Raw genomic sequence first — 72,089 nt, 5'->3', positions numbered from 1 at the left:
AATGTGAAAAGGGGATTTAATTAAATAAATATGATTTATTTAATCTAAAGCTAGAATTTGGCTAAATGAATTAAATCAAATATTTGAATTTATTTAATTAATAGGAGAAGAGTGTTAGGGTGAATTAATTAAATATTAATAGTTGAATGATGGTTAAATAATCAAATAAATGTTAAGTATTCATTTAATTAAGTGGACAGATTTGGGTGTCTACATTTGCCCCTCTTTGAGACGGTGAGGTTCATTGCATTGTTTCAAAGAAAAACAAGTCAACATGGTACATGCCCCAACATGTGCTAGGTTGGTAGTTAGGTATACCCCCTTGAAAGATTGGATGAAATTGCACAAATTCAATCGATCTCTTGAAAATTTTAAGAAAAATTAGGCATGGTAGAATGGGGGATTCAAGTATGAATAAGGGTGAATGGTGAGCATTAGAGAACAATGGGAAGTCGGTAAGTACCCTTAGATTATGTAGGAGATATGATGCAAAGGCGGTACTGTGGTGCATTTGATTGATGTTGTTCAATTGATCAATATTGTTTTGGATAGGCTAGTACAATTAGGTGAATTGTCCCAATTTTAGTCAAAGCATGACAGTTGATGTCAGTGGCCACTCAGACAAGATAAAGTTTGAGTAATTGAATCAAGGTGACCTATTGAGACTTAAATAATTGATTGAATTTTCCAATGAAATCAAGGTATTTGAGGCAAATTACTCGTTGAGACTTAGACAATTGATGTAAATGTCTAGTTTGATTGTGTGTGATTGGTTGACCAATTGACAGTTGGGTTTAAAAGGCAAACACAATAACTTGATTTGCTTACGAGATGATTTACAAGTGACCTCGATTTAGAGTATTAGACTTGATCGGTTTTGATGGGAAACGATGCAGGATGTGCAATTATGATGATGACCTGGATAGGAAGGGTGATGGGGAGAGCCAATGTTAGATAGAATGTATGGAGTACCTAGTAGCCATTCCTATGGAAGAAGATCAAAATAGAGTATCCATTGTCATGACTATGTATGAATGATATGCAGTGCTATGAATTTATGGATGGATGAAATGCAACGAAATGCAATGGTAGGATACTTTCATGTATGAAATGAAATGGATGGATCTTGTGCTTTTTAGAGTGTTTTCTTTCATCATTGGGCATGGTAGTGTTGGTCCTCACAACGGGAATTGCAAGTAGGTAATAAAACACAATTTAGAGATTGGATATCTTTGAATAACTAGCTTTCCTATAGCAAAGGCTCATTTACTTATCGACCAGGGATGTAAATTTAAAATGGGTCGGCACTGTATGTGCACCAAGTTCATATCGCAACCATTTTACATTATAGTAGGAAAGGAAATTCTTTGAAGTAAACATCCAAAATCTCAATGAACTAATACTTAATCCAAATTCACAACTGGAAATCACTCAAACAATTACTACTAAATGATAACGTTCTGGCAAGTGGAAGGAACTACTCTGTCGATGTGGCTATAGGAACAAACACGGGAACTATTTCCAGTGGCTGTAGGAATAGACAATTGCCAAAACAACTACTATTGAAGTATGAAAATTAACTGGAAAACACAAAGGATTACTCACCAAGTGGCCCCCTTGAGTGAGCATATCCAGAACTTTCAAATTATAACTATTAAGCTTCTAAAATCACATTGATCTCTGTAGTCACACAAATCTGTCCATTTTAATTAAATGAATATTTGCTATTTATTTGATTAAAAATCCACTAGCCATCAGTTAATTAAATTAATATTTAATTAATTCATCTCCAAACATTCTCCTATTAATTAAATAAATTATTCAATTTATTTTTATTAATTCATTAAACCAAATTCACAATCAATTAAATGAATAAAATCTATTTATTTAATTAAATCCCCCTTTTTCCTCTTTTAAATAAATTAAATAAAACATTTATTTAAATCATTTATCCCCCCCACTTGCATTTTCCTACAAATGCAACTTGCACACATTTATTGAAATAAATTAATTTATTTAAATAAAAATCCTATTTTCCCTCACCCACCAAATCCACTTGCATTCCTAAACCCCTTCCTAATTAGCCTAATCCATTCCCTACTTATTGTCACATTCCTAAGCAACTTTAAGTCACTTCTCAAAGACTCCAAAGTCTTTGAAAAGCATTTAATGCTTTGTGTGTTCAACAATTTAACCTCCAAAGTCTTCCAAAACCACTAATGACTCTTACATGACCATTAATGGCTCTTACATAACCATTTATGGTTATTTCAACTTGCACTCATGTGTCTCCTCAAGCATTTATTGCTTTGACCATGTTTATCCCTTTTGCCTTTGCACAAGAGTTTATCCATTGGATAAAAGTTTTATTCTTTGAATAAAGAGTTTATTCATTCAACTAACCTTGACCTTAACTCCCAAGGTCATGTCAAGCATTTAATGCTTATTCCCTCTCCTCTCAACCTATCTCACATTGACACTTGTCATCTTGGGATTGGGTTGAAAGCCCTCACATGGATTGAATACCATTCAATCCTGACCCTTATTGAGATTACTCAATCTCAACCATCCATTGCTCCATTTTTCCTATAAATAGAGCTCACATTCCTCATTTTCAACATCCTCAAGCATTCTTACCCATGATCCTGAAAACTTGTATGCATTTAAGCTATAGGCATTTTGAGAGAGAATTTTAGCATAATCAACTCATATATTGTCATTTTGGTTAAAATAAATCATTTTAGTATCAATAGCATAGTATTAGCTTTTTTATTCACATTTAGAGCAAATACTTTAATCTCAAACCTCCATAAGCATCCATAGTGCAAAAAGCTGCTAAGAGCTACACTATTTTGGAACTTGGAGAGGAGAGGAACAAAGGAGAAGAAGCCAAGAGCATGTTATGAGGCATTTGGAGATGCCTCATCATATTTACCTTCCTAGTTAGACATTCTATCATGCTTTTGGTATCTCTTTTGATATGCTTGTGTAGGAAAGTATTTTGTTTATAATTTCTGAGACTAACAACTTGGTTTTTCTTCTTGTTTTTGTTTTGTTATCATTGACTAACCTTCCCTTTTTGCAGAGCATCAATCTCTTTATTCCATTTTGACTGTGAAAATGTATAAAATACCAGAAGTCTGAGTATTAAATATATGATGGTCATTCTCCACTACCCTCGAGAAGAGAGAGAGGCCCCTTTATTTATAAGGAAGCTTATAACAGATTCTTAACTAATCGACCACATTCCCATGGAATAGGCGAACAAGATTCATTAAACAAAAGAAGAAGAAGTCAACGCAGGAAAACAGAACATTATCTGTCCTGCAGCTGAGAAAATATAGCATGACATGCTTCCTAGATCTAAGCTCCACTAAGAACAATTATAAATGTTCCATAAATTATTCTGCTGAAGAACCGGTCAAGTGGCTTAATCTCTCTTATTACTGTTTTCCTTTGACTGGGTCTGCATTGTGGCTATATACTTGGTGCTTCATTAAACCGCCACTTAGTCTTTCATTCTCCTTTGCCGAACCTACATCATGATATTAATGTGCACAACAAACATGTGTATATAGTAATGCTAACATGATATAATTTAAACCATACTTAAAATTGATTTTAGATATTTGCATAGATAAATCATTTAAAAACCATTATATGACAACCTTAAGTATACTTGTCAAATCAGTTTCAGAGACACTTAAAAGGTTTATGATGTTCTGCAAAATGGGAAGGTTAGTCATGATAACAAAACAACACAAACAAGAAGAAAGCCAATTTGTTAGTGTTAGAAATCATAAACAAAACACTTTCCTAAACAAGCATATCAAGAAAGATACTCTGAAATAGATAAAAAAACATAATAAATCTCCAAATGTAACCAAACATCTCCATATGCTCTCTACCATGTTGGTAGGTTCTCCTTCTTTGTTACTCTCCTCTCCAAGTTCCAAATTAGTGTAGCTTTCAGCAGCTTTTTGCACTATGGATGTCTTATGGATGTTCAAGATGAAAAATGATTTTACTCTAAAATGATATGTAAATGAGAACAAGAGCTAAAATGAGAAATTATCTATTTAGCTAGTGTTAATTTTTAACCAAAAGAGTGAATATGATGGATTTATGCTAAATGCTCTCTAGAAATGCCTATAATGTAAATGCATACAAGTTTTTAGGATCTAGATTATGAAGAAATGGACTCTATTTATAGGAAAAATGGAGTAATGGATGGTTGAGATTGAGCAATCTCAACAAGGGTCAGGATTGAATGATATTCAATCCATGTGAGGGCTTTCAACCCAATCCCAGGATGACAAGTGTCAACATGAGAGAGGTTGAGAGGAGAGGGAATAAGCATTGAATGCTTGACATGATCTGAGAGTTAACTTGGGAGTTAAGGTTAATGTTGGGTTGAGTGAATAAATTCATTATCCAAAGAATAATGCTTTTATCCAATGGATAAACTCTTGTGCAAGAGTTAGAGGGATAACCATGGTCAAAGCAATAAATGCTTGAGGAGACACATGGGTCACATGAGGGTTGAGTTAGGGGTCAAAGTCCCCAACCATGGGTGCAAGTGGATTTAACCATTAATGGTCATGTAAGAGTTGTAAGTGGTTTGGAAGACTTTAGAGGTTAAATTGTTGCACACAAAGCAATTAATGCTTTTCAAAGACTTTGGAGTCTTTGAGAAGTGACTCCAAGTTTCTTAGGAATGTGACAATATTTAGGGGATGGATTAGGATAATTATGAAGGGTTTAGAAGAATTTAGAAGGGGGTTAGGATTGCAAGTGGATTTGGTGGGTGAGGAAAAATAGGATTTTTATTAAAATAAAATTCATTTATTTCAATAAATAGGTGCAAGTTGCATTTTTAGGAGAATGCAAGTGGGAAGGAATTTAATGATTTAAAAAAATATTATTTAATTCATTTAAAAGAAGAAAGGGGATTAAATGAAATAAATAGAATTTATTCATTTAATTGATTGTGAATTTGGTTTAATGAATTAATTAAAATAAATTAAATAATTTATTTAATCAATAGGAGAATATTTTGAAGATGAATTAATTAAATGTTAGTTTAATTAACTGATGATTGGTGGATTTTTAATCAAATAAATAGCAAATATTCATTTAATTAAAATGGACATATTTTTTGACTACATTTGTCCCTCTTTGAGACGATGCGGTTTATCGCGTCGTTTCAAAGAAAGAAAAAAAAAAGTGTGAAGAAATATGCCCCATAAATGTTAATTTAATGTGTGGTATGCCCCCTTGAGAGATGGGCCGAAAATTTTGAAAAATCGGGCGATCTCTTGAAAAAGAACAAGTGGAGGGGAGGTAGAAGAGAAGAATTTAGCAATACTGGTGAAAGAATAGGAGAAAATGGAGTGAATAAGAAGAAACAATAAGTTAGCAAGTACCCTTAGGTCATGCAAGAGATATAGAGCAGATGTAGTGTGTGGTTTGGATTGATGCTATACAATTGATCAAAATTGGTTGGACAATCTGGTGCAATCGATTTAATTGTCCTGGTCGAGTCAAAGCGTGACAGTTGATGTCAGTTGGTCGCTTGGACAGGATAAAGTCTGAGTAAGTGAATCAAAGTGACCTAATGTGACTTAGACAATTGATGTAATTGCCCGATGAAGTCAAGGTATATGAAGCAAAATACTCGTTGAGACTTTAGACAGTTGATGTAATTGTCCGTTGGATTGTGTTGGATTGGTTGATCAATTGATAGTGTGTGTGTGTGTGTGTGATGGATGGTTGTGTTGAATCGTAGCAGCCCCGTTGAGACTAGGTCATTATGAGAAATGCTTATTGTAGTCTAGGTTTGCCATAATCGATTACCTGTTGAGACTCGAAGATATTGGATCAGAGTATCTATTGATAGTCTAGGTGTGTGTGAGTCAATGTACATGTGCAGATAGAGTAACTAGCTAGATTGTGTGGTGACTAAGGATGGGAAACACAGTCCCTCTTTTTAGAGATGGATGGTGATGAACGTGGCTTGATTGGGTTGATTGGGACATGATGAAGGGATTATGATGATGTTGATGATTAAGATAGGGAGGGTGAGATTCGATGTTAGGTAGAAGATATGAAGGACCTATGAACCATTCCTATGGAAGAAGAGTGAAATAGAGTATGCACTCATTGTCATTATTATATATGAATGATATGAAGCTATTTATGAATGTATGGATGGATGGAATGCAACCAAATGCAATATATATAGATGAGATGGAATGACGGTCCATAGTGCTTTTATTTTCATCATTGAGCATGATAATATCGAACTTGGATGAGGCAGGAGGAACCAAGGATTGAGCATTGTACCTGCAAACAAACAACATAAACAAAGAATATGGACCCTCCATAATGGTTCATGCTCATATGGTCAAGGTATACATTGTAGTCAGTAAGCCATAGTGATCCATGATTGTATTTCGCATAAGATCACGTAGCTTAGTGAACTTCCCACGTAGACACCATTAGTACATGCCCTAGAACTTCATCGAAACAATTCGCAAAAGGCATACAAACAATGCATAGGAACCATCCCAGCCACTCTAATCACTTGTGGATATCTCAGAGTAGCGTAGGAACCTGATATATATAAATGAATGAATAACCTACAAATCAACCAAGTATTTGATAGCTTAAACAAAATTTTCTTGTCAAAGAAAATGTCATCTTGTCTTTGTTTTTGGTAAGGAAGGATGCATCCTTGTTAAGACAGTTTGCATGTTTGATGTTGATTGTTTGGTTGATGTGAGAAGTGGTCATTGTTTAAGTATTTCACAATGTTTGTTTGGTATCTGCTTGGATGCGTATGTGCAAAGCGTTGCCATGTTTTTGGTTGATTTTTGATGTTTTCAAAATGTTTTTGGATTTTGTGAGATAGTTTTCCAATGTTTTTGGATTTTGATGATTGTTTTCAAATGTTTTTGGTATTTTATGAGACAATTTGAATGAAGAACTCAATGAATCACAAGTAATGTAGAATCCACTTCCATCAAACAGATTAAGGGCATTGCCCCCAGTTTAGACATGACTATGAAAAAGCGGGATGCGAGACGCATGAAGTACTATCCTTGATTGCAGATCAATAACAAGTCATGGTTTGGACGGATGGATGAATGGATGAAATGAATGTGATCGCAACAAGTATGAAAGACAATGGAGCCATAGCTATTTACGAGTGGCGCCTATTTGCCAGGTTTTCACCATCGTACTTACCCAAGGTGCCATCGGAGTGGTTGTTCACCGTTTGGATGCATGATTTTCTTTACTATTTTGATTTTTTTGTATTTTCTTCAAGACATTTATCTAAATTTTTTTGGTGTTTTCTGGTATGTAGGGGAGCCTGATGCTCTATGCAGCTTATGTATAAAACCTTTTGAGGTGCATGCTATTGATCGGATCTACTAGCAGTTCTCCTTCTGAAGTAGCCAACTGATATGCCCTGGACCCAAATACAATAGTGATAACATATGGACACAGCCAGTTTGATTCAAACTTTCCCTGATGTTCTCTATTTGGTTGGTTATGAGGATTCTCTCTTAGAACAAGATCACCTACCTCAAATGTATGAGGTCTAACTCGATGATTATAGCTTATGCTCATGCGCTGCTGATAGGCTTTGAGGTGATTGTATGTAGCTTGTTGTTTCTCATCAAGTAGCTCTAAGTCTTGGAGATGGGAGACTCTGTATGCTTCATCATCTATCAGATTATGCAAGGAAACTCATAGTGATGGTATCTTGACCTCAATAAGAGGGATAGCTTTTGCACCATAGACCAGTGAGTAGGGAGTTGCACCTGTAGGGGTTTGAATGCTAGTTCGGTATGCCCATAGTGCTGGATTCAATTGAACATGCCAATCACGACCAGTATCATTGACTATCTTCTTGAGGATTCTCAATATGTTATTGTTTGATGCTTCAGCCTGACCATTTCCTTGTGGGTAATAGGGCATGGAAAAGCGGTGTTGGATGTGAAACTTCTCATAGAGTTTACGGACATCCTGATTTTTGAAAGGAAGACCATTATCTGTGATGATGGACATGGGTACACCATACCGGTAGATGATGTAATTAAGGATGAATGAGGTGATATGCTTATCGGTGACTTGGGTAAGTGGAACAGCTTTGATCCACTTTGTGAAGTATTCAGTAGCGGTAATGATGAATTTGTGGTTGTTGGATGAAAATGGATGAATCTTACCCACAAGGTCAAGTCCCCATTGACAAAAAATCCATGGTGTTGTGATTGGTTGCAATTCCTATGCTGGTGCATGTATCAGGTCTCCATGAACTTGGCATTTCTTGCATTTTCTGACAAAGTAGTATGAGTCTTTTTCCATGGATGGCCAATATCCAATGTGCATGAGTTTCTTGGCTAGTGACGGACCGCTTGCATGAGTTCCACAAATTCCTTCATGTACCTCTTCCAAGGCCTTTGTTATCTCATCCTGCTCCAGACATCAAAGGAGAGTACCATCAAGACTACGTCGGTATAGGGTTTCAGCAATAATGGTATATCGAGCGGTTTGGCGAATGAAGGTTTTACGTTGGTTATTCGATTGGTTAGGAGGAAGTGTGTGATCATGTAGATAAGTGTAGAACTCACCATACCATGGGGATTCAGAACCAATAAGGTGACATATCATCTCAGATTTGGGTATATCATAAGCGGGAATCCAAAGTTGTTCAACCAAGAACTCGTAGCGTGTTGAATTATGTGAAAGATCTAGGAGAGATGCAATGGTAGCCATAGCGTCAGCAACTCGATTATGATCTCTAGGTATCTGCTCAAAGGTGATAGTAGTGAATGATGTCTTTAATTTGTCCACCATTTGTTTGTACGACATGAGTTTATCATCCTTGGTTTGATATTCATCTGTTGCTTGTCGAATGACCAGTTGGGAGTCACCATATACTTGTAGTTCTTGTAACTTCCATTATACAGCTAGTCGGAGTCCTGTGATCAAGGCCTCATACTCAGCTATGTCCTATAAGACTTTAGGATGTTGTCACCTTGAGGTGTGATAAACAGAATGCTTGCCCCTGAGCCATGCCTATTGTATGAACCATCAAAGTATAGTTTCTAGGGTTGTGTTGTTGTGATCATGAATATCTCTTCATCTGGAAAATTGGAAATGAGAGGATGATCGCCTATGAGGGGAGCATTGGCCTACTGATCTGCAATAACTTGACCCTTGATAGCCTTACGGTCCACATACTCGATGTCAAATTCACTGAGAATCATCACCCATTTGGCCAAGCAGCCTATCAATGTTGTTTTGTTGAGTAAGTACTTTAGTGGATCGATCTTTGCAATGAGCCTTAATGGGGCAGTTGCTATGGTGCACGGTGTTGCTGATATAATCAAAGGTGGTATCTTTGTAATAGGCTGATATAGTGGTTTGTTGGGTTTCCCTTTGAATCTGAGTTTAGGAAGTATCTCCTTTTGAAAGTCTAAACCTGTGTTATCTTTGGGCTTTAATTCCAGCTGCAGCGGTTCATGTCTTCCTTGCTTGCAAGGTCCCAAAGCACTCTGACCATCATAACCTATTTTTTGCATAATGAGAAGGCCTTTGCCATACTGATTTGTGGAAAGCTTAGCTTTTGGAATGTCCGTGGTGATGGGGTCTTTATAGATCCATTCTGCTAAGTCCTCATCTCTGGTTTCTTCTTCTTGACTCTTTCCAAGGATGAAAGGCATCAAAGTGCATGTTAGCTTGACCAGTGGTGTTTGAAGTAACCATTGAGGTTTGCCATGAGTTCTAGGAGAAGTAGGCATTTGTCCAATACAAAAGAGTTGACTCAAATTGTACTTGTCGGGACCTTGCTCTGCTATTTTCATCTTGAGCTTCTCTTGCTTGGGTATAGTGGTGTTTGAACTGGAAAGAGAGGCTAGATTTACGTATGATGTGGATGAGATGGCTTCTTTGTTGTTGGGGATGATAATGTCTGGTTGATGATTGATATTTTGACAATATGCAAAGGGATTTGCATCACCCAGGATTGTAGTTTCTACACCATTATGTGGGAACTTGATACAGTGATGGTAGGTGGATGGAACGACTTGCATGGCGTATATCCAAGGTCTTCCTAACAACAAATTATATGATAGAGGAAGGTCCAGAACTTGACAGATGATGTGCTTCACCACTGGGCCTACTCAGATCGGTAGCATGACTGCCCCTTTTGATGAACACTCTACATCATCATAGGCTTTGATTGTTATCTTCTTACGAGGATCCATTGATTCAATCGCATATCCCAATGTTGTGACCAATTGTAGTGTACAGATATTTAGGCCTACTCCATTGTCGATCAAGACTTGTTTGATCCTATGTTGGTTGATAAACCCTTCAATATGGAGTGAGGCATTATGAGGTTGATGGAAGGATGCATTGTCACTTTCACAGAAACTAAGACAAGGTGATGATCTTAGGTTTCCAACCATGGCTTGGAACTGGCCTGTATTTAGGTTTGCAGGGACTAACACCTCTTGGAGAGCTTGATCCAAGATTATTTTATGAGATGGGGATAGACGCAATAGCTCTAAGATAGATATCAGTGCGGGCATTTTGTCTAACTGTTTCACAAGGTTATACTGCTTCGGGATAGATGGGGTGCCTTGTGGAGCTGCTTTTATGGTGATCTTGCCATGACGTGTAACAACATTGCAAGTGGAGCTGGGATTTTTTATGGTAATAATTGCAATTTGTTCACTGGCATCATATAGGTGATTTACAGTGTAATTCTATGGGGCTTGCGTATAATCAGTGGTATCTGTGTTTCTCCCTGAAGTGGAAGGACCCCTTTGATCTTGTGATGGAAGTGGATTTTTGAACATAGGATGATCATTGTTTGTTGTTTTTGGGTCATGTCCTTTGATTTTGATTTCACCTCAGTCAATAAGATCTTGAATAAGATCTTTCAATCAATGACAATTGCTTGTCTTATGCCCTTTCCCTTGATGGAAATCACAATGTTCAGTATCCCTCCACCATGAAGGTTTGACCTGAGGTTCGTAATTTGATGTTTTGGGTAAGGTCACCAGATTTTGAGAAACCAACTGATGTAACACTATTTCAATAGGTTCCCATAAGGGAGTGTATGTTCGCTTTGGTTTAAAATTTTGTTGACGTTGTCTAGGTTCCTCTTGAGATATATTGCGTCCTTGATTTGGAGGAGCAACTGTGTTATTCTTGGGTGGGGGGTTCTGTCCTGCAAATCGGACCACAGGTTGTGCACTTTTTATAGTTCTTGCATCCACAACCCCGTCATTGACGATGTTTTTGTTTTTGTTCCAGAAGTTGGGCTTGTCACTATTAAAGTGTGGGCAAGGGCCATCCTTTGGCTCATTATATATCTTGATAAGCCCTTTTTTGATGAAATTTCGTTCACATTTTAAACCTTTGGTGATCATGTCATTGAAAGAGTCTGTCTTTTACGTCTAGGTGAAATTCCATTTCATCATTTAAGTTGGAAATAAATATTTCCACCAGTTCTTGTTCAGGTAACTGAAGAGAACGTCTCCTAGACATTTGACGCCATCGTTGCAGAAAGACTGAAAATAGCTCACTTGGTTTTTGCTTAGTGTTACACAGATCAGCCATGGTGATATCATGTTCAATGTTGTGTGAGTAATGTGCCAGGAACCTCTGAACTAGTTCTTCGAAGGTCCTAATGCCACTTGGTAGTCAAGAAAACCATGATGTGGTTGTTCCTCCCAAACTATGGGGAAAGAGTCGCATTAGGTATGTGTCCTCGTATGCCACTTCGAGGCAAGCTGAATGGAATTCTCTAACATGATCGCGAGGATCTCCTTTTCCTTGGTACTTTTCAAACTTGGGTGTTTCAAACCCTCATGGAAAAGGTGGCATATGAAGATTCCTGTCAAATAAATAGGGACAAATGTCATTGAGTGAAAACTGATTAGTTTTTACACCACTATGAAGTTACTGGGTGAGATTCTCAACTTGTCGCCGCAACATGTCTATTTCATTTGGAGGAGGAGGAGGTGGGGGATTCCCTTGATGAATGTTATATCTAATGTGATCTCAATCTCTTTCATCCTCATTACGACTTTGGTGTTCTGATGCTTGTCTTAGTTGTGCAACATCAAAGTCAGAGGGTAGTTTAGCCCCCTCTTGAGCAAGTCTTAAAAAGTGAGCATCAGCATTGCTCCTGAGTATTTCATAAAAAATTCTATTAAAGAAAGGGTTGTGTTGTGCCCTTTCTATTGTCATAGGAGTAGGAGTACTTGGATTTTCATCATTCACGTTTCCTCCAAGGGCTTCTTGGAATTCATTGATATTTTCCTCCTCTTCCTCTTCAATTTCTTGTTGTCTAGACCTTGATTTGGTATGAGCCATTTTGTTTATAAGTTTTTGTTGAAGTTTGATGAAAATGATGATGAGTTGGTGATGAAATGAAAGATTGATGTTTGGTCAAGTGTTTTGCATACGGATCTTTAGCACTAAAGGCAGATGCTACCAAAGTTCTTCCTTGAATTGTTTGTTGTGTTTGATTGACAAAGTTTGATGTGATAAGGTTTAGAGAGATCTGAGATGTGTTATAGACTCAACTACCTAGTAATGAGAGGATTCACTCATAGGCTAGTTTTAACCTGCGTAGAAATGCCTCTTAGGATGAGTTTATCCTAGATGTAGAGACACTCTAAAAAGTGATGTATTGTGTTTGATTCAAGCAATATCAAAATAGAACTTAGGACAAAAACCTCTTGATGCTTTGAGAGTTGGAATTGATTGATGATGTGTGAATGTGGACATGGATGAGATGTGAACTTCAATAGAAATTTTTTGTTACAAAAGGAACAAACTCTTCCTCTTCTTGTTCAAGGGTTGGTGGTTCTACCCTTGCTGAGTTATATGTGATACAAATATCTAGAAAGAAGGTAGGATTGATCTTGCCTCCCTTGTTTTGATGATAACTTAAAGCTCTGTATTGAGTAAAAGCTCTGCAGTTTAATGATTCTTGATCAAACTCATTTGATTTCCCTTGAAGGTATAGACACATGTGATGTAAGAAGGTTCTATGAGAGACAAAGATTTATCTATTAAGATAGAAGAATTTCCTTCTTTTGATAAAATCCTTTGAGCTCAATGGTCTTTTCTTCAAGTTGATGTGTTGATGAAGATTCTTCTTTCTCAAGATGTGAAGAATGGTCATATAGTTTGATACTTTTGGTTGTTGCTCTTTGTTTTTGATCTTTTGTTGGTATTTTGAGAATGTTTATGTTGGATGAATACTTGTTTTTCTAACTAATTTTTTATCTTTCCTTTGACAAGAAAACAAAGCAAGCACACAAACACAAGAATGTTCTCTCAAAAGGCACAAATAGGTGTGGTTCTAGATCAACCCAATCCTTTGAAATTCTTATGACCCTTTCCTTCAAATGTATTTTAGGTGTTTCCCAAAGCCTGAAGTTGGCTCAATTTACACTGGTCTTGACTCAAAATGAAAAACACTTCAAACACTCTTTATCCCTAAGGTCAAATGGCGAGTTGTGATAATTTCAGCCCACATCTTGATATTTCTTCAACTTTGGTACTACATACCTTATGAATCCTATCGTGGCAACTAAGGATGTGATATACTAAGTCTTGCATGAGCATAACAAATAGATGATCCCTATGATGGGGGAGTCACCACTTTTATCGGGCTACAAGTAACCTTTCAAAAAGCTATGTTTCTACTCAAGGAAATATGCATGGTGAGTATCTTGGGAGCAAAACCTTCTATGCTCTTGCACTGAATTTATCACAAATATCATCAATCAATAGAACAGGTGGGCTACTACATAAAGGTGTTTAGTAAATTTTGATGTTTTTGGACATAAGTTCATTATGCAGTGACTCACTTAAAAGCCTTGTAACTTGTGGTGGGGCCCATTTGTCCTTTCGGCAAGTTACACTATAGGAACAACTATACCCAAGGCTACAGCTTTCACTCTCACTTGATTTCTATAGCGGCTCGAAGGATTTACCGCGTGAGGTCATTCCTAAGAGTGATGTATCTCTTGGCAAGCCTCTCTTAAAAAGATAAAATTTGAGTGTTACTAACACTTTTCTCTTGCACCTAGGACCACGAAAGCCAAGGGAGAGGATAGTGTGTGTTAGAAGTGGGGCCACTCGACAAACTCTTTTTGCACAAGTGTGCCAAACACAAAATACACTTGTTCTTTTTTTAACTTATCATCGCAATGGTTATCTAACTATTTGGAGATGTTGCTCCAATAATCATGGTGTTCTTTTTAACTTTAAACGCAATGTGTTAAGTAAACTAGGAAAAAATGAAATCCTGGTCAACTTAAATTGAAACACATATGCATGAAGTAAACCGCTTTGAAACACAGGGAAGCTTTGGACAAGTTGATTGTTCTTTTTACATGGACAAAAATGGAAGTGTTGATTGTGAATTTCCTTTAAGTTTGATGCAAGAAATGAGATTTGTCTTGTTTTAAGCACCAAAATAAAGTGTATCCTAACTTACAATGTAAGCAAATTTGTGGGATTTTAAGTTTGTTGTTCTTTTTAACTCTGGACAAATGAAGTTCGTTTTTAAGCCCAAGCTGAAAAGTGTGATTTAATTTTAGAACCCAAAATGAAGTGTGAAGTTCAATTTTAAACAAAAATAAAAAGTGAATTCATTTTAAGACCAACTTTGAAAGGAAAGTTAGTAAAAACAAATAAATCTACTCTTTAGTCTAATTTAAACCTTCACAATAGAGAAAAACAATTAGTAAAATCCACCTCTATGGTAGGCTTCCACAAGCCTAAGAAAAATAATTTTTGGGGTTACAAGGCCTTTTTTACAATGCTCTGTTACAATAGCGCTACTCTGTGTGAAAATAGAATCACTACTTAACACAAAAGCACAAAAGTAATGACAAGAGCGCTAAAAGAAAATACTTCTACAGTAAGACAAAAGTGCTAATAAAGAAACAAAAGTGCTAATTAAGAGACAAAAGCGCTAGAATATAGACAGAAGCACTAGATTTTGGACAATAGTGCTATTGTAGAAACAAAAGCGTTATAAGACCAAGTAACGATAGCACTGAAGTGCGAACAAAAGCGCCAAAGCATGACCTGTGTGTCAAGTTAAACAGTCAAAAAGTTAGTTGTCTAAAAAAAAGGGTTGTTGTTGGATTCACGTCGGGTTCACCAAATGATGCTCTGCAAAATGGGAAGGTTAGTCATGATAACAAAATAACACAAACAAGAAGAAAGCCAATTTGTTAGTGTTAGAAATCATAAACAAAACACTTTCCTAAACAAGCATATCAAGAAAGATACTACAAAATAGATAAAAAGCATAATAAATCTACAAAATGTAACCAGACATCTCCATATGCTCTCTACCATGTTGGTAGGTTCTCCTTCCTTGTTCCTCTCCTCTCCAAGTTCCAAATTAGTGAAGCTCTCAGTAGCTTTTTGCACTATGGATGCCTTATGGAGGTTCAAGATGAAAAATGATTTCTCTAAAATGATATGTAAATGAGAACAAGAGCTCAAATGAGAAATTATCTATTTAGCTAGTGTTAATTTTTAACCAAAAGAGTGAATATGATGGATTTATGCTAAATGCTCTCTAGAAATGCCTATAATGTAAATGCATACAAGTTTTCAGGATCTGGATTATGAAGAAATGGGCTCTATTTATAGGAAAAATGGAGCAATGGATGGTTGAGATTGAGTAATCTCAACAAGGGTCACGATTGAATGATATTCAATCCATGTGAGGGCTTTCAACCCAATCCCAGGATGACAAGTGTCAACATGAGAGGGGTTGAGAGCAGAGGGAATAAGCATTAAATGCTTGACATGACCTGAGAGTTAACTTGGGAGTTAAGGTTAATGTTGGGTTGAGTGAATAAATTCATATCCAAAGAATAATGTTTTTATCCAATGGATAAACTCCTGTGCAAGAGTTAGAGGGATAACCATGGTCAAAGCAATAAATGCTTGAGGAGACACATGGGTCACATGAGGGCTGAGTTAGGGTTCAAAGTCCCTAACCATGGGTGCAAGTGGATTTAACCATTAATGGTCATGTAAGAGCCATAAGTAGTTTGGAAGACTTTAGAGGTTAAATTGTTGAACACAAAGCAATTAATGTTTTTCAAAGACTTTGGAGTCTTTGAGAAGTGACTCCAAGTTGCTTAGGAATGTGACAATATTTAGGGGATGGATTAGGATAATTAAAAAGGGTTTAGAAGAATCTAGAAGGGGGTTAGGATTGCAAGTGGGTTTGGCGAGTGAGGAAAAATAGGATTTTTATTAAAATAAAATTCATTTATTTCAATAAATAGGTGCAAGTTGCATTTTTAGGAGAATGCAAGTGGGAGGGAATTTAATGATTTAAACAAATGTTTTATTTAATTTATTTAAAAGAAGAAAGGGGATTAAATGAAATAAATAGAATTTATTCATTTAATTGATTGTGAATTTGGTTTAATGAATTAATTAAAATAAATTAAATAATTTATTTAATTAATAGGAGAATATTTTGAAGATGAATTAATTAAATGTTAGTTTAATTAACTGATGGCTAGTGGATTTTTAATCAAATAAATAGCAAATATTCATTTAATTAAACTGGACAGATTTATGTGACTACAGTATCAACTAGGATAGTAATCTGATCCAAATGTCATCTAATCATAAGACCTAGGCAGGAGTATTATAACAAAAATCTATCAAAATAGAGCCATTATTTAGGCTCATCATCTCCCCCTAACCAAACTTCTTGTTGATCCTCCAGCAACAGGAAAATTCTGAATTCGAGCATTGATTTTGAAATTGCCAGGAGTAACCTACCTAGAACCTCCTATAGACAAACTCCAGTAGAATCCTTTCATTTTCTCCAATCTCATCCACCTGGTATGTTTTGTTGTTTCACTGTATGGTGGATCATTATCCTTGCATCCCATCAGTGGCCATAGGAGGATTGGAGGCTGAAAATTGAGAGGCAACCAATGTCTTCCCTTTGTTCTTCCTAAGTGCATATATTTGGGTTCGCTCTTTAGTGTTGCATGGTAGTTTTGAACGGAGTGTGGCTCAGATTGCATTAGGTCATTTGGCAAGCTATTCCAACATTGGACCAAATGTCTTGTTGCTACCTGTCCTTCCCTTTGATCCATTTGTTCATATTCTTTATACACCTCCTCTCTTAAGGGTAGAATATCCTTTGCAAAATTTGGCTCATATACAATCTTTTGCCTGTCAAAATAAAGTCTTTTAGTTTCTCTTGATTCAGCCCTTAATGGAAGTGAAAGGTCAATTACTTCCTTTCTATGTACCTGAAACTTCTCTCCTCTTGCTATTTTGTTCTGCATCCATGACATGAGAGCTCTCAATTGGATATCTCCAATGTAGAGGAGAGGGTTCCAATCAACATCATCTGGAACAACATACTTATGTAAATAAAATTCACAGAGTAGGTTCTTAATGGTTGTAGGAGATTTCTGATAAACATTGTAGAATTCCTTAGGTGTCTGTAATGAGGGACTTAGATCCCTGACAATTCTCATCATCTGTAAACTAATATGTTGTTCTTTTAAATACAGAGAATAAACACGAGGAAATGCTTGACATTGCATTAGTTGTGGTACCATAGTGGCTACCGTTTCCACCGTAGTTTTAAGCTGAGCAATTTCCGCGTCCTTTTGTTCAATAATTTTCTTTTGTTCATTCGATTATCATCTAAATTTTTACCTTTTCCAATTCCCACTCCTGATAAAGGGCAAGTGCCACTGCATGACTGGTAAGGGAAGTAGGTGGTTTATGAATAGGTTCCCTAGGTTTCATCTTTGCAACTTTTCTCCCTGCTTCAATAACCTACTCTACAGCGAATGCTAAGCTATCTAGCCTTTTGAAACCTACTTCTACCTGCGGCTGCTCAATGTTCTGTAGTTCTTCCTCTTCATGCAGTTGTGATTCTCATTCTTCATGTAGTTGTGATTCTTTTTCCCTTGGTGGAGAAGGAGGATAATCATTGTGAGGTGGACTGTGTGGCTCTTGTTCTAGAGAATCAACCAGAATGGTAACATTTGGCTTCGCTGATTGATCTTGATTTTTAAGCATTTTCCAAAGCCTACCATTGCTTCTCCAAGATTTCCCTTTAGCGGCTATAGGATTACTTCCTATAGCTAACTCCTCAACCACTTCAGTGGTTATAGGAGAAACTATTTTGATAACTTTCCTTTTCTTGGCCACAGGAGAGGGTATATTCTCACTTTCATTTTTCCTCTCCTTCCTTTCTATGTCAACTTGTTTTTCTTTGCCTTTTTCCCTTCGTATGGCAGCCCTATTTTTTATCAGGTGAGAAGGAACCCATCTTGTAGTTTTTTCTTGTAAGGGTTCCTCTACTACAGGAACATTTGTTTTGATGATATTTTGGAGGATGAGGGTGTAATAGGGGAACCAGGTTTTTCAATCTTTTCTAAATTTTCTGATTGTTGAGATGGAACTGGTTTCTCTGAATCCACATTTTCTACCCTAAACCTTCTAACTTCAACAAATTCATACCAAGACATTGGAGATACATATCTTAAAGACCTTTCAACCAATAGCTTAATTAGGCAATGATGAGAAACAGAGTGAGGCCTACCTTTCTAGGTTTCTGTTGCACTTATAGAAAGAAGGTTGTACAATATGTTTGGAACATTCATCCTTCTTCCATGGCATAGATGACTTAGAAGCTTGAAATGATGGGAATGCAGACATGAGAACCTTCCTTCATAGATTAAATACTTCAAAACATATAATGCTATAGCTCTCCATTCAGACAGAAGATATTTTCTCCTAGCGCCTTGTCTATCTACTACCGAGGGTGGGTCTCCCTACCATGTACACTCTACTCTTGCACTATGTGCATCCTTAGCTTCTGGGTACTTTTCTTTGTCTGTTGGCAACCCAGTTACTTCTGCAATCCATTCCTCTATTACCACAACTCTCAAACCTTTTACCTGGGCTTCTCTATCTGAAAGTGTGTGGGTAAATTCTCTTGCAATTTCCTCATTAAACTCAGTCATCTTCAAAAAATAATCCAACCACTCACTGTTGCGGAATATTGGCTCACAATCTTGGTCCTGAAGAAGGACTTCATGAACTGTCAGCTCATGATGAATAGGTGGACCTCCCATTGCAGTGATAACACTTTCTAATCTCTAATGGCGTAAATTTGTCCAATTTCTACAACTGAAATATACTCAATGTACTCTTACTTGGTCGGAACCCAGTTGCAATCTAAAATAACTCTAGGCAGACAGAAGGACAGAATACAAAATATCAGCTCAAACTAAAAATTAAAATGCAATCTAAGATGACATAAGAATTATCTGCTAGAGAAATGATTAGCGTACTTCCCCCCCCCCAACCTAAGGTTTAACAGTTGTCCACACATGCGGAGGAGGACTGAAAAAGGACACTATGCAAAATATCATAATGATAGTTAATATGGTTTAATTATATACATGCAACAAAAATAAATACACATGAGCGTACCTGACATCACGCGATAATGACTGCAGTTGAAGACATTGAGCCGTCATGCATGGAAATCGAGGCGGAAACGAATGAAGTGAGTGAAAAGAAATGAGTGAATTTGGAATGGAATATTTATTGCATGCAAAAATGTACTTCCTGTAGATATGAAAGTATTTATTATGAGCATGCAGTGAATATTTAGGATGGAGAGGTAACGACAAATCCATCGCCATTTGCTACAGGAATCTCGACATTTTCAGCTGTGGAGAATTGTTGTAGAAATTTTTCCTTGCTAAGAGGCTTGTGGTACAGCCGCAAACGATGACCATTAACTAACAATTTAAATTTGACAGAATCAATTGGGGATAATCAGACGGTACCATTAGAAAATGTTTCAATTATCTCATAAGGTCCTAGCTATCATGTCTGTAATTTTCCCAAGTTATCTTTATACATTGAATCATAGAGAAGGACCCAATCACCTAGCTTGAATGATTTATCTTTCATATAGCGATCATTCCACTTCATGCACTGATTTTGAATTGATTTAGTGTGTTGCAGGGTTGACTTTCTTATCTCATCTAAGGCATTAAGCTGCGGGATCCTTTCTTCTTATGCTGCAAAAAGAGTCATATCCAAGGCAATGGTCGCTCTCAAGGTTTTATGCTCAAATTCCACAGGCATCATTGCTTTTGTTCCATATGCCATTTCAAAGGGTGTAAACCCCGTTGTGGTTTTCTAAGTGATTCTATAAGCCCATACTACTTCAAATAACCTGCTAGACCAATCATTGCGGTTAAGAGCTACTGTTTTGGTCAATATTGATTCAAGGTCCCTGTTAGTGATCTCTGCTTGTCCATTAGCCTGAGGATGATAGGGAGTGGATTTTATGTGCCTTACATTGTATTCATTAACCAAGATGGTAATCAAAGTGGAAGTGAATTGTGCCCCTTGATCTATTACAATTTCTCTAGGAACTCCATACCAAGTGAAGATCTCTTCATATAAGAATTTTGCTGCCTTATTATCCCTAGCATGCTTGAATGCTTTGACCTCTACCCACTTTGTGACATAGTTGGTACAAACAAGAATGTATGACTGACCATTTAATGATGGATCAATTAGCCCAATAAAGTCTAAGCCCCATTTGTCAAATGGTGTTATAGCCACCTGGGGGTGTAAAGGCATTTCATCAGACTGAGTTGGTCTTCCCATTCTCTGACATCTGTCACATTTCCTGGTATATTTGATTGCATCCTTGTTCAAGGTTGGTCAATAATACCCTGTATTCAATATCTTGAGAGTTGTTCTTTTGGCAGCAAAGTGACCTCTACAAGGCTCATCATGATAGGCATGAAGTATATCATATGTCTCATCTTCTCTAACACCACGCCTCATAACTTGATTTGGTCCTGTATAAAATAAGGAATCTATTATCCATGAGAGGTTGAAACTCTTTTCTATGAGCAATCTTTTTTTCTTTTGGTGAGAAATGAGGAGGTCTCTTGCTAGTTGCTAAGTAGTTAGCTATGTCAGCATACCATGGACTATTCAAATTAATTGAAAACAAATGCTCATCTGGAAAAGAATCATCAATGGTTTCAGGATTGTCTAGCATTTGAATTCTAGATATAAAATCTGCAACTACATTTTCTTTACCTCGTTTATTTATGATAGTAATGTCAAATTCTTTCATTGACAACAACTATCTTGCCAACCTAGTTGTAATGGAACTTTTATTCATGAGGTACCTAATGGTTGCATGATCAGTATGCACAAAGATTTGATAACTAGTTATATAGTGCCTAAACTTACTGAGGGCATAGATGACAGCTAACATTTCTTTTTCAGTGACAATATAATTCAGCTCTGGTCCTTGCAAATTTTTACTGATATAATAAATTGCATTTTCCAAAATTCCTTGCTTCTGCTCCAAACTGCTCGTATTGCAAAATTGGATGCATCTGTTGTTGGCATTTTTTATGATGTTGTTGTGATTGTCATTGATGGACACACACTATCTTTGAGATCACTTTTTGTATGTATGAGTTATGCTCAACTGGTATTTGTTCCAAACCGGTATTATGTATTATAGTCTTTAGACTATCGGTGTTTTGAAGAAAGTGTTCACCAATCCCAACCGGTATGAAAACCTCAAGCGGTTCGAGGATCTCAAGTGGTACGAAGGAACTAAAGCGGCAGTTATCATTTTCCCAGCCTTCATTTTTGTCAACCGGTAATCGGTTTTATATTTGAACCGGTATTACTCTATGATGAGTTATCAACCAGTAATCGGTAAAGTTGCATGAACCGGTAATATTGTGATAAGTTACCAACCGGTATGTTTTTTTGTGATGAGTTACCATCCACTGACACTTTGGCAATGATTCTATGTCATGTTACCAAATGTGTCCAGATGCACTGAACCTAGGAACTCGCAATGTAATTCTATTGGACCGACATGAAATCAGATTCCTTTATAAGGACATCATGTCTAGGGTTTTAGAAGGTGGTTAGGGTTTTGTGTGGTTGATGAATTTTTTGCATGTGCCATCATAGAAGAAGATTAGGTCTGTGTGAAGAAATAAAGTGTGAAGATATTGAAGACTGAAGTAATGCTGAAATGCATTAACAATGAGCTATCAAGGATCTAACCAAGCATACTGTGCTAGTATTTAGATCACTCACTTGTTGATTACGCACATCTTTGACAAGTCTGTAACCCTTAACCGGGTAGGCCTGGCAAAGCCTTTGTAAATCCTCTAACAAGGTGGTTCACAACTATGGATCTGAAATCCTCTCACAAGGTAGTCTTTAATCAGACTTATCTCCTAACAGAGATTGAGATTCCTAACAGGATCTGTTCTGGTAGAGAACATTGTATGACCTTAACCGGTCTGACCTAACCGGTCTGGTTACTATTCTGCAGATAGTTACTTGTGAGTTTCATCTCACTATGGTTTTTCCCATTTGGGTTTCCACGTCAAAATCTATTGTGTTATGGTGATTGTGCTTCTGTGGGTGAATGCCTTATTTGTTGTTAGGTTTGCATTTGTGTTAACTGGTTTGTTAGTAAAACTGTTATACTTGTTTGTTGCTAAACTATTTAAGTGTTTAAGTTCGGTATTTTTTGGTATACTAATTCACCCCCTCCTCTTAGTATTCATCAATTGGTATCAGAGCCAACCTTTCTATAAGTTTAACCACTTGGAAAGAGATATAGGGGAATATACTATGAGGGAACTTACTCATCGGCTCACCCAGACTGAGAAAGCCTATGATGAACTCAAAGTCAAGTATAAGGTCTCTCTAGCAAAAAGAAGAGAGCATGCTAAGAAACTGATGGAGCTTACTGAAAATAGTTCCTCTGATGAAGTGTACATGGAAGCCCTAGTTGAAGAAGTTGAAAAATTGAATGAGTCTAATGCTAACCTAAGAAGGGAACTTGAAGGACTGACTATCAAGATGTGTCAAGAGCTTGAGAACCGAAGAAAAGCTAAAAATCTGGTAAAAGACAAAGATCATGAGATCTCCGAGCTAAAGCAAGAAATCAGTGCACTTACTGCTCATCTCCAAGAGAGTAAAGTGGAAAAAGAAGAAATGCAAGGTGAACTAAACTTGGCTATTTTTGAGAATGCAACCTTGAAGGAGTCCAATGCTGCTATTACCAAGGAACTCACTGAATCAAAAGAGATACTTACCAAATTCAATCAGAGTGCTGCTAAGTTAGAGCAAAAACTTGAATCAGCTAAACCGGTAAAGAATACTAATGGACTTGGTTTCTTTGGGTATGAGGAAGGTGAGACCTCTGGAGCAAAAGATGTAACATCAAAGGATAAAGGTAAGAAAAAGTTCAAACTTGTTTGCTTTAATTGTCTCAAGGAAGGACATACTGCTAATGTATGTAGAAACAAGGCTTGCAATAACTTTCGTTACTTTCTAAACAATAAGCCTAGATCCAATAGATTCAATGGAAATTGTTATGCATGCAACAAGTTTGGGCATAGAGAATTTGAATGCAGGTCTGTCATGCACAACACTGGAAGGAATCCTCAAAGGAGTCAAGGAGTTTTTCTTGAACCCTCTGGAAACTAGAATCCAAACCGGTTTAATACCTATAATCATCAGTCAGGTAGCAGTGGCTATCAAGCGGCAACCGGATGGAGAGCAACCTGTTTGATCTGTCATGGTAATGGTCACACTACTACAACATACAGAAGGAAGAATGGAAACATGAATAATGGACCTTGGAGAGCACCTAGAATGGTTTGCTATCATTGCAACAAATCGGGTCACACAGCAAGATTCTATAGAACGAGAAATAATATATTGGATGATATACCAGTCACTCTGGAAGGAAATATTGATGTTGAAACTATTCAAGCGGATATGAAGAAAACCTGGAAAAAGAAGCCAGAAGAAGTGACTCAAGAAGAACTGATTTCTGCACCTAGTGTGGAAATCTTTGAACCGACAAACTAAGCTATAGAAAAAATTAGGGGGAAACAAATCAGTGAAATGTTTTGAACCCCTGGTTTACACCGGTAAAAACCTTAACCGGTATGTGATACCTGTCAATTGGCAGAAGACCGAAAATGGTAAAAGGCAAATTAGGGTTTACGCCCTAATGGTGGAGCATTTATTATGGTAGGTGAATAATTCATTTAAAAGGGATTTTCAAGTCATTTTCACTTATCAATTTGTGAGGGAAGAAGTTTTCAAGTGCAGAGCAATAAAAGGCATTTTGTCTTGCGATTCAGAGAGATTTCAAAACTTTGAAGAAGAATCAGAAGATAATATCAATCGGTCAAGTGTAGAACTCAAAGCAGTAATCCAACAACTGAAGTAGTGTGTGGCGAAGCGAAGTTTGCAAGCCCTAAATCTCGACTTGCGAAGGTATTTTTTGAGTTTCTCTGCTTATCATCGCTTTTGTATTGCACTCTAGTTCTAGTGCACTCGTTGATTCAGTAGATTTCATCCAACGAAAGGCAAAATATAATGCCCTATCCCAAATACCTGCTAGTGTTATAGTTGAGGAAGGTATTTCAGATTATATTGACTATAAAATTGAAGACCTAGGATCTCTAGTGATCCATTCTTAGTTAAGCTTATTCTGCGGGAAGGACAAGAAGATCAAACTGGAATACATCATCTTGGAAAAGAAGAAGCTTCACAATGCGGTATATTTCCTTGAAGAATTTACAGATTATCACATCTGCATCATTCTAAGTAGGGTGCACAGTGACAAAATGTATTTAGAGCGGACACATGACATCACACCAGAAGTTATTCATGCTATCACTGGTTTCTATAATGTTGGAGATGTGCCAGCCCTAAGGAAAGTCATTAAGATGAAAATGACCAAGCTCACTAGTTCTGTGAGCGACCAATGGGGAATGACCTTCAATACCATCAAGGAAGATCTAGTCAAATATGTCTACATGGTAATAGGTTACCAGACATTCCATGCTAGCAAAATTAACTCTATCTCTACTGCAGCGGTAAATGCTGCCTATAGGATGATCATGAAAGATGCGTTGTTTGAATTATGCACCTATATGCAAAGGCAACTTCTGGTGAACCTGAAGTCAATTAAACAGGACAATGCCTTGAAATTTAAATTTGGACAACTATTGGTCGGATTGTTCTTCTACTTCTAAGGCTATTTCCTAGGAGTCGGTGATATTCAGTGGTTTGCTGACCAACTGGTTACCAAGCAAATCAGAGAAAGTCTTCAAGCAGTTGGAACTGGTTATCCTGAAGTCCTGAACAAATACTTTGATGAGTTTAGACGCAAGATGAGCCAAAGGGTGAGAATATCTGGTGATATTATCAAGAAGTAAGAAGAGGACATCTGCTTCACCATCAGAGTAGATGAGTGTATAATGGAGGCAGTTGAGCCTAGAAAAGAAAAGGTGGAACCTATGGGATATGAGGTAACGTATGATATGCTAGACGGGTATGCCTCTACCCTACTTGCCTCACCGCTTGATCCTAAGAAGAAGAGAACCGGCACCTATCTGGAAAGGGTTACACCAGTTGAAGAGCCTTTAGTAAAGAAGGGAAAGGCAGTGCCATCTATATCGGCACCGATTACTTCAGCAAGTCCTAAAGTGACCAAGCGGTCACCGGCAAAGAAGAAACTGGAAGTTACACCCGCCAAGGTATTTGAGAGGAAGTGAAAGACAAAAGGCAACACACCATACTCAGAGGACACAAAATCTAAAGAACAACCTAAGAAGACTAGACAAATGAGGAAGAAGAGAAAGACAACCAACAATGAACCAGCATCATCAGCACCAGTAAATATAGACATTTCCTCTTACAAACCTTTGACACATTGTCAAAGAACTATCAAGAATATTAGGAGAAAAGTGTTGAGTGATTTAGTAGATTATTTTGATGATTTCAATGACAATGAGAAAGAGGAAGTAGAACATAAAGTCATTCAATATTTATGTATTAATGACTGGTCGCCATCAAAAATTAAATCTGTGACACCAGATTCTTTATACAATTCTTTAGATAACAAATGGTGCATTGCCATAGAAAAGGAATAGGAAATAAGAGAGGAAATATTTGCTCAATATTTTCCTGATATGTCTAATTTAGAACTTTATGAAGTTATGGAAAAATATAAATGCCTCTTCTTCATGAGAAGAAGGAGACTCTTGTTGCTAGAAGGGAAAGTCCCTGTAGTGGTAAAAGATACCCACTATCATGCCAAAGCCGCTCTGAGGTTGCACCAAATGTCCGAAGCCAACAAGAAGGCTGAATAAGAACGGGAAATTGAAAAACTGGATAAGGTGTATGACAGTGGAGGAGAACCGATCACTGAATAAATGGACCCTATTGACGTTGATGCTTTGGATGGTGAAAATGTCACCCTGGATACAGCAAAGGACAAAGTTGACAAAGAGAAAGTGGACAAGGAGAAACAGGACAAAGAAAGGCTGACAAAGGGCAAGCAGAGAATGAGAAAAAGAAACAAGAGGAGGAAAAGAGAAAACAAGAAGAGAAGAGGAAACAAACAGAAGAGGAGAAAAAGAGAAAAGAGGAAAAGGAGAAGAGAAAAGAAGAAGAAAAGAAATAGGAAGATGAGAAGAGAAAAGAAGAAGAAAAGAAACAAGAAGAGGAGAAGAGAAAAGAAGAGGAGAAGAGGAAGCAAGAAGAGGAAAAGAAGAAACAGGAAGAGGAGAAGAAGAAATAGGAAGAGGAGAAGAAGAAGAAGAAGGAAGAGGAGAAGAATGAAGAAGAGAAGCAGAAAGAAGAAGAAAGGAAGAAGGAAGAAGAGAAAAGAAAGAAAGAAGCAAAGGATCAAAAGAAGGCAAAAGAAGAAAAGCACAAATCCAAGGACAAGGAGGAAGCGGCAAAGAGCGTACAAGTGGAGACCCCAAAGGCTACCATTAGTCAAGCCAAACCGGCTGATATTACTAGTCCCATTGACCTCCAATCTGCAAATGAAATGGAGCTTCTGCAAAGCATTAAGCTTGCCTAAGAGCAACTGGAAGTGCTAAGGAGGAAGAAGGAACAAGATGTTATTCAAACTGCAGTAGAAACTCTTACCAGTTTGATTCCCAGTACCAACCTCGCAAGTATCGATTCCTCTCTAGCTCAACTGAAACTTTTATGCACAGTTGTAGAGGACCAAGTGCAATGCCTAGAAGATGTTGTTGAAGCCAATACACAAAAGAAGCATCAAAAGGCACTGAACACTTCCTTAGTGAAGAAATTAAACAAGCTCTGGTTTGAGCTTCAGAAGGCACAAAAGGACATAAGAGATTTTAGGGATGAAGGGAATCTACTGCTCAGTAAGATATGCCAATGCCATCTATTGTGTGATGATGTGCTTGCTCAGAAAGACAAACTACAATCTGATTTGTAGACATACATAAGCACCTTCAAGACACCCTATGATTCCTTCACCATATATGGGCAAACCGTTCACCGGTTTCAACTCCAGACTACAAGAATAGAGTTAGAGATCAGCAACATGAGATTTGCAGGAACTTAATTGGTTCTACTACCAAGACTGCAAATACTTCAGAAGTGCTATCTCAATCTAGATGCCTTAATGGTCACTCAAGAGATGAGTACCTTGGATGCCATGGAGGAACAGGTATCCCAAATGCAAACAGAAAGTGAGGTTGCTACCTCATTGCTTGATTCATGGTTCTTATCCATGAAGACATTTATGTAGGATTTTAAATCAGTTTTTGACAAGTTTCACTCTTTATTGTCATAAGCACTTATGATTTTAATGATAATGGAAACAAGGGTTATTCAGCTGTACTTTGTCATTGTTGGCAAAGGGGGAGTAGTGTTTTGTATTTAAAATTATGATGCATGTTATGTATACTTTCATGTTTATCTTTGTAAGGGAGTAGTATACATTGTATTTTCTGCAAAAGGGATAGTGTATATGCTTAGGGGGAGTAATTTTGATTATGACATATTTCTATTGTAAAACACTTAGATGTCAAAAAATTTCCTAAGTGTTGCCATCAATGCCAAAGGGGGAGATTGTTGGCATTTTTGATGATGTTGTTGTGATTGTCATTGATGGGCACACACTTGCTTTGAGATCACTTTTTGTATGTATGAGTTATGCTCAACTGATATTTGTTCCAAACTGCTATTATGTATTATAGTCTTTAAACTATCGGTGTTTTGCAGAAAGTGTTCACCGATCCCAAGCGGTATGAAGACCTCATGCAGTTCGAGGAGCTCAAGTGGTACGAAGGAACTAAAGCGACAGTTATCATTTTCCCAGTCTTCATTTTTGTCAACCGATAATCAGTTTTATATTTGAACCGGTATTACTCTGTGATGAGTTATCAATCGGTAATCAGTAAAGTTGCATGAACTGGTAATACTGTGATAAGTTACCAACCGGTATGTTTTTTTGTGATGAGTTACCATCCACCGACACTTTGGTGGTGATTCTATGTCGTGTTACCAAATGTGTCCAGATGCACTGAACCTAGGAACTTACAATGTAATCCTATTGGACCGACATGAAATTAGATTCCTTTATAAGGACATCATGTCTAGGGTTTTAGAAGGTGGTTAGGGTTTTGTGTGGTTGATGAAATTTTTTCATGTACGATCACAAAAGAAGATTAGGTCTGTGTGAAGAAACAGAGTGTGAAGATATTGAAGACTGAAGTAATGTTGAAATGCATTAACAATGAGCTATCAAGGATCTAACCAAGCATAATGTGCTAGTATTTAGATCACTCACTTGGTGATTACTCACATCTTTGACAAGTTTGTAACCCTTAACCGAGTAGGCCTGGCAAAGCCTTTGTAAATTCTCTAACAAGGTGGTTCACAACTGTGGATCTGAAATCCTCTCACAAGGTAATCTTTAATCGGACTTATCTCCTAATAGGGATTGAGATTCCTAACAGGATCTGTTCTAGTAAAGAACATTGTATGACCTTAATCGGTCTGGTTACTATTCTGCAGATAGTTACTTGTGAGTTTTATCTCACCGTGGTTTTTCCCATTTGGATTTCCATGTCAAAATATATTGTGTTATGGTGATTGTGCTTCTGTGGGTGAATGCTTTATTTGTTGTTTGGTTTGCATTTGTGTTAACTAGTTTGTTAGTAAAACTGTTATATCGGTTTACTGCTAAATTGTTTAAGTGTTTAAGTTCAGTATTTTTTGGTATACTAATTCACCCCCCCCCACTCTTAGTATTCATCATCTATATGAATGTGAAAAGGAAGAGACCAATCAGGTCCTTTAAGCATAAGGGCCTGAGTTAAGGCTCCTTTTAATTTAGAAAATGCCTCTTCACATGTAACTGTCCATTCAAACTCAACATCTTTTGTTAATAGAGAATACAAAGGTCCTACTATTTTACTAAAGTCCTTGATAAATCTCCGGTAGTACCCTGCATGTCCTAAAAAACTTCTTACATCCTTTTGTTTTGTAGGGGCAGGAAGAGCAAGTATTACCTCAATTTTGGTTGGATCTACTTGAATACTTGATTGAGAAATATGATGCCCCAACACTATAACTTCTTGCATCATCATAAAACATTTTACACTGTTTAGGGATAAATTGTGATCCTCACACCGCTACAACACTTTGGCCAGATTTTGTAATGCTTCCTTAAAGGTTGCCCCATAAGCAGTAAAATCATCCATGTAAATTTCCATACAATCATGGGATATATCTGAAAATATACTGAGGAAAGCCCTTTGAAAGGTTGTAGGAGCATTACATAAACCAAAAGGGAGAACTGAATAGGCATGTGTGCCCAAGGGCAGGTAAAGGTAGTCTTTTCCTGATCTTATGAAGCTATTTTGATCTAATTATAACCACTAAACCCATCCAAGAATGAAAAGTATTGCTTACCTGCTAGAGAATCTAACACTTGATCTATGAATGGAAGTGGAAAGTGATCCTTTTTGGCAGTAGTGTTGAACTCCCTATAGTCCACACAAACTCTCCATTTCCCTCATTTCTTTGGAACTATAACCAGGGGGGAAACCCATTGACTGTGTGAAATAGGGTAAATGAATCCTGCATTAAGTAACTTTTGTAGTTCCTTGTTTAACTATTTCCCTTAGGGTGGGATTAATACTTCGTTGAGGCTGTCTAATTGGTTTACAATCTTCTCTGATATAAATCATATGGGTACATAATGTAGGATTTAATCCCTTCATGTCATGATAATCCTATGCGAAGGCTTGTTGTTGGACTTTGAGTATTTCTATTAATGACAATCTCTTATCTGTTGCTAATTGGCTATTGACATTCAGATTTCTTCCTGCGACAACCTTTGTTTGAGTGACTGACTCAACATTAGATATTTCAGACAGACAAGAGGTTTTAATATCTTGTGGCAATAATGTATGAAATATGTTCGTGGCCACGCGATAATCCAAAGAGCTTACAAATGGAAGAAGAGTATGCAAAGGACTTGCTGGTATACCTGTGGGCTGTTAAGCTACTCCATAATGATTTCTTATGATGTTAGAGAGTACCGTATCATCTTCTTGAAGTGCTATGAATGGTTCCCTTGTTAACATAATCAGTTGTTAAACATAATTAATTTCCTCTGCTTCTTCTCCTATATATGGCCATACTGCTTGTTCTTTATCAAGTTGTGGTTGTGCTGGAGAATAAAGTGCAAGAGTTTTACTAGTAATACCATCTAAAATGGTCATGTCCCCTGATCTGCAACCTATGTATGCATCAGGTATATCAAGCCAAGGTCTTCCCAAAATGATTGGATATCCCCCCAATGTTTCCTTAGGAGAGAGTATTATAAAATCAGCCAGGTATTCCCAGGAATTTAATGTGACAACAATATCTTCAACCATCCCTTCAGGCTTGACAGTAGAGCTATCAGCAAGATGCAGGACCATTGGGGTTGATCTAAGACTAGTAATGTTGAGTTGCTGCATGACATCTTTAGTCATCACATTTATGGTTGCTCCTAAGTCTATCAAAGCATGTTTAATTTGAGTTCCTTTAATAACTACCTTCACAATAGGGCTACTTGGGTCAGAATATTTAGGGACAACAATTTTTCCTAACATAATTTCAGCCAGTTTTCCTACTACATGCACTATTTTTGGGTCCTTTTTCTTTCTCCTGGGTTTCTTCAAACATGCTTCCTTAATAGCTTTTCCATATATGGGAATATCCTTAATAGCTTGAAACAATGGAATCTTTACACATATATGTTTTAACTGATCAATAAGATCAAAAGCTATATCATCCTGTTGCCTAGACACTTCTACCTGCAATCTTTGAAGAAATGGGGGAGTTCTTACATGTGTATCTCAAGTCTTAGATTGATGAACCTGCTCAGGGTTTCTAGGTTGATTAGGTGTAGTGTCCTGAGAAATCTCCTCAGATGGTAATTTTGTTATGACTTGAGGAGATGGAGTAGGCAATGTTGTTCCTGACCATAAGTGAATATCACTTATATTTAGAGAATATGCAAGATAGTTATTAGGATCAGTTGAAAAAACTTGTCGTTGCTGCTGGGGTTTGTTATTTGGATTTGGCACAGGCTATGTTGGTAGTTGGGTTGGCTTGGGTGGAGTAGCATTAGGAGTTGGTGGCATTAAAGCCGGTTGTTGGGACTATTGTTGTGGATGCAGGAAACTTGATGATTGGTTCGCCCATTGTTGTCCTCCCCTCCATTGTGGTGACTGTTGCTAGTTACCTTGGGAAGGTGACCAATTCCCTTGTGGTTTCTGCCATTGAGAGGAAGGAATTTGATAATTAGGCTAAGGGTTTTAAGAGTTATTCCAAGACTGAGGAGTATAATTTCCAAAATTTTGGGAGTATGGAGGTTGCCACTGATTGTTATGTGCATTGAAGTTCATATATGGATTAGAAAATGACAATGGATCTTGTGTCATACCTTGTCTTGGAGGCCAAGGCCTTCGTTGTGCAACATAAAAGAGTTGTTCATCATCTCCATAGAGAGGTTTGAAATTTGGGGAAGTCTGTTGGCCATCAACTTTAGCTAGCAGTTTACATTTACAGTCCTTCTTCTTTTGTCAACAGTGAGGACAAAATTTAGAAAGCATAGCCTTTGCCTCCTCATGCTTATTTATTGCCTGAAGTGTATCCAATTGAGTAGCCATATTATTGATAATATCATCCTTAAAGTCCTTTAACAAATGGGTTATTTCCATTCTTGAAACTGTTGTAGATGAATTTGCAATTGAAGAACCAAGCCTATATTGTCTTCCCCTCTTGGTTGCAGCTCTGGAGTAATTTTGATAGATTTGTCTAATGTCATCCCTTTGAACTTGAGTAATATATCCTCCTCCCATGAGGTCTAAGGACTCAACACAATCTTCATTGATTCCCCTTAGAAAATTCAACTTCATAGAGTCTTCACTCAAAGTACTATGCTTGGATTTTCTAACACTAAACATAAACCTCTCCAAATAATCTTCCAGGCTTTCATCTTCTTTTTTGTGTCAACCTGAAGATATCACCACCATGTCGGTCCATTCCCCTACAATAGTCTTTATACTTATCCAAGAAGTTTGTCTTCATCTCCTCCCAGGTAGTGATTACATCTCTTCCTAGACTCACAAACCATCTCAGGGCAGCTTCTTTCAAAGTAGTAGGGAATAACTTGATTTTATGGGCATCAGTGGTATAATCATAACTTCTACAAAGGATGTCAAATTCAAACAAAAAGGTATTAGGATCTTTTCTTACCAAACCATGAAATTTTGGAAGAGAAGAAGTTAGTATATTCTTCAAATTTGCATTATCATGTTGGTCAGGAATGGGAAACTCAAAGGTTGGGTTTATAGGTGGAGGTGGAGGATTTGCTGCCATTGGTCCCTGATAAAGGACTAAAGGTAAAATGTTTTTCTGACAGGGTTCGTTTAGGATGTCTAGGTCTCCAACTGACAATTAAAACACCTCTATTTCGCACATAAGTTTCTGCAAAAGGGTTAAATTCAGGTGCTTGATCTCATCTTATATCTTGAGTGGAATGTGAGGGAAGAAATATTCCTAATGAATCTCTTCTCCTCCTACGCATGCAGATTAATGAAGAAATTCAAAAAGCTAACTAAAAACTTAAAACTAATGGTTACAACAGGTTCTTAGTTTGGCACCATCCTCAGCAACGATGCTAAAAATGTTGGTCCTCACAACTAAAATGGCAACTAGGTAATAAAACACAATTCAGAGATTGGATATCTTTGAATAGCTATCTATCCTATAGCAAAGGCTCATTTACTTATCGACTAGGGACGTAAACTTAAAATGGGCCAGCATTGTATGTGCACCAAGTTCATATCGCAACCATTCTATATTACTGCAAGAAAGGAAATTCTTTAAAGTAAACATGCAAAATCTCAATGAACTAATACTTAATCCAAATTCACAACTAGAAATCATTCAAACAATTACTACTAAATGATAACGTTCTGGCAAGTGGATAGGAACTACTCTATCGTTGTGGCTGAAGAAACAAACACAGGAATTATTTCCAGTGGCTGCAGGAACAGACAATTGCCAAAACAACTACTACTGAAGAATGGAAATTAACTGGAAAACATGAAGGATTACTCACCAAGTGGGCCCCATTGAGTGAGCATATCCAGAACTTTCAAATTACAATTGTTAAGCTTCTAAAATCACATTGATCTCTTTATTCCATTTTGACTGTGAAAATACATAAAATACCAGAAGTCTAAGTATTACAAATGTGATTATCGTTCTCCACTACCCTCGAGAAGAGAGAGAGAGACTCCTTTATTTATAAGGAAGCTTATAACATATTCCTAATTGATCAACCACATTCCCACGGAATAAGCAAACAAGATTCATTCAACAAAAGAAGAAGAAGTCAGCGCAGGAAAACAAAACAACATCTATCCTGCAGCTAAGAAAATATAGCATGACATGCTTCCTAGATCTAAGCTCCACTAAGAACAGTTATAAATGTTCCATAAATCATTATGTTGAATAATCAGTCAAGTGGCTTGATCTCCCTTATTATTACTTTCTTTTGACTGGGTCTACATTGCGGCTATATACTTGGTGCTTCATTAAACCACCACTTAGTCTTTCATTCTCCTTTGTTGACCCTACATCATGATATTAATGTGCACAACAAACATGTGTATATACTGTTTATGGTGAAAATGGATAACAATAACATTGAAAGACTAAATGAATTCAACCACAAAACCCTAGCCTAACAATAACAAAGATCCACCATAACATATGAAGATTACCTAAGACAATGCAAATCAAATGAAATCACAAAGATTATACCATCACATGTCCAATAGGGTTTGGATCTCCATTCTTCCTATCTCCATTGATCTTGCTTGATATATTTGCTCTCAAATTTTATATGCACAAGAGCTCAACAGAGAACAGAAATGTGGTTGTGAGTAGGCTTGATCGCATATGAAAGTTCGAATGCTAGAGTAGTCGGGTAGTCAACGGGGGTTGATAATGAAGGAAGCATCTCCTTATATAGAAGACACTATAAAAAATGGAGGGATAAGATTGAGAGGTGTAAAAGATAAATGGTCGGTTATGATTAGAGGGTAGGTAAAGGAAATAATAAAATAATGAGAGGGTAGGTAGTGTATGAATTAAGAGATCAATGACATGTGTCATAGGTAGAAAAGGTTAATAAATTAATTAAATAAATAAAGATTTATTTAATTAATAGAAGAAGTGGGGTCAGTTAAATAAATAAGATATTTATTTAATTTAGAAAAAGGATAATTTAAATAAATAAATGTATTTGTTTAAATGAGAAATAAGGCTAGAAGAGGATAAATGAATTAATTAAATAAATAAAGATTTATTTAATTAATAGAAGAATTAGGCTAAAGTAATTAAATAAATAAAGTATTTATTTAATTAGACTAGACAATTTTAGGTGTCTACATTTTGCCCCTCTTTGAGACAATGCAGCTTGTCGCGTTGTTTCAAAGAAGATAATATGAACTGATACGAAATTGCCCCAAGATGGGAATGATATGCCCCCTCGAGAGATTGGATGAAAATGTCTGAAAAGATCACAAACAATCTCTCAATAAGAAAGAAAGGCTAGAAAGGACTGACCGGATAGAGTGACAGAGTCACGGGATAAAGGAGACTGACTTCGAAAACGAGGGCTAGGGCAGTCTATAAGATAGACCACGAGGGGTAAACATCCTCATTGTCATCCACACATCCAAGAGATCACAGTGCAGAGAGATAATAGAGCAGCAGCAGTCAACAACGATGGAATTGGTGCATAGATTCGATCGTGTTTGTTGATTTCAGAGGCCAGTAGATGCAGGAGAGCCGATAAGTACCACAATACCTCCATGTACTTTGTCGCAATAAATGTTGTCATTAATGCATGCTAGGTAGAGCAATAAATGCATGTTTAGGTATGTCAAACAAGGTCAAAAAATGTCGAGGCGCATCTGTGTTGGTGCCAGGTGCATCTAGGTTAGCTAGACAAATGAAAAGGCGTCTATGTCAAATGCGAGCACATTTGTGTTGTGCAAACGCATTTGTGCTATGTGGGCACGTCTGTGCAGAGCAGGCACATTTATGCATTCAAGGTCAAATCGACAATTCTGTGATAAACATACAATGTTGATTGGATAAGCTGCTGAGAGGATACACTCAAGCAGGTCCTCTAGGGAAGACTAGGATAGCAGATAGGGCTAGGATTAACAATTTTGTGATAGAACATATGTTGCCAATCAGGAAACTACTCAAGAGGATACACTCAAGCAAAGGCCCAAGGATAGGATAGATCGAGGCACTTTGTGATTAACAGTGAGTACCAAGACATGGTACTTTGTGATGAACAGGGAGTACTAAAAAGAGTAGCACTTTGTGATGAACAAGGAGTACTAATATGAGCAGGACTTTGTGATGAACAGGGAGTGCAAATGTGAGCAGCACTTTGTGATGAATAGGGAGTGCAAAAAACACGTAGTACTTTGTGATGAACAGTGAGTACCACTAGGATAAAAAGTAACACTTTGTGATGAACAGTGAGTGTCACTAGGATAGAGTGCCATATGATAAATATAAGCACTAGGATAAAAAGCAGTTTTTTGTGATGAACAGTTAATGCCACTTTGACTGACACGATTGATTTGCTTGATTGTAGGAGGATCTACCTATGTTGGAGTCATGGGAGAGATTCCCATCGACTCAGAGTTTACGACCAGAGCTGACATTTGAGGATAGGGCAGCGATTGAGGTTATGGGATTGCGATATATTATGTATGTGCCTGAGTTTCGGGTGAACATGGGGTTGTTGATTGCACTTGCTAAGAGGTGGCACTCTGAGACATACATGTTCCATTTGTTGATGGGTGAGATGACAGTCACCTTAGAGGATATTTATACAATTTTGAGGATACCGATTGATGGGGAGTTGATTCCCTATGATCAAGATGGAGACAAGGAGGCATTGAGACGAGTGTTCCGGGATCTGGGATTGGAGATGAGGGTAGGACATGTCGCCTGGGACACCATGACAACGACAAGACTGGCGCTACCAGCAGTGCTAGGAGGAGTGATCAGTGGGTTTTTGTGTCTAGATAGGGCGACACGAGGGTTGGCTATGGGCTGGGGGAGCACCTTGGAGACACTAGTGATACAACATACCAGATATGCCTAGGGACCATGCGTGCTGGCACATTTATACTATGAGCTCCATCAGTTTGTCTACCATGGATCCATAGGATTGGGCTGTGAAGTTACATTGCTACAGGTGTGGGCATATGAGCATCTGCCAGTGACACGACCGATACATTTCAGAGGCAAGGGTCATGGACACAGCTTTGTGCACTTGTATGATATAGTTGCAACTTGTTCATTGGCGTCATACAGATGATTTACAGTGTAGTTATACGCGGCCTGCGTATAATCAGTGGTATCAGTGCCTCGCCGAGAAGTGGAAGGACCCCTTTGATCTTGTGATGGAAGTGGATTCTTGAACATCAGATGATCATTATTGGTTGTTTTTGGGTCATGTCCTTCAATTTCAATTTCTCCTCGATCAATAAGATCCTGAATGAGATCTTTCAATTGGTGACAATTACTTGTCTTGTGTCCTCTTCCTTGATGAAATTCACAGTGTTCAGTATCTCTCCACCATGCCGGTTTGACTTGAGGCTCATAGTTTGATAGTTTAGGTAGAGTGACCAAATTCTAAGAAATGAGTTGTCGCAATACTATTTCAATGGGTTCCCCTAAGGGAGTGTATGTTCATTTTTATTTTTGCTGACGAGGTCTTGGTTCATCGTGAGATGTGATGCGACATTGATTGGAAGGAACATTTGTGTTATTCTGAGGTGGAGGATTTTGTCCTGCAAATTGAACCACAGGTTGTGCATTTTGGATAGTCCGAGCATCCACAACTCCATCGTTGACGATATTCTTGTTCTTGTTCCAGAAGTTCGGTTTATCGCTATTGAAGCGCGGGCGAGGACCATCTTTTGGTTCATTAAAGATTTTGATGAGTCCTTTCTTGATGAGTGCCCATTCACACTTCAAACCCTTGGTGATCATATCGTTAAAAGAGTCTGTGTCTTTGACATCTAGGTGAAATTCTATTTCTTCGTTTAAGTTGGAAATGAATATTTCCACTAGTTCTCGTTCAGGTAACTGAAGAGAACGTCTGCTAGACATTTGGCACCATCGTAGCAGGAATACTGAGAATAATTCACCTGGTTTTTGTTTAGTGTTGCACAGATCAGCCATGGTGATATCGCGTTCAATGTTATGAGAATAATGAGCCAGGAACTTCTGGATGAGTTCCTCAAATGTTCTTATGCCACCTGATAGTCGAGAAAACCATGATGTGATTGCTCCTCCCAAGCTTTGGGGAAAAAGGCGCATGAGATATGTGTCTTCATATGCCACTTCAAGACAGGCGGAATGAAATTCTCTGACATGATCACGAGGATCTCCCATTCCTCGATATTTTTCGAATTTTGGTGTTTCGAACCCACGTGGAAAGGGTGGCATATAAAGATTCCTATCAAAAGGATAGGGACAGATGTCATTAAGTGAAAATTGATTGGTCTTAACACCACTATGAAGTTGTTGGGCGAGATTCTCGACTTGTTGCTGCAACATCTCCATTTCATTTGGAGGAGGAGGTGGTGGGTTACCTCGAGGAATGTTATATCTGATGGAATCTCTACCTCTTTCCTCTTCATGGTGACTTTGTCTGTCTGATGCTTGTCTTAATTGGGCAAGATCAAAGTCAGAGGGGAGTTTTACTCCTTCTTGAGCGAGTCTTAAGAAGTGAGCATCCGCATTGCTCCTGAGTATTTCATCAAACAATCTGTTAAAGAGAGGGTTATGCTGAGCCCTTTTGATTGTTGCAGGAGTGGGAGTACTTGGGTTTTCGTCATCTGTATTTTCTCCAAGTGCTTCTTGAAATTCATTGAGATTGTCCTCTTCTTCTGCTTCTCATTCTATTTCATGTTGCCTTGATTGGGATCGGGTTTGAGCCATTTTGTTTGTAAGTTTGTGTTGAAGTTGACTGAAGATGATGATGAGTTGTTGATGAAAGATTGATGATTAGTGGATTGTGTGGTATTTAGATCTCTAGCACTCTAAAGTAGATGTAACCGAAAATTCCTTCTTTGAATTGCTTGCTTGTTTGATAAGTTTGGATGTGATAAGGTGTAGAGAAATCTGAGATGTGTTATAGATTTTGACTACCTAGCGATGAGAGGATTCACCCATGAACTAGTTTTAACTTGCGTAGATGTGTCTCTTAGGATGAGTTTATCCTAGATGTAGAAACAATCTAAAAAGTGATGTGATGCATTTGATTCAAGCAATATCTAAAAAGGAATCTTGGGACAAGAACCTCTTAATGTTTTGAGAGTTGGAACGGATTGATGATGAAGTGATGATGTATGAGTAAGATGATGGATGTTTTGTTTTCAACTTTCAATAAAAATTTTGTGTTACAAATGGAACAAATTCTACCTCTTCCCTTTCAGGTGTTGGTGGCACTTCTCGAGCTGTGTTGTAGGTGATATAGATGTTTGGGAAGAAATTGGGATTAATATTTTCTCCTTGATTTTTGTGATAACTCAGAGCCCTATATTGCATAAAAGCTCTATGGTTCAATGATTCAGAATCAAATTCATTTGTATTGCCTTGAAGGTAAAGACGCATGCAATGCAGAAAGACTCTATGTGAGATAAAGATTTGTCTATTGATATAGAAGAATTTCCTCTTTTTGATCAAAGCCTTTGAACTTAATGGTCTTCTTTTCAAGTTAATATTCTGATGACGCTTCTTCTTTCGCAAGATGTGAAGAATGGTCATAAAATTTGACTCTTTGTTGTTTGCACTTTGTTTTTGGTATTTTTGATTGTTTTTGAGAAATGTTGGATGAATACTTTGTTTTTGGGATTGATTTTTTTTTTTTTTTTTGACAAGAAAACAAAGCAAGCACACAAACACAGGAATGTAGCCTCAAAAGGCACAAATGAGTATGGGTCTAGATCAACCCAATCCTTGGACTTGTATATGACCCTTCTTTTAGATGTATTTTAAGATGTATTTCCAAAGCCTGAAGTCGGCTCAATTTGCACTAGGTCTGTAAAATGAACACACTTCAAACACTTTTTATCTCTAAGGTCGAATGGCCAGTTGTGATAAATTTAGCCCACATCTTGATATTTCTTCAACTTTGGTACTACATACCTTATGAATCCCGCCGTGGCAGGTAAGGATGTGATATACTAAGTCTTGCACGAGCATAACAAATAGATGATCCCTATGATGGGGGAGTCACCACTTTTATCAAGCCACAAGTGACTTTTCAAAAAGCTATGTTTCTACTCAAGGAAATATGTATGGTGAGTATCTTGGGAGCAAAACCATCTATGCTCTTCCACTAAATTATACCTCAAATATCCTCAATCAATAGAACGGGTGGGCTACCACGTAAAGGTGTTTAGTCATGTTCGATGTTTTTGGACATAAGTTCATTCTACAGTGACTCACTTAAGAGCCTTGTAACTGGTGGTGGGGCCCCTTTGTCCTTTCGGCCAGTTACACTGTAGGAACAGCTATACCCAAGGCTACAGCTTTCGCTCTCACTTGATTTCTATAGCGGCTCGAAGGATTTACCGCTCAAGGTCGTTCCCAAGAGTATCGATCCCTTGGCAGGCCTCTCTTAAAAAGATAAAATTTGAGTGTTACTAACACTTTTCTCTTGCACCTAGGACCACGAAAGCCAAGGGAGAGGATAGTGTGTGTTAGAAGTAGGACCACTCGACTGACCTTTTGCACAAGTGTGCCAAGCACGAAAGACACTTGTTCTTTTTAATCCATCATTTCAAAATGTGGTCTAACTCTTTGGAGATGTTGCTCCAACAGCCATGGTGTTCTTTTTAACTTCAAAAGCAATGTGTTTTATAATCTAGAATTTGGAAATCCTGGTCAACTTAAAAAACACGTTTTGTTGCTTGAAGTAAAATTTGTTTGTAACAATCAAAAGCAAGTGGTTTGTTCTTTTTACTTGCCCAAAATTGAAGTGTGGCGTGTGATTTTTAAGTTTGATGCAAGGAAAGAAACTTTGTGTGTTGATTTTAAGCACCAAAATAAAGATGAATCCTAACTAGAAAACAATGAAATTTTGTTTTTGTTCAAGTTTTAAAAGCACCAAAAGGAAAATTTTGTGATTTTTAGGGGTTAGTGTTAACCTGCAAAAACCACAATTCGTTAGTAAAATCTATGTCCAAGGGGGGCTTCCACAAGCCTAAGAATTTCCATTTTTGTGGTTACAAGGCAAGTTTTACAACATTCTATTGCAATAGCGCTAGTCTGCATTTAAATAGAAGTGTTAATTTACATAGAAGCACTGAAAGAAGGGTAAAACCAGAGCATCAAAAGTGCTAAAATATCTGCAATAGCGTCAGAATAACAACAAAAGCGCTAAAATATGGTCAAAAGCACTGAAACTTTTACAATAGCGCTATTGTAAGAACAATAGCGCTAAAAGAAAAAGTGTCGGTAGCACTAAAACGGGTTCAATAGCGCCGAAGCGCGACCTGTGTGTCACTTTCAACAATCAAACATGTTAGTTAAAAAAAATCAGAAGGTTGCGTGTTCGATTCACGTCGGGTTCACCAAATGATGCCCTCCTAAATGGCACAAGGTTAGCAAATGATAAAATAACACAAAAGACACAAAACCGTTAGTGTTAGTCAATCAAAAACTAATCTAAAAAGGCATACCAAGAGAGACACTAAAAACATGCTAATATATCTAACTAAAGAGACAAAGATAATGAGACATCTCCAAATGCCTCTTAGCATGATATTAGCTCCTTTCTCCCTTGTTCCTCTCCTCTCCAAGTTCCAAAATAGTGTAGCTCTCAGCAGCTTTTTGCACTATGGATGCTTATGGAGGATTGAGATTGTAGTATTGTGCTTCAAATATGAAATGAAAAGCTAATACTATGCTATTGATGCTAAAATGATTGATTTTATCAAAAAGACAAGATTTTAGTTATGCTATGCTAAATGCTCTCTTAAAATGCCTATAGCTTAAATGCATACAAGTTTTCAGGATCTGGTTTATGAAGGAATGAGCTCTATTTATAGGAAAAATGGAGCAATGGATGGCCAGGATTGAAAGGTTTAATCAAGGGTCAAGCTTGAAAGTTGGGGATCCATGTGCACAATTTGTACCAATAAAATGGTGACAAGTGTCAACATAGGGTTGGGTTGAGAGAAGGGGTTGGAGGCATTGAATGCCTGAGAAGACTTCATGGTTATCTAGAAGGTAAGGGTCAAGTCTAAATTAGGATTACCCACTGGATTAAGAGTTAATCCAAGGATAAACCTTTGTGCAAATGATTAAGAGATAATCATGGTCAAAGCATTAAAGGCTTGATGAGACCCTTGGGCTGGGTAGAGGTTGAGTCAAAACAAATGTTTTAACCATGTAGGAGGGTTTGGGTTAACCATTAATGGTTATTGGAGACTTTGGGGATTAAGTTGTTGAAAGTTGGAAGCCTTTAATGGCTATCAAAGACTTTGAGGATTTAAGTGGTTGAATGTTGAAAACCTTTAATGGTTATCCAAGACTTTTGAGGTTTTAGAAGTGACTCCATTTTGCTTAGGAATGTGACAATAATTAGGGGATGGATTAGGCTAATTAGGAAGGGGTTAGAAGAATCTAGAAGGGGATTAGATTTTGCAAGTGGAATTGGTGGGTGAGGGAAAATAGGATTTTATTAAAAATAAAAATTCATTTATTTCAATAAATGTGTGCAAGTTGCATTTGTAGGAAAATGCAAGTGGGGGGATAATGATTTAAATAAATGTTTGATTTAATTTATTTAAAAGAGGAAAAAGGGATTTTAATTAAATAAATTGATTTTATTTATTTAATTAATTGGAATTTGATTTTAATGAATTAATTAAAATAAATTGAATAATTTATTTAATTAATAGAAGAATGTTTGGAGATGAATTAATTAAATATTAATTTAATTAACTGATGGCTAGTGGATTTTTAATCAAATAAATAGCAAAATATTCATTTAATAAAAATGGACAGATTTATATGACTACACTATTGATAGGATCCTCCAAAGGTTCACCCTCTGTAGTTGAGAGCTGATATGCACCAGATCCATATGTTGTTGTGATGATGTAAGGACCAAGCCAGTTCGGTTCAAACTTGCCCTTCTTCTCTCTGTCTTGCTGATTTTTAGGATTTTCTCTAAGAACCAAATCACCTACCTCAAATGTGCAAGCCTTGACTTGATGATTGTGGCTGCAACTCATTCATTATTGATAAGCCTTGAGATGATTAAAAGCAGTTTGTCTTTGTTCATCCAATAGTTCAAGTTCTTGTAAGCGAGAGACCCTGTAGTCTTCATCACTGATAATGTTTTGCAAAGAGACTCATAAAGAGGGTAACTCGACCTCAATAGGCAAGATAGCTTCAGTGCCATAGACAATTGAATAGGGTGTAGCTCCTGTAGGTGTGCAGACGATTGTGCGGTAGGCCCAAAGTGCAGGATTAAGTATGCCAATTACGGCCAGCATCGTCAACTGTCTTTTTCAAGATTTTAAGGATTGTTTTATTAGATGCCTCAGCTTGACCATTACCTTGGGGGTAATATGGTGTGGAGAAATGATGGGTAATATGGAAGCAGTCATAGAGTTCACGAATATCCTAATTTTTTAAGGGACGCCTGTTATCGATGATGATGGAAACAGGAATACCGTATCGACAAATGATATAGTTGAGAATGAATGTAGCAATTTGTTTTCCAGTAAATTGCATGAGAGGCATGACTTCGATCCATTTTGTAAAATACTCTGTGGCAGTGATAATGAATTTATGACCGTTGGAAGAAGGAGGGTGAATCTTGCCTATGAGATCGAGTCCCCACTGACAAAAGGGCCAAGGAGTCACAATTGGTTGAAGTTCTTGCGCTGGCACATGGATGAGGTCTCCATGAATTTGAAACTGCTTACATTTCTTAACAAACTGATCTGAATATTTTTCCATATTGGGCCAATAATATCCAGTCTTGATGAGTTTCTTAGCTAAGGTAGGACCACTAGAATGTGGACCACATATCCCTTCATGTACTTCACGTAACGCAATTTGAGCTTTGTTGCTTTCTAAACATCTAAGAAGAATGCCATCTAGACCTCAATGGTATAGGATATCGGCTAAAATGACATATCGAGAAGATTGGCGAATGAAAGTGCGACGTTGGTTATTAGATAGGTCAGGAGGAAGGGTATTGTCACGAAGGTATGTGAAAATGGAACCATATAACTGGGACTCAGGACCAACAACACATATCATCTTAGTAGGAGTGATTTCATATGAGGGAACCAAAAGGTTATCCACCAAGAACTCATAGCGGGTCTCATTCAGTGGTAGATCGATTAGTGAAGCAATTGTAGCCATGGCATCTGTGGCTTGATTCTGCTCTCTTGGTATCTGCTCAAAGTCTATCTTCATGAAATGTTGTTTTAGGTCATCCACCATTCTTTCATAAGGCATTAATTTCTCATCCTTTGTTTGGTAGTCATCAGTTGCTTGACGAATTACAAGTTGAGAGTATGTAAACATGAAGTTCCTGAATCTTCCACTGAACTGCAATCTGTAATCCAATTGTTAATGCATCATATTTCGCTATGTTATTAGTGTAGAGAAAGGATAATCGATATGATTTTTCTATAGAATCCCCTTGAGGAGTTATGAAGAGGATGCCAGCTCCTGCCCCATGCTGTGTGTATGAGCCATCAAAGTATAGCTTCCAAGGTTTTGCATGTGACACTGTTAAAATGGATTCATCTGGAAATTCTGAAATTAGAGGAACATCATCTAACATGGGAGCATCTGCTAACTGATCTACGGTAGCTTGTCCTTTTATTGCTTTTTTGTCCACATACTCAATATCGAATTCACTCAGGAGCATCACCCATTTGGCTAGTCGCCTAGTAAGCATTGCTTTATTGAGAAGGTATTTCAATGGATCGATTCTTGCAACCAACTTAGTTTTATGAGTTAGCATGTAATGTCGTAATCTTTGTGAAGCAAAGACCATAGCTAGACATGCACGCTCAATTGGTGTGTAGTTTAGCTCATATCCCACCAATGTACGACTGATATAGTATACTGCCTTTTCTTTGCCCTCAGCAACTTGTCTGAACCCCATTCCCATTCATTGGAGTCTGTGGAATAGTGATTTTCTTATTGAATTTTTGCAGCTTTGATTTGTAATGCTTCTTCTATCTTTTGAGTGTGGACCTTGGAAGTCATGAAACCAAGTCCCTTCGAGTGCTCTTTTTTGAATGTCAATTCAGGTTGTAAAGGTTCAATGATGCCTTCCTTTCTTAAGCCAAGAGGGATTTTTCCATCATACCCAAATTTTTGTAGGATCTTGAACCCTTTGCCATACTTTTCACATGGTATGCTGATGTGATCTTGTATATCATTTTTAGGGTCTTTGTAAAGCATTTTTTATAAGCCTTCCTCTTCCATCTCACCCCATTTTTGGAAGATTGTAGGATCCCATTTAAGTGAATGATAGCTACCCACTTAGTAGGATGTGGTCGTCCATATTATTTTGGTGAACTGATGACTTGTTGTAAGTACATGGTTTGATTCAAAGTGTATTCACCCATGCCCTTGTCCTGGAATTTGCCTTTAAGCTCACCTTTGTTTGATGTAAAAGGTTTTAATGATTCAGGATCAACATATGCAGAAGAAGGAACAACTTCCCTATTACTTGGAATGATCATCTCAATTTTTGGTCTCAAGTTATTACAGTATATGAATGGATTAGGATCACCATTAACTGTTATTTCAACTCCATTGTGAGGAAACTTAATGCATTGGTGATATGTAGATGGGACTACTCTCATTTCATGAATCCAAGGACATCCTAATAAGATATTGTATGTAAGATCCAGGTCTAGGACTTGACAAACCACATCCCCATTAACTGGCCCAACTCTGAGAGGCAAGGTGACTGTGCCCTTGGATGAATGCTCTTCATTTTCATATGCCTTGATGGTAATTTTGTTTGTAGAATTCACAGCTTTATCAGAATATCCCAATTGTCTAATAGTGCTCAATGTACAAATGTTGAGACCAGCTCCTCCATCTATCAGGACTCATTTTATTCGATGTTTGTGTATGAAGGCTTCAATGTGTAGAGGTGCATTATGTGGCTGAATTATGGAGGCATTGTCAACTTCTGTGAATGTAAGAGAGTGTGGAATGGAAAGGTATCCCACCATGGCTTGAAACTAGTCCATGTTCAAATCAGTAGGAACAACAGTGTCTCTCAAGATTTTGTCAAGAATAGCTTTATGTGCAGGAGATATGCGTAAGAGCTCAAGGATGGAGATGAGCGAGGGTGTCTTCCCTAATTGTTCTGCAAGGTCATACTTAGGTTTGGTTGATGAGGAAGCAGTGTTTCTAGCTGGAGCACCTTGCAAAGTGAATTTACCTCGATGAGTTGTAACATTACATTCAGAGGTTGGTTCAGAAGAAGATCCAATGCCTTTTAGGACAATCTTGGGTCTTTGGGTAGAATTCTCAGGCGTTTTATCCTTGATGATAATGGTAGAGACATAATTGTCCATAAAAATGTGATTGACAGTTGAATCATAGTTATAAGATGTTCTGGTATAGTTGGTCTGATCATCTGTGGCTTTAGCTTTTTCCTTGTCATGTTTTGGGAATGGTTCCTTAAACATCTCATGTTCTTGATTGGATGAGTGTCGTTCAATCTCAATGTCACCTCTATCAATGAGATCTTGTATGATGTTCTTCAGTCGATGGCAATTTCCTATCTTGTGGCCCTTGCTCTTATGAAATTCACAATACTCATCATCATTCCACCAATTTGGTTTAACCTTTGGCTCATATGGAGGTAGATCGGGAATTGTTATTATTTTGTTTGCCACAGCTTCTTGAAAACTGACTCAAGTGGTTCTCCCAATGGGGTGTACTTCCTTCGTGACTTTGAAGTTATTTGAGTATTCACCTAATTATTTATAGAGCTTGATCCAGAAAAAATGATTTGGGGTCGTACTGTATTGGCATCAACAACACCATCATTGTCTGTGTTCTTGTTTTTATTCCAGAATCTTGGCTTGTCTTTTCCTTTAAAGTCCTCTTTATTTTCTTTGAATATTTTGACAATGCCTTGCTCAATTAGGACTTTCTCTATCGCTAAGCCTTTTTCAATGATGTCCTTGAAGGTGGACAAACAAGCTTTTCTTAGATCATAACCAATGTCTTTGTTAACATTTTGGGTTAACATCTCTACCATTTGTTTTTGTGGAATTTCACAAGAGCATCTGCTGGCTAGATTCCTCCATCTTTGTAAAAATAATGAAAAAGATTCTCCATCCTTTTGTTTGGTGTTGAACAAGGTAGTGACTGATATATCTGTCTCTATGTTGTATGAGAAATGTTGGATAAATGCCTCTGATAAGTCACCCCATGACTTAATACTAGGTGGAAGTTGGGAGAACCATTCCATAGCTTGATCACCTAAGCTTTGTGGGAATAATCTCATCAAATATGTCTCTTTTGCTGCTACCTCAATGCAAGCTGTGAAAAACTATCTTATATGTACCTTAGGATCTCCTTTTTGTCTATACTTATCAAACTTAGGCGTCACAAAGTGTGTAGGAAATGGAGGCATTGGAATGCTTTTGTCAAATGGATAGGGACATATATCTCTAATTGAGTAAGTTGGCTTCGGTGTATTTATGTCCTCCATTTTCTTTTGTAAATCCTTAATTTGTTGTTCCAAATTGTTCTTAAGTGGAGACCAACTTCTTGAACCATACCCCATGCCTAAACCAATGTGTGGAGGAGGAGCATGTTGCATATATGGATAATATTGATCATACACATGTTCATATGGAGGAGGTCTATAATGATGTTGCATATATGGACCACTTGGTATAGAGTCATGATGAGGAGCAGAATATATGTTTTGTCCATGTATACCATACTCTACAGGCATGTCATGAGTTTGTTCTAGCGTGTTGCTAGTGTAGGAGCACCCTTCTAAGGTCTTCCTCCTTTTGGTTTTTGTTGGTGTTTTGCTTCTTTAAGAAGCCATTGTAAATGTAATAAGAGTCATGAGCTCATTATCTTAATTAGGTCCTAGCTTAGGTCCTAGGTTCTCATTTCTTGTGGAGGAGAGTTTATGTGTGCCATTGATGAGTTTGGTGTCCTTTTAGCATGGTGGTGTCCATAGGATTTCCCAATGTAGGCCTAGGAGTCAAGAAAAGCAACTTTGCAAAAGTGGCTCAAAAGTTGCAAAAAGTTGCATGACAACTTTTCAAAGTTGTCGAGCAACTTTTCCACCTAATAGGTCAAAAACCTTAGTTAAGCATGGAGAACCCTAATTTTAGCACACAGACCAAGGAAAGGATACTATATATAGTTACAAACCCTAAAATGATGCGTTGGATGTTAGTTTTGTACGGCCCAAGAAAAGAGACCTTGACTGTGACTGTAATTTTGGTTGCCAGTCGACACAAATGGAGCATCAGAGAGTGATAATGGATTTTTTTGCAGACAAAATGGTGTTGAGAGCTTTGTGTTGTGTTTACTCTTCCATTTTGAGTAATTATTTTTAGTGTGTTGTGCAGGTTTTGAGTCCTTTGTAAATATTTTGTAAAACACTCTTTCACTGTCCAGTTTTGGACTGTTTTGTGTCAATGGGATGACAACTTCTATCCCCATTGTGGAATCACCATGAATTAATGGGGAATAGGATTAAAAACCCTATAAATTACCTCAAAGCAAGCAGGGCCCTTGAAGATGCAAGGAATCCATCCAAAGACCCACTCCTAGGCGAGACTGGATAGTGCCTGGCTAGCAAGGGTTAAGGTTGCAGAGGTTCGTGAGAGCAAGGAAGGTCAGAGGAGGATGCACCCTTTGGAGGAGTTGTAGAGGAGTGTGTGGATCACCATTGGTGAGAAGGAGGAGCTTCCACCAATCTAGACAAGATGGTAAAAACATTAAACCATCACTATGACCTTGGCATGCCTAAAAACCCTTAAAAACCCCAAAATTCACCTAGGGCAGTGTACGGACACTTGGAGGCCCAAAACCTGGAAAATATTTGAGATTTTTCCAATTGAACAAAATTCCTTTTGGTAATTTTCACAAGTTGGGCCTTTTTTTGCAAGAGAGAGCCCTAAAAGTCCGGAATGGAGGCCTAATTGGGCTCATTCCTTGTAGCCCTATTTTGCAGGCAAGAGGCAAAATTGTGAGATCGGTAATAAATAGGAAGGCCTAAACCTCTTGGGGGCACATGAATGGATGGAAAACCATTCTAAACCCTATCCTATCCTTGCTAGGACCTAAGAAGGTGTAGGACAAGCCAAACCCTTATGAGCCTAAATAAGGGTTCTTTTGAATCTCATGAGTAGGTGAGACCTTAGGAGAAGTATTGCAAGTTGTTGGTGGGTGGATTGGGAAAGGTCAAGGGATTCCACAAGAGAGGGAAGTCCTAGAGACCCTAGGGTGTGGTTAGAACACCTAGTGATCCAAGGAGAGGATCAAAGAGCATAGACTAGGCTAGTCTACCCCATACCCATTCCCATCAGTTGCCCCCAAATTTGACACAGGGTTTCCTTGTGTTCAAATTTTGATCATGGCTTTGGATATCCAATTTCTTTGGTGGTTGATCCTTAGAATTGGTATGTGATTGAGTATATTTTTTAGCATAAGACCTCCATAATGGTCTGTGAAAGTGAGTATCATATGCTTGACCATGTGTGTATGGGACCTCTAGTTTTTGAAACAAAGATGATGGTGATTCAGGCACAATATGTGGTCCTCTATTGCCTCCACTATTAGGCCTCCATGTTGAGGTGAGGTTGTTGCAAAGGTCGATTTTCCATTATTTGAGACATGTCAAAATCATGAGGGATCTTGGCTCCACTTTGTGCAATCACTTGTAAAGTATTATCTATCTCTCCTCATTATTTCCTCAACCAATCGATTGAAACGGGGATCCATAATGGTGTCTTCCACTTCTGCTAAATGTACTGAAAAGTTGTCCATATTGTCATTGTGTGTACCATTGTTGTTTGTAGTGTCCATGTTCTCAACATTTGGAACATTTCTATAGGCATCCATGTCAGGTAATGTGTTATGATCAGTATTGAAAAAGACATCATTGTCATACTCATAGACACTCATGTTTGCAGACTCTTGAGCCTCTTTAGTTTCTCTCCTAGATTTTTGGGAACGGGTTTCAACCATGAACTAGGTATTGACCAAGATGTGTGAGACTAGATGAAAATGGAAAGAGTATGGAAGACCAAAAGTTGGATGAAATGTAAACGAATCTGAGGTTTACTTGCAATGTCCAAAGTGTAAGACCAAGTATGTATGTAGTAGAGTAGGTGTGACTTCCAAAGAGATGATAGTTTCTCTTGATGAGGTAAGTTGACCTTGACTCTAAGTAAGACCAAATGAGACCCAAAGGTGATAGACCTTGATGAGGGACCACTTAGCAAAATATTGTTGTATGTAGTGTGTTGACAAAGTATGATGAGGACAAGCAAGTGACCTTTTGACTCAAGTTTAGACAAATGTGAATGTAATGTAAGGTGTAAAGCAATGATGGACTTTGTGAGACCCAAAGACAGGTTGAATGCTAGATGAAAAACCCAGAGAGATAACCTAGGTAGCTCAATAAGTCTGAAACTGACTGTTCTTGTTTGCTGAATTATGAAAGTTTTCAATCCTGAACACAGACGTGCCTGTATACTTCACAGACATGCTTAAATGACACAAACGCTATTCTGTCAGACATAGACATGTTTCTGACATGTTGGAAATGCAAAGTTGCTCAAAAGACACAAACGCATTTCTGCCCTTCATAGACGCGTTTAGACAACACAGACGTGTTTTGACTATTTTTCGTGACAAGAGGACACAGTGTTGATGAGGACTCAATGTTTGCAAATGTTTAGACTCCAAAATGACTCCAAAAAAAGTGTGTTGTTTGATGTAAAATTGTTTTGCATACACTTGAAGACACAAAAGACAATGTTTTGATGTTTGGTCTTGAATGTTTGGTTGTTCAAAATAAGTCAAGCACAATTCTTATGGTTGGCCAAGACAATAGTTGTTGATCCCACATGGAGTTTCCCCCGAGGCTACGCTATTCAGAGTGGATACTTAGATGCTTGACCCCACTAGCTCCACCCTCGGCACTCACTTCTCGATGCAACCAAGCATCAGTCCCCACAAAAACTCCTCGTGGCAAACTTTGTATCTCTACTAGTAATTGTATGTGTGTGGTCTGCTACCAGAGGTCCGACCTCCTGCCCCAACAACTAGAAGGATTTTGGCTTCTAAAACAAAAAGGTGCTAGTAAGGGCATCCGCTCGTGTGGCCATACATGCAGCACTTTTTGCTCTGTAAATACAGAAGGCTCCCAGCTGGTAGGGGTTACTCCCTACAACTGATCAAATAAATTTGATCAAACGGGTTTATGGGGAGACATAGTGTCAATATGAACTAATAAGCACATGTTATCCATAGTTTTCACCATGAATACAGCTATTTATAGTGGTTTGGAAAAAGATGGCTTTTCTTTTGCTACCACATGGGTCATTCTCTCCTCACTAGTAGTCCTAATGACCACACGGGGAGACAGGCCCTCTAAAGATTAAACAAAAAGAGCCTATTGCTCAGGACACAAAAGACAATGGTTTAATTTTAGTGCACCAATTGAAGTGTTTGCTAATCTATGAAAACAAGGCACACAATAAAGATCAAAAACCCTTGCCAAGGTCCTACAACAAAGATCTGTTCATAGTTTGGATTGTTTCAAATAATCACCCCTTCCTGCAAGCACACAAGTTAGGTAAATTTTAGATCCAAAAGACTTTGTAAAATAGGGGCCTTCGACAAAATGATTTTGCTTTCAAGACAAGCTACACCAATTTTGTTAGCTAGATCTAAAGATGTTAGCTCAAAATAAACAAAATCTGAAATCTGAATGACACAAAATCGAATCAAAGAAAACCCAAAATGTAACAAATTCACACAGACGCGGTTATCAAAAACACAAATGCTATACAATTTTGCAGATGTGCTTAAAGCTGACGCAGACGCGGTTCCAGAACACAGACATGGCTCCTAGACGCAGACACGCCTAAAAATTCCACAGATGCGACTTTTGGAATCTGCAGAAAAATAAAATACTGTCGAGGCCGCAGACATGATTCCAGATGTCGCAGACGCGGCAGAAAATCAAAAACGCGATCCGAAAGTACGCAAACACGAAAATATCAAAATGTTGTTGGAAATGTCAGATCTGCAACTTCAAAACATAAAATTTGCAACAAAAGATGTTAAATGCAAAAGGGACAAGAGTCCCACCGGGTGTGCCAAAATGTTTATGGTGAAAATGGATAACAATAACATTGAAAGACTAAATGAATTCAACCACAAAACCCTAGCCTAACAATAACAAAGATCCACCATAACATATGAAGATTACCTAAGACAATGCAAATCAAATGAAATCACAAAGATTATACCATCACATGTCCAATAGGGTGTGGATCTCCATTCTTCCTATCTCCATTGATCTTGCTTGATATATTTGCTCTCAGATTTTATATGCACAAGAGCTCAACAAAGAATGGAAATGTGGTTGCAAGTAGGCTTGATCGCATATGAAAGTTCGAATGCTAGAGTAGTCGGGTAGTCAGCGGGGGTTGATAATGAAGGAAGCATCTCCTTATATAGAAGACACTATAAGAAATGGAGGGATAAGATTGAGAGGTGTAAAAGATAAATGGTCTGCTATAATTAGAGGGTAGGTAAAGGAAATAATAAAATAATGAGAGGGTAGGTAGTGTATGTATTAAGAGATGAATGACATGTGTCATAGGTAGAAAACATTAATGAATTAATTAAATAAATAAAGATTTATTTAATTAATAGAAGAAGTGGGGTCAATTAAATAAGTAAGATATTTATTTAATTTAGAAAAAGGATAATTTAAATAAATAAATAAATGTATTTATTTAAATGAGAAATAAGGCTAGAAGAGGATAAATGAATTAATTAAATAAATAAAGATTTATTTAATTAATAGAAGAATTAGGCTAAAGTATTTATTTAATTAGACTGGACAATTTTAGGTGTCTACATATACTAATGCTAACATGATATAATTTAAACCATACTTAAGATTGATTTTAGATATTTGCATAGATAAATCATTTAAAAACCATTATATGACAACCTTAAGTATAGGTCAAATCAGTTTCAAAAACACTTAAAGGTATCAACTAGGAGAGTATCTTGATCCAAATGTCATCTAATTATAAGACCTAGGCAGGAGTATTATAACAAAAATCTATCAAAATAGAGCCATTATTTAGGCTCATCAAGTAGTACCAATCTTGGCCGAGGTATTAGAAACCAAGGTTGAGCATTCTACTTGTAAACAAACATCGCAGACAAGGATAAATTCCCCTCCATTCTAGTTCATATACACATGGACGAGGTATACGCTATAGTCATTAAGCCATAGTGATCCATGACTTTGTATTTTTGCATAGGATCTCATAGCTTAGTGAACTTCCCACATAGACACCATGAGTATTTGCTTCAGAACTTCATTGGAACAAATCTGCAAACAGAAAACAAAGAAAGGATATCATGAACCAACCTAGCCACTCTAATCACTTGTGGACATCCTGGAGTAGCATAGGAACCTGATATATATAATAAAAAAAAGTAGTAATCTGACCAAGTGCCTATCAACCAAACAGAATCTTCTTGTCAAAGAGATATGTCACCATGTCTTGTTTTGAAGGAAGGAAGCATCCTTGTTAAGACGGTCTCATGTATGCGTTGCACAAATGTTTGCTTCTTTGTCTGATAGTTGGTCCTCTTTTAGGTAGCCCAAATATTGTTTTGCATCTGACTGGATGTTTTATGTACAAGGAACAAATTTATTGCGTTGTTTCAATCAATTTTTTATGTTTTCTCATGTTTTTCGATTTTCTGTTTGTTTTGATTATTTTTTTCTTTTATTTCAGGATATTTTTTGAATGTTTAACTCAACGAATCATCAATATTGAGAATCCACTCCCATCATTAGGTTAAAAAGGTTGCCCCTAGTTAGGTATTTGCATGAAAGCATGATGCGAGACACGTGGCAATAACCCTAATTGTAGATGAATATCAAGCCACAATAGATCTCTGATGTATGAGTGGACGTATGGATGTGATCGCAACAAGTCTGAAAGACAATGGAGCCACAACCTTTACAAATGGCACTTGTTTGCCAAGTTTTCACCATCGTTCTTACCCAAGGTGCCACCGAAGTGGTTTTCACCGTTTGGATGAATGACTTTTCTTTACTGTTTTCTTGATATATATTTTTTTGTACTTTTTTTTTCAAGTCTTTTTCTAAATGTTTTTGGTATTTTTTTGAGATTTTTTGAGCCTGATGCTCTTCACAGCTTATGTATGAAACTTTTTGAGATGCATGTTGTTGATTGGATCTGCTAGTGGTTCTCCTTCTGAACTTGCTAACTGATATGCCCCAGACCCAAAGACTGTAGTGATGACATATGGACCAAACCAATTGGATGAAAATTTGCCTAGATGTTCTCTATTTGGTTGATTGCGAGGATTCTCTCTGAGAACAAGATCTCCTACCTCAAATGTGTGCGGTTTGACTCTATGATTGTAACTTCTACTCATGCACTGTTGATATGCTTTTCGATGATTGTAGGCAACTTGTCGCTTCTCATCAAGGAGTTCCAAGTCCTAAAGATGTGAGAGTCGGTACTCTTCATCAGTAATCAAATTATGCAAGGAAACCCGTAGGGATGGTAATTCTATCTCAATAGGCAAGATAGCCTCTACTCCATATACAAGTAAGTATTGGGTTGCCAATATAGGGGTTGGAATGCTAGTTCGATATGCCTATAGTGCTAGATTCAAATGAATGTGCCAATCACAACCGGCATCATTGACTGTCTTCTTGAGGATCCTCAATATGTTCTTGTTTGAGGCTTCTGCTTGACCATTTCCTTGTGGGTGATATGGGGTGGAGAAATGGTGTTGGATATGAAACTTCTCATAGAGTTCACAGACATCCTGATTTTTGAAAGGAAGCCCATTATTTGTGATGATGGACATGAGTACACCATACCGGTAGATGATGTAGTTTAAGATAAATGAAGCGATCTACTTTTTGATTACTTGGGTAAGTGGAATGGCTTTGATCCACATAGTGAAGTATTTTGTGGCGATAGTGATGAAGTTGTGACCATTGGATGAAGATGGATGGATTTTACCCAAAAGGTCAAGTCCCCACTAACAAAAGAGCCATGGTGTTGTGATGGGTTGTTGTTATTGTGTACGTGCATGTATGAGATCTCTGTGAACTTGGCACTTTTTACACTTTCTAACAGAGTGGTAGGATTATTTTTCCATGGAGGGCCAATAGTATCCTACCCTCATGATCATTTTAGCCAATAAAGGGCCACTTGAATGAGCTCCACAGATACCTTCATGTACTTCTTCTAAAGTTATAGTCACCTCACCTTGTTGCAAACATCAAAGGAGAGTACCATCAAGACCTCATCGGTATAGGGTTTCAGCAGTGATGGTATATCAGGCGAATTGGCATATGAAGGTTTTGCATTGGTTGTTCGATTGGTTTGGTAGAAGGATTTGATTGCATAGGTAAGTGTAAAACTCACCATACTATGGGGAATCTGGACCGATGAGTTGACATACCATCTTGAATTTTGGGATATCATAAGCGGGGATCCAAAGTTGTTCAACTAAGAACTCGTAGCATGTTGAATTATGTGGAAGATCAAGGAGAGAGGCTATGGTAGCCATTATATTTGTAGCTTAGTTTTAATCTCGAGGAATCTACTCAAAAGTGATAGTTGTGAATAATTCTTTAAAGCTATTAACCATTTTCTTGTAAGGCATGAGCTTATCATCCTTAGTTTGGTATTCATCATTGACCTATCGAATTACCAATTGTGAATCACCATAAACTTGTAGCTCCTTGAAGTTCCATTGTATGACCATTCTTAATTATGTGATCAAGGCTTCATACTCTGCTATGTTGTTCGTGCATGGGAATGTGAGCCTATATGATTTTGGAATGCTATCACCTTGAGGTGTGATGAAGATAATGCCATCTCCTGAACCATGTCTAGTGTATGATCCATCAAAATATAACTTCCATTGTTGTGTTGGCATGACTATGAATATTTCCTCATCTAGAAAATTTGAGATGAGTAGATGCTCTCCTATGAAGTGGCACTTTAGCCAACTGATCTGCAATGACCTACCTTTTGATTGCTTTTTGGTCCACATACTCTATGTCAAATTCCCTGAGGAGCATAACCCACTTTTCCAAGTGGCCTATTAGTGTTTCTTTACTAAGTAGGTACTTGAGTGGATCAACCTTAGCAATGAGTTGTATCTTGTGTGTCAGCATGTAATGTCTTAGTTTAGTTGTTGCTGAAATTACTGCTAGACAAGCTCATTCAATAGGGGTATAATTGAGTTCATACCCGACCAGTGTCCTAGAAATATAGTATATTGCACATTCTTTACCTTTTGTATTGTGTTGTGCGAATAAGACTCCTAAGGTCATAGTTGTAGCTAATATGTATAATAATACTGGCATATCTAAAGATGGTGGTGTTAGTAATGGTGGTGTCATCATGTAGTCCTTTAACTGTTGTATTTTTTGCTGACAATTCTCTTCCCATTTGAAGCGGACATTCTTATGGAGAAGATTTGTGAAGGGATGACATTTATCAGCCAATTGTGTGATGAAGTGATGGATTGACTGTAGCCTCCCTTGTAATATTCTCAACTGGTTGATGTTTTTTAGGAGGTGGCATTTCCATGATTACTTTAACCTTTGTAGGATCAACCTCAATGCCTTTTATTGAGACAATGTATCCTAGGAGTTTCTTGGAGGTTACCCCAAAAACACAATTCTTCGGATTGAGTCAGACATTATATTGCTCTAGTATGGTGAAAATTTGGTCCAGCACGGTGAGGTGACCCTCTTTTATTAATGATTTAGCTAGTAAATCATCCACATAATCTTCCATTAGTGTATGCATCATGTCATGGAAGATAGTAGTCATTGCCCTTTGATATGTGGTACCTGCATTCTTGAGACCGAATGGCATTACATTCCAACAGTATGTACACCATGGACATGTAAAATTTGTTTTGTGTTGATCCTCTAGAGAAATCTTTATCTGGTTGTATCCTGAAAATCCATCCATGAGTGATAGCATTACATGTCCTATTGTTAGGTCTACAATCATATCAATGTCGGGTAATGGGAAGTCATCTTTAGGACATGCCTTGTTTAGATCTCTAAATTTCGTAAAGATATGGATGTCCCCAGTTGGTTTTTCCACTGGTACAAGGTTGGAGATCCATTCTGCATAATCAATGGGTCTTATGAAACCCACATCTAATAGCTTCTTGAGTTCGGCTTTTACTAAGAGTGTAATATGAGGATGCATTTTTCTTAGTTTTTGTTTTACTGGTTTGGATCATTTTGCTACTTTTAAGTGATGCATTACTATGTTTGGATCTAGTCTTGGCATGTCTGCATAGGACCATGAAAAATTGATTTGTCACTTTTGGAAGAATTCTATAAAATCGGGATCTTCAATTGGAGTCAATGATTTTGCTAGATGTAGTATGTGTGGATTTTTCGGTGCCCCCAGATTGACTTCCTTTGTTTCTTCAATGAGAATAGATGATCTCTCCTAACTAGTCCTAAAGGGGAGAATGACAAACCTTCCATCCTTCAGTGCCTCAGAGAGGCTTTCACCTTTGGATACATCCTTTGTTTTTACTCTTTTGGTCTCCACAAGTGCCACAGTGTGCTTTTCACTTGAGGATCTTATTTTGATTTTAATTTTTTTGCGGCTGAAAGGTTTGGCATTCTCTCCAATGTAAGTCGCGTTGTTAATTTCAATAGCATACCCAACTTTATGATCCCCGCTTGGTATGTCATCCCGTAATTAAAGAAATCCTATGATTGTGTCATCATTTTGGAAGGTGTCAAGGTGGGGGGGATCTTGTTGGTCCCAATCAATGAGTTCAGGGTGAACAATTGGCATGGATTCATCAATGAGATTGAGGTCATAGGTTGCATCAGTTAAGGTAAGTATGGAGGAATCAAAGTCATTGTCAATACTATCCTCTTTGTAATCAGGCTTGGGAGGTGACCTATCTGTTCTTGAAGTATCTTCGATATTGGAATCCCAAAAGGTTTTGATCCATGTCTCTCCTTCAATGATTTTGTCTACAAGAGGACCAGGAGATTTCTCTTCATATTCATGTGAAGCCAAAGAACCCCATTCATATTCATTGTATGTTAGAGGGATGTCAACCAATGTGAAAAGTTTATCGACAACTACTGCAAGGAATTTATCGGACGTGGTTGTTGATGTTGCTTGGGTGTCTGAAGTGGACAAGAGTTTTATCTTGGGAGTGACAGTTTGGTCGGCAACATCACTCCTTTGCTTACTTGCTGTATGTAGAGACTGTAATTGAGAAGAGCTTTTGTGACTGGAATTTTTAGATCTTGTAGGTTTATTTGCAATGGACATTGTTTTGCTTCTAGAAGGGGTAAACTTGGAAGTGGTATGCTTTTGTTTTCTCAAAATCCTAAGCTTAGAAGAGCCTCTTGAACCAGGGTTGAATCCGAGTCCAGTTGTATCCCGTGTTTGTAACAACAGTTGCAATGGCTCTTGACACCTTGTTTGTGGGATCCCAATGCACTATGGGCATCATAGGCCATCTTTTGTATTAGTGTAAAGCCTTTACCATACCTCTTTGTAGGGATCCTGATCTGTTGTCTAGCTATATTGGAAGGGCCCTTGTTGATCCATCCTGCAAAGTCTTCATCAATAGTTTCATGTTCTTATGATCTGCCTAGGATGAATCCATCGAGTGTAGTAGTGTTGGTTGCAACAAGTATATTGAGTGACATTTGTGGTTTGCCATGAGTCCTAGGTGTGAGGGGTAGTTGGATAACACAAAAAATTTGACCAATATTATACTCTCTTGGGCCTTCATCCTTTACTTTCATTTTCATCTTTTCCTATTTAGGTGTAGGGATCAATAGACTGATGAGATTTGTTGGGTGGATGTAAGATGATGAGGTGGTGGCTTCTCTATTGCTAGGGACTGTGATATCAGGTTGATGTCTAGTATTGTTGAAAAAGATGAATGGGTTGGCATCATCGAGGATAGTAATATCTACTCCGTTCTATGGAAACTTGATGCACTGATGGTAAGTGGATGGTACTACTTGCATGGCATGAATCCATGGTCTACCTAATAGGAGATTGCATGGAAGAGGGAGGTCTAGGACTTGGCGAACCACATTCTTCACCATATGTCCTACCCTAACTGGTAGAGTAACACACCCTTTAGAGGAGCATTCTACATCATCATAGGCCTTGATGGTGATCCTCTTACTAGCATCTACTACATCCTCTTCATATCTCAATGTTGTGATTAACTGTAAGGTACAAATGTTAAGGCCAGCTCCATTGTCAATCAAGACTCACTTGATTATGTGTTTATGTATGAATCCCTTAATATGGAGAGGGGAGTTATGCAGTTATTGAAAGGATGTGTCATCATTCTTAGCAAAAGTGAGACATGGTGATGATTTGAGACTTCCAACCATGGCTTGAAATTGATTTGTATTGAGGTTGGATGGAACTGACACTTCTTGGAGAACTTGGTCCAAGATGGTTTTATGTGAGGGTGATAGGTGCAAAATCTCAAGTATGGAAATGAGTGTTGGCATCTTATCCAATGGGTCCACAAGGCTATATTGTTTGAGTATGTATGTCTCTCTTGATGGTGCTCCTTGTATAGTGATCTTTCTATGGTGAGTAATAACATTGCATGCAAGATCTTTTCCTTTGATTATAATGGTTGCAACTTGTTCATTGGCATCATAAAGGTTGTTGACAATATAGGTATATGGTGCACGGGTATAGTTCATCATGTTATCTTGGTTATTACTTTGATGGGAGGGACCTCCTTTCTCATATGATGGGAGTGGATTTTTGAACATGGTATGATTGGTATTGGAAGTTTTTGTATTATGGTCATCCACTTCTATTTCACCTCAATCAACAAGGTCTTGAACGATATCTTTTAACCGATAGCAGTTGTTTGTTTTGTGTCCTTTTCCTTTATTAAATTCACAATACTTATTATCTCTAAATCATGAAGGTTTAATCTGTGGTTCATAGTTTGAAATTTTACGCAACGTGATGAGATCAGAAGATATGAGTTGTCATAATATCTTTTCAAGAGTTTCTCCCAAGCGTGTGTATGTGTGATTGGGTTTGTAGGTCGAGTACCTATTTTTAGGTGCCTCTTGTTACATTTTAGGAGATTGATTTCCTTGATTGGTAGTGGGGTTGTTACAATTATCTGATTGTCCTACAATTTTGACTATGGGCTGGGCAATTTTTTCAGTTTGTGCATCTACAACACCATCATTAACAATGTTTTTGTTCTTGGCCCAAAACTTTGGTTTGTCACTGTTGTAGGCTAGTCGTGGACCATCATTGTTGTCTTTGTATATTTTGACAAGTCCTTTTTTGATAAGGGATTTCTCAATTTTAAGCCCCTGGGCTATCACGTCTTTGAATGTGTCTAAACATTTGATGTCTAAGTAGAATTTTGTTTCCTCATTTAAGTTTAAAATAAAAATTTCAACTAATTGTTCTTCAGGAATGGGGAAGGAACGTCTACTAGAAAGGTGTTTGCATCTTTATAAGAATGTTGAGAATAACTCGCCATTCTTTTGTTTTTTATTGCATAGATCAGTCGTGGAGACATCTTGTTCTATGTTATGCGCATGATGAGTGATTAATTTTTGTGTGAGGTCCTCAAGTGTTTTGATTCTGCCAGGAAAGAATGAAAACCATTGCATGGCCGATCCACCTAAACTTTGAGGCAAGAGGCGCATTAGATATGTTTTGTCATATGCCACCTCTAAGCATGCAAAGTAAAATTCTCTTAGATGGTCCCTAGGATCTCCTTTCCCTTTGTATTTATCAAATTTTGGTGTTTCAAAATTGTGTGGGAAAGGAGGCACGATCATGTTCCTATCAAATGGATATGAATAGATATCTTAGAGAGCATATTGTTTTTGTGACCTTCTTGAGTATACTTGTTGGGTGAGGTCTTGCATCTATTGTCTCAACATATCCATTTCTATGGGAGGAGACAGAATATTCCCTTCCTGATAATTATCGTCATAATTGTGCGTATTGTGTGCCCTCTTGTCGTCTTGATTTCGGTCTTGCCCATGGCTATGTTGAGCCTTTTCTGGTATATCCCTAAGTTGTGACACGTCAAAGTCCAGTGGGAGTTTTTCTCCTTGAGCAAGTCTTCGAAAATGGGCGTCAACATTTCCCCTAAGAATTTTCTCAAATAGTCTATGAAATCTGGGATTGTTAGTTGCTTCTTCTATTTGTGCTTGTGTAGGGGTGTTTGGGTCTCCTCTTTCGAAAAAGGGGTTAACATCCTCTTCCTCTTCTCCCCATATTTCATTTTGAGTTTGTCTCTGAGTTTGGGACCTAGTCCTAGCCATGTTTGAAGTGCACATTCGTGGAAGTAGAAGTGATATGGGTGCAAAGAGGGTGGTTGATCCCCTGTTTTAGGTCTAAGATGATATGATGATGATGAGTTCGATGTATTTTGTGAATGTTTGATCTCCTATACGAAAGGTTGGCTATCAACAAAGCACTCTTAGAATTGCTTGTTTGGTGTTTCAACAATTTGAGAGATGAGGTGTAGCAAGGCGTGTGCTTGCAAACTACAAACTACCTAGCTTTGAGAGGATGCACTCAAAAGCTAGTTTTAACCTATCTAGATGCTTAGTAATGTATTTTTAGGATGATTTATCCCAGATGTAGAGACACAATAAAGAGTAATTTTGTTGAAAGTGTAATGGATTTAGCAATATCTTGAAAGAACTAAGGACAAGACCTTTGTATGTTGAGAGTGGAATAATTTTTTGTTGGAATGAATGTGAACTTTGGAATCTCTACTAAGGGACCATGAATTTGAGGATTGACTTTGAAAAATGATTATGAAGTTTGATTTTTGGAAAGATTTGAAGTGAATGACTAGCCTATATGGAGAGTGACTCAATAAGTTATTTTTGGTTGAGGTAGATAGTACAATGAGATTTTACCACTTTTATTGAGAGATTGGGACAATGCTAACCTTTTTTGAAAGGCACTTGTTTTTAAAGATTCATCATCAAACTCATGTCCATGACCACGTAGGTAATTGCAAAAATGGTGAAGGAATGTTCGATGTTTGAGAAAGATTTTGTGGTTTATATATAAAAACTTTCTCTTCTTTAAGATCTCTTTTTGGCTTGGTTTCTTCTTCTCAAGACGACGATATATGGATTTCTTGATATGCTTGAGGATATGATGCATCTTTGTGCTTGTTCAAATTGTTGTTGGGGTGTAACTTGGATTCACATGTTTGATGATCTCTTTGACAAGAAGACACGGCAAGAACACAAGCACATATAAATGCTTCTTCTTTGGATAATTGTTGTATATGTTTAGGATCTTTTTAAATCCGCTTCAAGGATATTTTCAAATCCCCTTTTGTTTTCACATATTTTGAACAAGTAAAAGACAAATAAGATAGACTCTACTATTGTCAAAAAGGTCATTCCTAATATCAATAGCCCACACTTAATACTCCATCAACTCAAATAGCCCTATCACATCCTAAGGTGCGCCTATTTTTTTGCCTTTGTCCATAATGTGAACCAAAGAGAATTGTTCCTCAATTAGATCGTTTTCTTGGGAGATAAACTGACTTAGCAAGGTTTCTGTTTCTAAAGCATTTAATCGGGCTTTCATTCGATCTTCAGTGATAAACTCCCTCGGGAGGCTTCCCAACCTTTAGAGCAAAGGCTTTGTGTGTCTCAAGGATACTGGGGGAAGACTAATCGTTGAGAAAAACCATTGAACATGATTTCCATCATATCCACATTTGATTATAGTGGGTTGGAATACTTGGCGTTAGCCATTACCCACTTAGGTCATTCCCCTCTCACCGACCTTAATGGATTGAGCCTAAGAGGCTCCTTGGGAGGGGAGGCCTGCTAAAGGTTTTATCCTATTGCAAAAATAAAAGAAAGCAAGTAAATGGTGAGTTTGGTTTTTTGATCACCCAATTAAGGGGAGAGCATATTCCTATCACCTTTGATTGACAATGAACACTCTTTATTTTTAACCAATATCGTAATGTTGTCTAAATGCTAATTGTAAATTTTGTTCCAAAAGACATGGTGTTTATTTTATCCAAGATAGCAATGATTTGAACTATTTTGAGGAAAACTTGGAATAAAAACCTGGTCAATAAAATAAAATCGTGGTTAACAAAACAAAGTCGTGTAGCCTTTTGGAGCCAAAAAGTAAATATGAATTTCGTTGTTATGCACGAAATAAAAATGAGGTTTGTTTTAGTTGCACCAAATAAAAATGAAGTTTGTTTTAGTTGCACCAAATGAAAATGAAGTTCATTTTAATCCCCTTTGTAGAAAAATAAAACAAGCGAAGTTCGTTTTATGCACCAAATGAAAATAAAGTTTGTTTTATTTGCACCAATGGAAAATGAAGTTCTTTTTGTTGGAATTCAAAAACACTGAGAGGGGGGGTGAATCAGTGTTCTATCGGTAAATGAATTTTTGAACTTATTATTGATCAACCGGTTAACAGAATATAAAATTAAAGTGCATAAATAAATCAGCACACAAAGCAATACCATAACACCAATATTTTTACGTGGAAAACCCTATAAAGGGAAAAACTACAGTGGGACTAATACCCATAATATCTATATACTTGATCAAGGTATACAAATATTACATAAGGGGGTATGCACATGCATACAGGCTCACCGCCTAGAGCTCACTGCTCAAATAGAAGTCTCACTGACTTACACAACATTACACGATGATTACAAACATAAATGAACTTAAATAGTGCATCTGACCATGCTAGATAAGTTCTTGTTTAAGCTCTGACAACCTTCACTGAACCGGTTATATTGTTGTTATGTTCTGCTTTGTTCTACTCTACCGGTTAGGATTGCGCATGTGTAACTTCACACAAAAGCTAAGACTTGCTGACCAATTCGCATACCATCAATCTCTGACTCATTCGCACCACAAATTGTATCTCAACCATTATCTCATCATAATAATTTCATTGCTAAACAATCTCCCTTAAATACCTTTATAACTTGTTCAATATATCGACCTCATAATGAAAATAAATCTATCAGTTATTGGATCACGAAGCATGATATGCATTATCCCGATGATCATATCTAATGTCGGCCCACACTCTACCTTAAATTCCTTCAAAGACATTACAGGGTCCCAAATATACGTTATCGATACCAAGACTAACTGATTAACAAGTGTGAATAAAAGTGTGTATATCGGTTGGCCCAATCTATACAAAATGATAAAGCAATGATTTTGAATGAAAAATACCAACACCTAAAGATGAGTTGCCATCAATGACAACCCAAAATACAATTTACCTCAGAAGGTGACTACCGGATGAGTGTCAATTGCCAACAATCTCCCCCTTTGGCATTGATGGCAACACTCATGTCAAAAATGATATAACCTCTGAGTCTTCTCCCCCTAACATGTACACCCATGCAATTATATACATATGTACACTCCCCCTGTGATATACATTCATTTTTCATTGTACTCCTCCCCCTTTGACATCAATGACAAAGCAGTTGTCCACCAAAAATGTTGTACACATATATATACATATTGGTTCATATACATGTTTCAAAATGTCACCCTACAAAGTCTTCAAAAATGAAAAATAAGTATCCCATTCCTGCTTAAGAGAATAAAAAATGGAGTTAAATCCAGTCAAGAGACTAGAATAATACTCAATAGCCTGGGATTCAATTGAATTCTCCTGCTACATATTAGCTATACACTTTGTTTTATGACATATCATGTTATCAAGCCGGGGACCTATAAAATTTCGGAGCTCTGTTGCTCGCCTTGTTATACTATCCCTTTCCTTTTCCAACCTCAAAATTTGATCCATAACTACCAAAACTGGACCTTCTAAAGAACTTGTTAAATTTGCAACCAGGATAAATGAATTTAAAATCTATAGCAATTGGCCCTTGCAATCCAAAATTTTCTTGTCTATAGAAGCAGTAAGCTTTGAAAAATATAGACAAGTTTTATATACCTTACCTCCTTCCGCTAAGGCTGCATCAATGGACTGTAAACATGTTTGAATTTTAGCTTTCTCAGATGCAATCATCTGCAAAAATGTCTGCTTCCTTGCTTCAACAAATTTATCCTTAGCCTCAGTTACAAAAAGCTTAACCAAAGAATTGTATTGTTTAGGAATGTATTCAATTATTTCCTGCAACTTACCAGATGGTCTTGAGCTCTCCTTTGCCTGGAATTCTGATACAAGTCGGTTCAAAACTTCAAAACTATTATGTATCAAATCTTTGTCCTTAGACTCTTCCTGTGCCAACTCCTAGGTAGCCTGAGTCGAAGTGCTGCAGTGGTCAAAACCTTTTCTGCCAGTGACAATAAATGATAAGGTTTATCAAAACTGATAGAGAATTGCGGCATTTTCCCTTTATCTTTTGATAGTGAAGTGTCAATTGTCAAACGGGAAGGGAAATTTGAATTTGTCTTCTTGCTCATGTCCACCGGTGTCTTATCCTCAGTATCAAAATTTGACTCATTAGTAACTGGTGAAGTACTAACCGGTGGATCAGTGTCCACATGCTGCTCTTCCTTCTTTTCTAGTTCTTTGTCCTTAGGTAATTGAATGTTTTGTGACTGAAAAAAACTGGGACTTAACTCATAACCAGGACTCAAAAGAATTCTAACCCATATGTCAACAGTCTCCTTCTAGATTTCTTCAAATTTCTCTAGCATCAGGTTATTAATCTGGTGTTTGGGATTGAATTCTGTTGAATTGGTCTTATTAATCAAATCAACAATCTCAAGTGGAGTTATTGATGGATAAAGATTAACCAATTTTGTTTCTTTTATTTATCGGTTCAAGTTCTGAGCATGTAATTTCCTGACCTCTAGTTTATCATACAGCGCCTTAGGCAAAAGCTTCTCTAACTCAATCAAAGTCCTACTAAAAGAATCAAGATATAAAACAATTGCTTCCTTTAGGTGCTTGTTGTCTTTATCATCAAAATCATCATAGAATGTAGAAATATTATCTAAATTACCATCATTAATGATTTGATCAATGATTTCCTGAGCATCTAATTTCTTCTACTTACTAGGTCTCCTTTTTGCTTCCGGTTTAGATTCCTCATCAGCCTTAGGCTTCTTTTTATGTACAATTGTGATTTTAGGATTCTTTCGGGGAGGCAATTTCTCTGGTTCCTTCTTTTCTCTCACAACTCTACCAAAAACACCTTTCTTCTTTGGAGCTTTCTGGATTTCTTATTTTGATTTCATCTCCTCTGAAGAAACAGTCATGTACTACCTAGTTGGTTTTTGTTTTCTCTTCATTGGTTACTGTAGACACTCAAAATTGTCATGTTTAATTAAATAAATATTTTATTTATTTAATTATCTAAGCCTAATTCTTCTATTAATTAAATAAATCTTTATTTATTTAATTAATTCATTTATCCTCTTCTAGCCTTATTTCTCATTTAAATAAATACATTTATTTATTTAAATTATCATTTTCCTAAATTAAATAAATATCTTATTTATTTAATTGATCCCACTTCTTCTATAAATTAAATAAATCTTTATTTATTTAATTAATTCATTAGCTTTTTCTACACATGACACATGTCATTCATCTCTTAATTCCTACACTACCTACCTCTTTCATTATTTTATTATTTCTTCTACCTACCCTCTAATCCTAGCCGACCTCCTTTTTACACCTCTCAATCTTATCCCTCCATTTCATATTGTGTCTTCTATTTAAGGAGATGCTTCCTTCATTATCAAATCCTAATGACCTAATGAACTATTTTTGATCATTTGACTATATTACGATCCTACTTGCAACCACATTCCATTCTTTGTTGAGCTCTTGTGCACATAAAATCTGAGAGCAAATATATCAAGCAAGATCAATGGAGATAGGAAGAATGGAGATCAAAACCCTATTGGACATGTGATGGTATAATCTTTGTGATTTCATTTGATTTGCATTGTCTTAGGTAATCTTCATATGTTATGGTGGATCTTTGTTGTTGTTAGGCTAGGGTTTGGTGGTTGAATTCATTTAGCCTTTCAATCTTGATTATTATTGTTATCCATTTTCACCATATACATTTTGGCATGCCCTATGGGACATGGATTTTTCTTAGATCTGTGTTTTTTGCAGATTTTTCTAACCCTATATTGCTATTTTGTAAAACAATTTGGAGAATAACCTTGTGCAGCTAGGGTTTTGGACACAAAATCAAGATCTTGGAGAGATTCAATCATATCTCATAAACGGCTTGGAAATTTTGCACCAAATTTTTTTTGTAGGTTGAAGAAAGTATCAGGAGCTCTTAATCCAAAATTTAGAATTTTTGAAGTACATTTTCATTTTCTATTAATTTTTTATGATTTTTCATAAAAAATTAATTTTGAGAGCAAATGAGAGAATTTTTCAGATTTTCTTACATTTTTGGAAATCTCTCATAATTATAGATAGGATCTATTTTTTGTGATTTTAATTTTGATGCAAAATATTTCCCTAAAAATTAGATCTTTAAAAATTAGGGTTTTTCCTTATTTTGTTCATATCTCACAAACGGCTTTGAATTTTGGCATAACATTTTTTGTGCAGGGCAGGAAAATTATCAGAAGGATCTAGTAAAAATTTCAGATTTTTTGGATCGATTTTGCAATTTATATGAATTGTTTATGATTTTTCATAAAAAAATTAATTTTGAGAGCAAATTAGCGAATTTTTCGGATTTTCTTACATTTTTGGAAATATCTCATAATTATACATAGGATATGGTCTTTGTGATTTTAAATTTGATGCAAAATAATTCCTCAAAAATCAGATCTTTGAAAATTAGGATTTTGCATTATTTTACTTATATCTCAAAAACTACTTGGATTTGTTCCAGGAATTTTTTTATACAGGTTTGGAAGACCATCAGGACTGTCTAGTAAAAATTTCAGATTTTTTGGATTGATTTTTCATTTTATATGATTTTTTTATGATTTTTTATAAAAAATTAATTTTTGAAGCAAATTAGCAATTTTTTTGGATTTTCTTACATTTCTGGAAATCTCTTGAAATTTTACAAGTGGTCTTTTTTTTATGATGAATCAAATCTTTGAATTGGTCAACAAAACGCATTGTTGAAGGCCCCTATTTCATAAAGTCTTTTGGATCTAAAATTTACCTAACTTGTGTGCTTGCAGGAAGGGGTGATTATTTCAAACAATCCAAACTACTAATAAATCTTTGTTGCAGGTCATTGGCAAGGGTTTTTGGATTTTTATTGTGTGCCTTGTTTTCATAGACTAGCAAACACTTCAATTGGTGCACTAAAATTGAATCATTGTCTTTTGTGTCTTGAGCAATAGGCTCTTTTTGTTTAATCTTTAGAGGGCCTGTCTTCCCATGTGGTCATTAGGACTACTAGTGAGAAGAGAACGACCCAAGTGGTAGCGAGGAAAACCCACCTCTTCCGAACCACTATAAACAAATGTATTCATGGTGAAAACTATGGATAACATGTGCTGATTAGTTCATACCGACACTATGTCTCCCCATAAACCTGTTTGATCAAATTTATTTGATCATTTGTAGGGCGTAACCCCTACCAGCTGGGAGCCTTCTATATTTACAAAGCTAAAAGTGCCGCATGTATGGCCACACGAGCGGATGCCCTTACTAGCACCTTTTTGTTTTAGAAACCCAAATCCTTCTAGTTGTTGGGGTAGGAGGTCAGACCTCTGGTAGTGGCCCACACACATACGGTTCTTAGTAGAGATACAAAGTTCGCCATGGGGAGTTTTCATGGGGACTGATGCTTGGCTGACCTGAGAAGTGAGTGCCAAGGGTGGAGCCAGTGAGGTCAAGCATCTAAGCATCCACTCTAAATAGCGTAGCCTCGGGGGTAAAACCCCATGTGGGATCAACAACTATTGTCTTGGCTAGCCATAAGAATTGTGCTTGACTTCTTTTAAACATTCAAACATTCAAAGACCAAACAACAAAACATTGTGTCTTTTGTGTCTTCAAGTGTATGCAAAACATTTTTACATCAAACAACACACTTTTCTTGGAGTCATTTTGGAGTCTAAACACTTGCAAACATTGAGTCCTCATCAACATTGTGTCCTCTTGTCACGAAAAAACAGTCAAACAGTCAGATTTGGTCACAACAAAATGACTTCACAGATTGGAAAAAATTGCACAAATTTTACACAAACGCGTCTGTGTCTGTTTTAACCACATCTGAGTCATCTAAACGCGTCTGTGAAGGGCAGAATAGCGTATGTGTTTATAACAGCGTCTGTGTTGAATAGAAACACGTCTGAGTCAGATAATCGCATCTGTGAAGTATACAGGCGCGTCTATGTTCAAAATTGCAAGAAAATTTCACAGTCCGGCAAACAAAAGAAATCAGTTTCGGAATACTTGAGCTTCCTAGGTTGTTTCTTCAGGTTTCATCTAGCATTCAACCTGTTTTTGGGTCTCACATAGTCCATCATTGCTTCACATCTCATTTTACATTCACAATTGTCTAAACTTGAGTCAAAAGGTTACTTGCTTGTCCTCATCATACTTTGTCAACACACTACATACAACAACACTTTGCTAAGTGGTCCCTCATCAAGGTTTCTTACCTTTGGGTCTCATTTGGTCTCACTTAGAGTCAAGGTCAACTTACCTCATTAAGAGAAACTATCCTCTCTTTGGAAGCCACACCTACTCTACTACATACATACTTGGTCTTACACTTTGGACATTGCAAGTACACCTCAGATTCATGTACACTCCATCCAACTCTTGGTCTTCCATACTTTTTCCATTTTCATCTAGTCTTACACATCTTGGTAAATACCTAGTTCATGGTTGAAACCCGTCTTCAAAAATCTAGGAGAGAAACTAAAGAGGCTCAAGAGTCCGCAAACATGAGTTCTTATGAGTATCACAATGATTTATTTTTCAATACTGATCACACTACATTGCCGGACATGGATGTCTATAGAAACATTCCAAATGTGGAGAACGCAGACACTACAAACAATAATGCTACACACAATGACAATATGGACAATTTTTCAATACATTCAGCAGATGTGGAAGAATCCATTATGAATCCCCATTTCAATCGATTGGTTGAGGAAATAATGAGGAGGGATAGACAATACTTCTTACAAATGATGGTACAAAGTGGAGCTAAGATACCTCATGATTTTGACATGTCTCAAATAATGGAAAATAGGCCCTTGCAACAAACTCACTCCAACATGGATCAAAGGAGACCTAATAGTGGAGGAAATAGAGGACCACATATGGTACCTGAATCACCATCAACTTTGCTTCAAAAACCAGAGGTCCCACATACACATGGCCAAACATATGATACTCACCTTCGCAGACCATTATGGAAGTCTTATGCAGACAGATATGCTCAATCACATACTCAAGCTAAGGATCAACCACCACAGCAATTGGATATTCAAAGGCATGCTCAAAATTTGGACACAAGGAAACCCCGTGTCAAATTTGGGGGCAACACATTAGAACAAGACATACCTGTAGAGTATGACATACATGCACAAAATAAATATGGTGTTCCTCAACATGAATCTATACCAAGTGCTCCATATATGCCACATCAATATAGACCTCCTTCATATGAACATGTGTATGATCAATATCATCCATATATGCAACATGCTCCTCAAATTGGTGCCTCAAACATGGGGTATGGTTCAAGAAGTCGATCTCCACCTAAGAGCAATTTGGAGCAACAAATCAGAGACTTACAAAAGAAAATGGAGGACATAAATGCACCGAAGCCAACATACACAATGAGAGACATATGTCCTTATCCATTTGACAAGAGCATTCCAATGCCTCCATTTCCTACACATTTTGTGACACCTAAATTTGACAAGTATAGAGGAAAAGGGGATCCTAAGGCACACATAAGACAGTTTTTCACAACTTGCATTGAAGTAGCTTCAGAAGAGACATATTTGATGAGATTATTCCCACAAAACTTAGGCGATCAAGCTATGGAATGGTTCTCCCAACTTCCACCTGGAATTAAGTCATGGGGTGACTTAGCAGAGGCATTTATTCAACATTTCTCCTACAACATAGAGACAGACATATCAGTCACTACATTATGCAACACCAAGAAAAAAGAGGGAGAGTCTTTTGCATCATTTTTACAAAGATGGAGAAATCTAGCCAGCAGATGCTCTTGTGAAATTCCACAGAAAGAAATGGTAGAAATGTTCACACAAAATGTTAACAAAGACATTGGCTATGATCTAAGGAAAGCTTGTTTGTCCACTTTCAAGGACGTCATTGAAAAAGGCTTAGCAATAGAAAAGGTCCTAATTGAGCAAGGAGTCATTAAGATATTTAAGGAGAACAAAGATGACTTTAAAGGAAAAGACAAGCCAAGATTTTGGAATAAAAACAAAAACACAGTCAATGATGGTGTTGTTGATGCCAATACAGTGCGACCCAAATTCATCTTTTCAAGATCAAGTTCTACAAACAATCAAGTGAATACTCAAACAACTTCTAGATCACGAAGGAAGTACACTCCATTGGGAGAACCACTTGAATCAGTCTTCAAAAAGCTTGTGGCAAACAAAGTGATCACAGTTCCAGATTTTCCTCCATATGAACCAAAGGTCAAACCAAATTGGTGGAATGATGATGAGTATTGTGAATTTCATAAGAGCAAGGGTCATAAGACAGGTAATTGTCATCGACTGAAGAACATCGTACAGGATCTCATTGATAGAGGTGACATTGAGATTGAAGGACACTCATCCAATCAAGAACATGAGATGTTTAAGGAACCATTCCCAAAGCACGACAAGGGAAAAGCTAAAGTCACAGATGATCAAACCAACTATACTAGAGCACCTTACAACTATGATTCAACTATCAATCACATCTCAATGGACAATTACATCTCTACTATTATCATCAAGGACAAAGCATCTGAGAATTCTACCCAGAGACCTAAGATTGTCCTAAAAGGAGTTGTATCTTCTTCTGAACCTACCTCTGAATGTCATGTCACAACTCGTCGAGGTAAAATCACTTTGCAAGGTGCTCCAGCCAAGAACACTACATCCTCATCAACCAAACCTGAGTATGACCTTGTAGAACAGTTAGGGAAGACACCCG

This window comes from Cryptomeria japonica, chromosome 9, assembly GCF_030272615.1.
Source record: "Cryptomeria japonica chromosome 9, Sugi_1.0, whole genome shotgun sequence".
Taxonomy (NCBI): Eukaryota; Viridiplantae; Streptophyta; class Pinopsida; order Cupressales; family Cupressaceae; genus Cryptomeria; species Cryptomeria japonica.
The sequence above is the reverse complement of the archived record's forward strand: the minus strand, read 5'-3'. Positions refer to the sequence as shown.